We start from the raw sequence: 72,089 nt of genomic DNA, 5'->3' as shown, positions 1-72,089 counted from the left end.
TATATGCCACTGTCACTTCAGATGAACAATTCTCCAAGCTACATCGATGATCTTGGTTCTTCTGTGCACCTCATCATTTGTCTAATAGATTCAGGCGTTACTTTGCGGAAGTCCATCCCAAGTAAGAAAGGGACTAATATATAGCTACTTACGCTATGCAGCACTAATCGTGCAATAAAGTGTACTGCCCGCCAGCCCTGCGCATGCGGCAAACAATGTTACACCGATTAGTGTTGGACTCGGTGTTTGGCTATATATTAGTCATTTTCTTACTCCTCATTTGTGACTCAAACAAACAATTACTTCTTAACAATTATCTATTTAAAACGTACGTGTCTACCCTTTTATGCCCTAACAAATGTGTCACGTAGCTAGGCTATTGACTATAGAAGCCTGCTGTAGGCTATAGATATAAAAGCCTTAAATGTGTGAATGTATAGCTCATTTGCTGTCAATTAATGTACCATTACAAATTATAAAAATCAATGGTTTAAGAAATTTTAAACAAAGTAATGACATAAAAAAATGGTTTTCATAATTCTAATTACTGTATATTTTTCTCTGCAGACTTTGTAATGTCAGAAGTAATAGACTTCACATTCTAATACAATAAATAAAAGTTTAAAAGCCTTCATTTTATACAAAGTGATTGAAAATAAAAAGTTAATTTTCTTTAAACCTTTTACACCTATTTCCAATCATCATATTAAATTATTAAAATATATAACCATCTTCCAATTATCATTTCTAATTTATTTATTTTTTCTCGTATTAAAAAAGGCTAAAGTAGAATTGAATTAAAAATTTGACCAAGGTATTATAACAATTCGAATGCGTATTGTTATTTCAACGAAAGTCCGCAATAAAATTGCGTCAATATATATAACGAAGCGATTTTCAATTTTCATTACGATACGATGTGAATCATCCATTACCGATAGAGCTTTAACTGAATAACACACGTACACCAAACATATGACTTCCGGTGTAGTTGTTTCAATTTTACTCTATCATTTATTTCTTTTTTGTTACGACAAATATTTTAAATGTAAATCCTGTAATAAATACTAGATGACACATGTATATATTTATATGCTATTAATGACAAATCGGACAGGATTTTCAGTCTATAGTTATATTAAAACGGTACAATAGTTGATAGTATTAATAATTATAAATATATTAATATGTTTATTATGATTATTTATCTATTAATTCATTTATTTTACACTCTGTGTTTCATTATTCTTTATAAGGCAAGTGCGTCAAGTCAGTTTGATGTTTTTATTTATTATTTTGTATTATATTTATTATATTGTATTATACCTTATTTATTATAAGTATATATGCTAAATAAATACGTATGATTATATGTTATTATAGTATGATGTATGTGTTGCACACGTTCACTACTCATTATTTATATTTCTACTGTTTCCATACGACAAGACCGCCCTTTTTAAAAATTTGTTTATTAATATGAAACTATTTATTTTTCTTCTAGGGTATGCTATTAAGAATATTAAATTTAATAAAAAAACGTTTAAATATGTGGATGAAATGTAACATTTTTATTTGAAATACATTTCTCGAGGTTCCACGAAATGAGTAAATAAGTTGACAACTGTTAACGCTTTTATCATCATCATTATCACCATCTTTATCTTTTCAGGCTCATTATGTCCACAACTGGACATGGATCATTTCCCATAGTTTTCCAATAAGATTGGTTACAGCCGTCCTGTTAACAGTGTTTTTCGATGATTTCAACAAGGTCATGTCGACCTTGTGAGTGGACGTCAAAAGATGTGCTTGATGAATTTGAAATTAATGTTATATTGGATTTGTGAATTGAGTTTAATGACCTCTCTTACCTTGAACTTACTTTAAAAAAATCCACGTAGTACATAGACGGTGGGGAAAATTATTTTGTTCAAATTAAAAGTGATTGCCTAAATTAAATGAAACAGATATATTTCCATAACGTAATATGAAAATTCTTAATACACATAATTTTAATCTATTTAATTCAGATTCTTCTCCAGTGACTTCGCGCGAATTTAACTACACCAATACCTCGCTTTGCGTCGTTTCGTTTTGCGTTTTTTTCGAAGTTGCGTCGCTGCTTAATTAGTACTAATTTTCACTGTGCGTCGTTAGGTTTCGACGTTGTGTTGTTTTGGTTTCGAGTCTTTAATTTTTTTATTTTCTTATTTTTCTTAAAGGCAACACTTGTTTCTAATTGCGCCGTGCCATCAAAACTCGGGGATTCCCTTTTCTAACTAAAAATCAACGCAATTTGAATATATTTTTATTTTCACTTTGTTTTGCTAATTTTGGGAGTAGTGAATAATAAATTTATATAAATTTTTACTTGTTGTTTCTGGTTACAAAAAAGGTAAATATTATTCCTATTTATTTATTGGTAGAGTTATATTATTTTTGTTTTTTCAATGTTTATTTTATTCAATTTTCTTCTTAAAAATAGTATTTTTGTGACCCTGGAACCTATCTTCGAAATTTACATGGTTAGCTATAGAAAATCTTAATTCACTTTGCGGCGTTTCAATTTGCGTCGTGTTTTATTGGAACGTAACCACGACGCAAAGTGAGGTACTGGTGTATTCTTCTTATAATTCTAGTGGGGAAGCACCCCACTCCGCGTCTACCAACTCTTGGGCACCGCTCAATAACCTTTTGGCTCCAACAGCCTTCGCTTGCACGAGCGATTCCCCTCCCACTGCCTGTACAGACGAGCAATTGTTCAAGTTATATCAGTGACCATGGTGCGTCATCAGATCTTCAAGTTTCTAATTAGATCTCGGTGCTACACGCCGAGCATTCCTTTCTCTATCGCACTCTATCTCTCTTATTATACTAACACATTGAAAGTGCAGAACAGTAAAAAATTCAAGAAACCATGATATATTTTGTGTGTTTCTTCTTTGTTATTTTTATTTGTCTATTTATAAAGTTTCAACTAATAAATTGTGTTTATATCACAATTGTAGGTCGTATAAGCTTTCCATTTTAAAAAAAAATATTTCGTAAAACATTTTATATTAAATCAGTATGGTATTGAAATTTTCGTATGATACGTTGCAACTTGATAACATATTTGCATGAAGGGAAAAATGTTAGTATAACCTAGTTTGATTGATGGTAAATTTAAATTAAGTTTTGTAAGTTTTAAATATGTTCTGATTTAAGAAGTTTTCAGTTCGGAATTTTATCTACCACTTTTTGAAACAAATTTACTTTTTAAAAGAATAATAGTAAGTCAATTAAAGATATTGTTTACATTTCCGAACGTTAAATTTATTTAATTGAATGTCAACACGTGTGGCAACCCTAAAACTTTCTCACGTAGAAAATCGTGGTCCGGGCTAATCGCTAATGGAGCCGTGATCGCCACCCCTGTTGATTCTATAAATTTACATTGGTTGATGTTACATTGATGACTTGTAAAAGGGAAACGCAAATATTTACCTTAAACAATTAAACATTGACGTTTATTCGAAACTGTTTAACTTAATTATAACTGTTACTAGTATACAGTATTTATCTCTATAAAACGGCCCTTTTATACCGCGTTTCCATAATAGGTTATGCAAAAAATTCCTTCATCCATCATTCCAACATTTAAGACATGTTTTTGTCAGTTTATCTATTATATATACATACATATATATATTATGTGTGTATGTGTATTTATATATATAAAGGTGTGGTTTTCTTCAATGACTTTTTGTCATATTGTAGGTTAGTCTTTTGTTTATATTAACCGGAAAATGCCTAAAAATTATGAAGAGAGAACTTGAAACTGTTTTGTCTTTGACATCGAAATTTTCGGACTAAAAATGCTTAAATAAACTTTGTGCTTCTCACACAGGAGTTTCTCACCTGGAGCATTTTGTTAACGTCAAGTGAGAGCCCAAACATACCCCTCTCGTGCTAGTAAGGAATAGTTCAATGAGCAATGTAGTCGAAATGAAAAGAATAGATAAATGAAAGTTTCCTGGAGTATTTAAGTGTACTATACTATATGGCTTGGCAATCTTGGCTGAACCTCGGCTTGGTCGTTTTATTCGTTTTTTTTTTAAATGGCCACCGTAAATATAGGCCTCTCGTTCCCCTATCTTGTGGTAGGACAGGGTTATTTCTTTTTGTTTAATATTTTTTTTCACATCGCATTTTACATACATTTATTCACCTTAAGTTCTTTATTTTTTTCTTACTTTATACATTTCGTCTGTCTTACCCTTTCATTAAATATTTCTCTTCCGACTTGGTCGGTTGCTAATGCCTTACTAATTCATGGGCGAACTGAGGTTGGGTCCAGATCCATCCTTGGTTCTCCTGTGGTCCACGCTGTAGTCCCAAGTCGCAAACACAACATCAACACTACACAGCTCTACTCGGGTAGAGCGGTTTATTACGTGCGAATGTCATCGTACAACTGGAATGTGTGTGTTCAGCTTCTGTTTTATTATTGCTCACGGACCCTTCCGCTCCGTAAAATGTTCTGACCAAGCTGTAAAAGCCACCAGGATAACAGCATCAACTTCAATCTAAGCCAAGCACTTCATAAAGCGTTAGCGCTGGTAGAGTCGGCAGATATATTTGAGCAACGCTTCTATGTAGTCTGACAGTTCTAGTTTAAATAAAGGTTAAGTTAGGTATTCAAAAATTGATTTCGAAGTACAATTGCTACGATTTCTCACGCTCATTAAGGTTTCAGAGTAATTGGGGACACATGTCGTAACACCGGGGCGTCCCTAATTACAAAAGAAATATACCCCATGGAATTAATAATTATTAGTAAAAATAGAGAACACGTGTGAAACTTCTATCTAATTATGATTTATGGCGGTGGAAACGAAAGTAATTTTTTTTTCTGACGTGACTTTATTCGTTCCGGCTCGGGTCCTGGATGTGGTCTCGTCGAGTTTTTTTTTCGGCGAACGCGGTAATTAGATGCAACGGCGATTGCATTTTAAGCTTTAATAAAACCATATTTTTGTTTATAAATATATCATGTGTGTATTTGTATGGCATATGTATGTACACGTGTTTAAATATATGTGTACATACAAAGTGCAGTAAATTATATATACTGTAGTATCTTTTTTCTGTTATATAGGCTCTTAACTAGCCTTTCCGCTGATCCCTATTTCCAAAGAAAATCTGACAAAATGCTGTATTCTTCAGAGGCGTTTTTCACATAGATATGTAGTGACACAGACATAAGTTAATTTAAACTAATAGATATCAATATCGGATAGCCATGAAAAAGCCTATGCTCACAATACTTCTACAAGATCAAGTCAGAAAAGAAGACATCTGAAAACGAAAGAAAGTTAGCGGTATTGCCCAGCGAATGGGTAGGCCACATGGAGCACAGAACAGAAGGATACTGGTCTATTGATGTTCTGTTGTCGGGACAAGCATCAAGCGCAGCGTTGAATATTCACATTCAAGATAGAAAGGCGATGTTATTTGGTATTCAGAAAACACTGTATTCAACCAGTTTTATTGGATCTCTTGATTACGCCTGAGGGATATCCAACAGTGAACATTTTGTCTTTGAAATAGTAACGATGATCATGAATTAATGCGAATTGTACAAATAAGAAAAACGAAGATTATTGTTCTGGAATATACTTGATATTCCAGTACAGTAATCATTGTACCGTATCGTTTATTCCAGTAAAGTAACTCTTTAGTTCTTTGATATCCAAAACATCCTTGATATTCCAGTACAGTAATCTTTGAACTGTATTGTTTATTCCAGTAAAGTAACTCTTTAGTTCTTTGATATCCAAAACATCTTTGATATTCCAGTACAGTAATCATTGTATTTTATTGTTTATTCTAGTAAAGTAATTTTTTGGTTACTGTTATCCAGAATATATGATATTCCAGTACAGTAATCTTTAACTGTACTTAGACAATAGCTTATAAATATTGATATGAATATATCGCGTGTAAATTTATTGCGGTGAAAATGTTAAATGTAACATGAAGTTATATTATTCAATCTTTTGTTGCGACGGCGAAATGATTTTCATTTTTCGAATTAAAAAGCGAGCACTGTACTCGGCGCGTAGCATCAATGTAGCGGACTCCAATTTATTTCCGGTTCACAATTTTTCCCTGACAGTTTTCCAATAAAGCAGGTTAAGTGGAAAAGCCTCCGCCCCTTGTCCTGCATTTTAAAAGCCCCTCTTCTATTAAAAAATTAACGGGACCCGTCTTATTAATTATTGACGACTTACCAAAGTGATTTTTGTGATCCACAATTTGGGTAATCAAACGATCGCCTAATGGCATAGCGCTATGCAATTAATCTTATACATAAATTGACTTAAAATTATCACACTGTTAGAAGATGTACAATTTTCGTAAACTCGTGTATGGCTTTACTAATCCGGCTACTTCGTTTTCATATATTATTAATACACTATGAAGGCCTTCACGGAGAAAGTAAACGGAGAAATTGCAAGGGAAATTATAAAAAAAACTTACATAGATATATAACAGATAAAGCTCTCGCGGAAGCTACTGTGCTTCGCTATCTTAAAGACGTTTTATTCTACCTGCCCTTCTGCACCCAGCCTGCTTAATCTTTAAATTAAGAACTGGTGTATTTGACGTGATATGGACGTAAGTCGATTTTAAAAAAAGAGTATGAAAAAAAAAATATAGTACCTTGGGTTTTTAATTCTATGTCTATATTCATTTGATGTTGGATGCTCTTACTATATCTGGCTTTTATAACTTCATTGGACTATGGGCCCTTAGAATGTCTATTTAATTTGAAAAAAAAAGGCTGTGTTGAGCACTAATCGGTGTAACATAACTCCTGAAGATGCCCCGTGGAGGGGTGAAACACGTGTTGAGTGATTTGATGGTGGCAGTTGTGTAATTCGCATTGTTTGCCGCATACGCATTTATCAGCGGGCTGGCAGGCGGTGCACTTTGTTGCACGACTACCACTGCATGTGCGGAAGTGGCTAAATATTGGTCCTTTTCTTACTTAGGATGGACTTCTGCAAGGTAACGCCTGATTCCATTAAATGTCTATTTAATTGCATTTGCATTTGATGTATTTGAAGTTGTACTGCTAAACGATTCAGGCTTTGTGCAGCTTCAACGAAATTAAGTCCGCGGACTAAAAACTAACGTTGGGTGATGGCATCCCAGTTACAACGAAGATGTATGAATGAAGAGGGACTATACCCGTGTAAGTGTATAGTGTAGTGTAAGTTATGCAAAGCGAGGACTACACGGCGGTATGTCTGTTTAAGCAGAACGGTGCACCTATCACAGATTTCTCAGTGTGAGCTTCGATAAGATATCTATACAAAGTTCGTAATTATACTTAGTATCCTAAACACAACTACGAAATTTGTACAAGTATGAAAACAATAATTGAATATAATAAAATTATGTAATCAAATAAATGGGGATAAAACCACGAACAAAAATAATAAACTCTTGAATATTATAACAGCAGCGATTCTATCAACACGAAAAAAAAATTAATCTCGTATTCAAAATGTAATAGCCTTTATAAAATATTGAAATATTAGCCAGTATTACTCGACAAGGGAATTTCGATTCTGTGCACAATTTTACAGAGGTTATTTTAGATTGGAACCAGTTTGTATCCCTTGATTTCCTGTTAGTATAGCGACGAATGGCGATACGAAGTGTGCAAGGGATTTTGGCGTCGATTTAAAAACGCATCAGGGGAACATAAGAATATGTGGAGAAGCTAGAATCTTGTTTCAATTTTAAACATATGGTAACCTTTCCCATTCGGATACATGTAACGTAAATATCATGTAACAAAAATATCGATTTTAAATTAAATTAAAAATATCGAATTGACCAATCGTTTGTTGTCAATAAACATTTAATGCATGGACTTTTAATCGTCTTTATTTTAAAATTACTAGAACATTTATATCATAGTCATCATTTCAGTTAAAGCACGTCCATTGCAATAGACATAGGCTTTCTCTTAGCTATTTATCTTCTAGCAGTAGAAGTGGGAAAAGCCAGGCCACATAGTACGAAGAACATATGGCCGCTGGAGCCTCAACCTTCTAGACTGATCGCAGCGTATGACAGATATATAAAAGTATTAGCAAAACGCTTAGTGCGGGTAGGAGGAATTTCAAAAATACGAATGTCGAGAATCCGTGTGTATTGTTGTCAAATGGAAGTGAGGAGATAAGAGAATTATTTGGTGTTATTCCGCTGCACACTCTTCAAAATGCAGTATGTAGAATACCGATAAACTATCAACCATAGAAACTAGAAAAAAATTACTACTAATAAGGGGTTACGTTCCTGATCCAGGAAAAGCCTATAAGAAATTCTATTTTTAAACGGTTTTATTTAGTTCGACCCGTACGGAATTTATTTGGATCAAAATTAGAAATTGAAATTTAAGCACCTTCCCGTTGACAGATTGATCTGAAATTTGGTACACACATTTAATTTAGATGACAATACAATATAATAAAATCAATAACATTATAAATCTAAGATAGCCACCGATACAAAATGGCGGATTACGTATTTTTCCTTAACCCCTTTAATATGGGTATCAAATGAAAGGGCTACACTAGTGAAACACGATGATTATGTTAAAATTTAAAATTCAAGATGGACGCCGTTCCATTATGGTGGACTAGGTACATATTTTTCCACAACCACCACAATATGGGTATCAAAAAACCGTTTGACTTAAAAGTTTTTTTTAAATGTATTTATTTTATGTCACACAAAGCAGTATCTTGTTTATTTAGTTAATACTTCTGTTTTCTTGAACGTGCTCGCGGATAATCCGGTCGTTTTAATTCAATTCGCCGCGACAGGTGACAGAATTCGTGACAAGATAAAAAGGCAGCCGGTCAATGGGACCCACGTCAACAATTTGCAGCTAATTACGAGAACCTAACAAGACGGGGCACCGTGATACGGGTCAAGAATGACAAGAATTAAGTCGCCTAAAATATGTCCCGTACTTTTATATTTTAACCTTCATTTGTTAAAAAGGACCCTTATATCCGTTGTAGCGTAACACAATTTTTTTTGGTCACTGATTTAAAGCTATTTGCCTTATTTGTTAGATATCTGTTGGCACACTACGTAAACAATGTATCCATAATACGACTGCACTACTTCTAATGAGAGCAAAACACATAAATAAATACACACTGTGTTTGGCACTAATCGGTGTAACATAACTCTGAAGATGCCCCGTGGAGGGGGAAACACGTGTTGAGTAATTTGGCGGTGGCGGTTGTTTGATTCGCAATGTTTGCCGCATACGCATTTATCAGCGGGCTGGCGGGCGGTGCACTTTGTTGCACGACTACCACTGCATATGCGGAAGTGGCTAAATATTGGTCCTCTTCTTACTTAGGATGGACTTCCGCGAGGTAACGCCTGATTCCATTAAATACATAAATAAATGTTAATAATGTAGACAATAGAACATAAAAAGATTGAAAAAGCATAGGAATCTTATTAAATGTAACTAAGAAACAGTCATTCACAATATAGAAAACCTATTATTTTAATTTAAGATTAATAAAATAAAAAGTAATATGAAACTGTAAATATAATCTGTGTGTATATTATTCAGTTATTTCCAAAGAAAAACTTGTAATAATCATAAATAAAAGGTTGTCAGCTGACGGTAAAGGTTTAACCCTTTTCTTGATAATGTATCTGTAGAGATACATCAGAATTAAAAAAAAATAGTGGCATCAATTTTCAACGCAAAGTAATTAGTTGTATGTGAATTGTTTAGGTAATTTTTTAATTTTCGAACGCTTGTTCAGTTTATTCTGTTGGCATCCTTGGGCCTTAAAAGTCAAGTGGTATGAACATTAATGTAATATTAAAAAAAATCTGCCAAGTTAAGGGTTAAAAACGCACGGTAATGACACATAGATGGCAGAGTCTGTATTTGCTTATGAACTGGAGATGGAGTCAGAGGGAGAAGTGTGTCGGTATTACGGCCCTCTAGTCTCTACTCGTATGCAACTAATTGAGATTGCAGATGCTTCGACGGATATTTATGGGTTTATAGTGAATAATCATCCTCCTTGACCAAATTTTGGTTAACATTACCAAAGACCAGACTCGCTGAAGAGAGATGAGAGGAGAGTACTTGTAAGTACTCTTTCTCTGGGTCCCACTAACCCATTTAAGGGGCCGAAAAATAAGGCAATAAAAGTACAAAGTTACGAGGTAAATGATTTCGTATTTACATAAATTTTATTTTATATCTATAGACATAAATACACAATAAAAAGTAAATAATGTCTGTCTCTCACTTCACTGAATCTCTTAGAAGTAGCGACTTGATCTATTTTAGATTGTTGGTACAAGAAAATTGTTTTCCTTTGGTATATCTGCGACTTCTATATAAAAATGTAAATAATATGTTTAACTTAACTAAATTTATACTATAACTTTGCTCACAGGCATTAGCGTCGGTGCCATTGTTTTTATAATAACAGTTAATATTTCCGTATACTTTTTTTGCTCACATTACTGCATGTAACAGTCTTTACTAAGTTATCATAGTGTCTTAAACTTAAGTTTTAAGTTATAATGATGTCATTTCGTATCTGTTTTAAGTAGTAAACGTACAAAAAGCTTAGCTCTATGTAAAATTAGGGTAAGTATAGAAATAATTGGTTTCATATACAATAATATTGTGGTTTTGAAACATGATGGAATTGCTCACCTTTTTGACTTTTACAGCTGAATATTTCTACCTCGTCTGTATATAAATAGTAGCTCTCTTGTGGGTAACTATATATATTTAATGAAATCAGGCGTTATCTTGCAGAAGTCCATCCTAAGTAAGACAAGGACCAAGACCAAAACTATATTAGAGACTGTGTTTGGCACTAATCGGTGTAACATAACTCCTGAAGATGACCCGTGGAGGGGTGAAACACGTGTTGAGTGAATTAACGGTGGCGGTTTGGTAATTCGTATTGTTTGCCGCATACGCATTTATCAGCGGGCTGGCGGGCGGTGCACTTTGTTGCACGACTACCATTGCATGTGCCGAAGTGGTTAAATATTGGTCCTTTTCTTACTAACTATATATGATTTTATAACACATTTCCGATTAATGTATTTAAAATCATACGTTGAAATCCCTTCCACTCGCACTAAGCGTTTTGCTAAGACGTTTATAAAGCGAACAGCTAAATCGTGAAACAACCTACCAGCGTCATTGTTTCCATACAATTATAACTTAGGATTATTCAAGACAAGAGTGAATAGGTTTCTTCTAGTCAAGCATGTATCATCGCAAACCTCGTCATCGTTTAAAATCTGGCGAGTTAGAGGTCAAATGCATGGCCTATAAAGGATGAAAAGTTTCTTTTCAGTTTCATGTGTTGAATTTTGATTACATTTATTTTTAAATAGGTTTTAATATACACTAATTGATAGTAAATGAGCCATACATTTTTATTGAGCACCGGTAGCCCAGTGGTAGAAGATAGAATTGCAATCGTAGGTCGCGGGTTTGATTAAAGTCTTATATATAATTTACATTTCTTGCATTAATTATATAGGATTGCCTCTGCTCATAAATAAGATTCCAGAGTATTGGTAGCAGAGTTTGATTGCATCAAAACTACGTGGTAACAAAGACTAGACGATATAAGACTTTAAAGTACAGGAAAGTATTTTATTGTTTTAAAAATGAAAACCTCGCCTATGTATGGGAGAGCAAGTATCCCAACGGTAGAGCATTGAGATTTACGATAGTAGGTTAATATCATATGATTCACACTTTGTGCATTAATTCTATAGGATTACCACTGCTGACAAACATTGTTCCAGATGATGGGCAGCAGTATCATCTGCGTACCAGAATATCACATACTGCGATCGCAACCTGTCTGCCGAGCGTGGTGATTATGGTATATCTCCTCATAGATATCTTTAGGAAAGGCCTTTGCCTTGCAGTGGGAGTCTATGAGCTGAAACAACGATATATACTATATACATATATATGTCCTGGAAATTTATTTGTAAGCAACAAGTAAATTTCCAGGTGATGGGCAGTAGCGTTCTCTACGTACCATAATATTATACTACAATCGCCAATTCGCCTGACAAGTTTGGCGATTATGGTATATCTCCCAACAGATATCTTCAGTGGGCATCTACGGGCTGAAACGATGATTAATATATCATTTATTTAAGTAAGAAAAGGACCAATATTAGCCACTTCCGCACATGCAGTGTAGTCGTGCAATAAAGTGCACCGCCGGGCAGCCCGCTGATAAATGCGTATGCGGCAAACAATGCGAATTACACAACCGTCACCGCCAAATCACTCAACACGTGTTTCATCCCTCCACGGGGCATCTTCAGGAGTTATATTACACCGATTAGTGCCAAACACAGACTCTGTGTTATACGCATTTATCAGCGGGCTGTCGGGCGGTGCATTTCATTGCACGACTACCACTGCATGTGCGGAGGTGGCTAAATATTGGTCCTTTTCTTACTTAGGATGGACTTCCGCAAGGTAACGCCTGATTCCATTAAATATTTAAAATCATTTATTTAGACACCCTGTATAATAAACAATATATAACAGGATATAGGTGAATTCTATACATCGCCAAAATACAAATAACTCGAATAAATGAACGGAAATCTTTAATTAAAAACCAATAGGTCGTCAATAGATTTTTAAACGGACGGTAACTAGATACGTCCTCTATTAATTTTATTATTTCCTACTTAGCATAAAAAGGGTAGGCACACAAAACAAAAACTTTCCAGCCCCCTTGAAACACGACACTCGTCCACAATACCGAAGATGCAAAATTAAAAAGAAAAAAAATATATATAGACAACCGGCGCTTGGGAACAAGAATAGTCAATAGTCACTTCATATTATGTTTGTTGAGTAAACCGCATGAGGTTCCGTGGTATCGGGTTACGTATTCACAAGGAAACTGTTAGAACGGGTTCCTTACTCGACACGTACAACGATCTCCTCATTCATCGCTGCTTATTTACCTACATTGTAACTTAGTGATGTAACTAAAACTTCATTGTACGTTACATCATTTATAATCGTTATTTAAAAAAACGTGGGTAGTACATTAGTGGAAGCATAAGGGATTGCATATCCCTAAGGAGCTAGTAGAAGAGTTGACTGAACTATACTAACCCAAATTGCTTACAATGCCACCATTGTCTTGCGGCGTCGAATGCTTTTCTTAGCGGCTTTTAAAGTCATATCTGCCTTTGTAAACAGAGATAGAGCGGTGGCGAAGAAATGTGAGAAATTTTTGAACCAGTTAATTACGTCGACTCATTGTTTTAATGACAACTCGGTTGACAACTGGTTGGTGTAATTATTCACATTTTATATTCAATTCCATTTCGAAATATTTTTTTTTCATATACATAATGTTTGGAAATGAGTAGTAAAAGGTTAAAAGATTTTACACCTATTTATTATCAACATTAATAAAATAAGTTTTCATTGTAATGCTTTGGACCAGAGTTCCCCAAACTTTTTTGTGTCGTATACCCCTTGCCATGTTTTTCCGAGTTGGGTAGATCCTCTACTTACCTGATATTGATTTCCTGTAAATTTATTTGTTTGTCCCACATTCGTCTTTATAGTGACAAATTGAACAAGTCAGTGCAAGGTAGCGAAGCTCTGAGACTGCGACTATCAGGTTTTTACAAGTTCAAAATGTATTGCGACCACAAAGCGAATACCAACATCCTACAACTTACACAATTTTATAAACATATATAATATTTTTTAATTCATAGGTACTTTTATAAATAATGTAAATGTTTTGATATTTTAAGATAGTATGATGTAAGTAAATAGATACTATTAGTGTTTGTGTTGAGATCCACTATCGCGGACCCACATTTTCATTTCATGGACCCCAAATTTTTTTTCGCTGACGTAGACCCCTTGCAGGTTGTCATAGACCCCTACGGGTTGATATAGACCACTTTGGGAATCACTGCTTTAGACCAATAACTTCCGAAAAGGACACAGAGTAAAGGCGAATTTTCAATTATCCAGTTCACAAAATATAGTCTATAAAAATATCTAAATACATGTATAATTATAGACTATATTTTATGAACAGGTTGATTGGATTAGGCCGGTCATCGTGGTGATCTTTGATGAAAATGATGAAAGAATAAAATATCAAAAGAGCGAGTGAAGAATGTGATGAAGAAGCATTTGCTTCTTCATCACATTCTTCATATGGCGCTGCAACCCTTATTAGTCTTGGCCTCTTTACGATCCTCTTCCATCTAGCTCTATCCTTCGGCGTTGTTCGCCAAGATGTATTTCTTCCAATACTCCTGAGATCTTCCTTTACTCATTCCACCAGCCTGTTCTTGAGTCTTCCTCGGAGTCTTTTTAGAGGAATTTGCTACAAGCACTTTATTGTGAATTCGACTTTCACGACAGTCTATGTGCTGGCATATTTGTTTTTCATATAAATTAAATAATTCTTTACTCAACATACTATAGATTGCATCGCTTATTGGAGTCCGGATAAATCAGCCAAAAATTCGGATAAAAAAACATCTCGGATTTGAGAAGAACGGGAGAATAACACTTGGCTAGACTGTGTATTTTAAAGGACATAACATTACACAGTGTACCGCCTTCAGAATGGTCTTTAAGCAATGAATTTGCACAATTAACTATTAAATAATTTGCGTACATTATGATTCGATATATATCATGATATATATATATATATATATATATATATATATATATATATATATATATATATATATATATATATATATATATATATATATGTATATACAACTAAATTTTGGTCTATAATTCTCACTTTGTGCATGAATTATATAGGGTAGTCACTACTAACAAACAAGTTTCTTGAGGATGGGCAGCAGAATCCTCTGCATACCATAATACAACACTCCGATCGCCAATCGGCATTCAAAGCGTGGGGATTATGGCATATTATGGCATATCCCCCATAGATATCTTTGAGGGAAGCGCCATAGATACCTTACAGTGAAAGTCGATTAGTTGACAAGTGTGCGTGATTGTGTCTGTGTATTTACTATATTAACTTTGTAGTTATATTTTTAATTTCATCACTATTTTCGCGAAGGCAGTTTATGCGTCCGTAGATACGATACCAGAAGGTCAATTAAAATTGTGTTACGTTGTGTTAATTTGCACCAATTCACAACATTATACTGAGTCGTCGTGACCATAAACTGACATTTATGATGTTAACCCTTAAATGCATAATGATGAAAAACTGCAATATACTACCTAAACGCCATAAGTAGCAGTAAATGCATAGTGTTATATATCTAAAACACAAGGTTTTTTTAAAAAGTATAAAAATATTATATCTAATATATAAAATTCTCGTGTCACGGTGTTCGAACTTGAACTCCTCTGAAACGGCTCGACCGATTTTTACCAAATTTTATATGCGTATTCAGTAGGTATGAGAATCGGCTACTATCTATTTTCCATACTCCTAAGTGATAAGGGTGGTCCACCCCTAATTTATTTTTATTTTTTAAACAAATTTTTTAGTTTTTATTTTATTATGATACAGCATACCAAAATACATCCAACCCTAAATTTTCACCCCTCTACGATTAACCCTTATTTTTTATTAGTTAATTAAAAACTTTAATTTTTTTTGCAAAACAACGTTTGCGGGATCAGCTAGTGTATATATATTTTTTCTATTTTTCCCTGCATTGTAGTGTAATTATCATTATAAGACATACGTATATTTAAAATATAAATAAAAGTCATGCATTTAAGGGTTAAAACTCAAAGTGACTACGTCACAGGCTTCGACGCATAAACTCTTTCTTTTTTTCTTTTTAACGCTACATGATTAATGTTTTCGAACATACCAACGATTTAATCTACGCATAAAATGAAACAAAAAACGATAATAAACTTGAAACGGCAGTACCGAAGAGATGATTCAACCTGCCATAAAAATATTCTTAAATGCAATTTACTGATACAAACTGCTCCGGGGAACCCGAGCGCTGACAGATGTCATCTGAGGCGAAACGCCAGAACTCTGGCGCCGCGGCTTCTGGCAACTGGCCAAGAGCTGGCGAAAATACTTCGTTTTTTAATTTAACTAAAGCATATTAAAAAAATTTCCTGGAACGTTGTAAATACTTTTAAATAACGAGCGAATTGAACAGAAATATATCGCTTTCAGTACCTAAATACGAAGGTCTTTGACCAATGTATGTTACTATATCTATATAGTAACATACCTAGGTACATTTACAGTGTGAATAGCCGAGGAGTGGAATCACCTATCAGCGTTATTGTTTCTAGGTAATTACAACTTAGGAGTCTTCAAGACAAGAGTGAATTGGTTTCTTGTAGGCTGGCATGTACATTCGTAGACCCTGTTATCACTTAACATCATATAAAATGCCACATTCAAAAGTTTTCTAAATTGTTTTTGATAACCGTAGAAGAAAGTCGTAAGAAACCATTGCATTCAGGCAGCATAGGATAAAAATAAGTCATATACGCAATTTAAAAAAAATCAACGTTCCATTTTTAAATCACAAATCATTACGTCCGCAACAAGTTTAACTCGGAGTTATACTCCTGCGGAGTCGCAGCGACGTATAATTGGTGGCAGATGGGACGTTAACTCCCGTGACAACCCAATTATACGCGATTTAGTAACACGACGAGAGATATAGATAAGGACTCACGTGGGTAGGTTGGTGCTGACATTGATAGCCAGAGAACTAGCGGCGACGATGGACTAATTTTAGTTAAATTCAATTCAAATGCTGGTGGCTACTGGCATTATATATATATATATATATATATATATATATATATATATATATATAATAGATAATAGAATTCCGAGGTCTAGTCAAGATAATAAGCACTGCTCAGTACGTGAAGCCAGATTTAAAATAGCCAAGTGGTCATTATCTCTATCATATGAATGAACGATAAAATAATAGGTGGGATTTTTTCCTAATTATTCAGCCAGAATTTAATATTTATTTTATTTTCTAGAGCTTAAATTCAGTGTTAAGTGTTTTTTCCTGAAGGTTTTTTTATGTATATATATAACAATGCAATTTGGAACACTGTTTAAAAAAGATCACACCAATTTTTTTTAACCTTTTTTGTTAATTAATATACGATATAATACTATATAAATATGAATAATTAGTATATATTTAAATAAGTAATGTTTTAAAGGTTACTTTTTGTATATTTTTAAATTTAATCATACGTTTAATAAATTGCGACTAAATATTAAAATTTGTATAATACGATTTATAAACATTACTCAAAATTATTTTAAAGTTGTAACAATAATCAATCTAATTTTAATTAAAAAATTATAATCACAGACGGCCTTACAAACAAGTCTATTTATATAATTTCTTATTTACATGTAAATGTACATATACTGTTACATTAGATAACATAACATCTAACGGTTTTTATTAAACTGTTGTTAAATGTTCTTAAATAAACATTGAAGTAAAGAATAAGTGTCGTAGATAGCTCTTAATCGCCCACTTCAAGGCACAGGCCTCCCCCAAGGATAGGGGGGATGACCAGACCTGACACCAGAATCGCCACGCTTTGGCAGACGGATTGACATTCGCAGTGTGGTACTATGGTACGCAGAAGACCCTGCTGCCCAACTTCTGGAAACTTATTCGTGGGTAGTGTCAACCCTAAAGAATTAATATATGAAAGTGTGAATTATATAAGATTGCATCCTGGGAATTGAATCCGCAACCTATTAAGACAAGTCTTATTACTATACTATTGGGCTACCACTACACAGAACATTGTCACATATTCCCACTATTGGGATATCAAACTGTTATCAGAGAGTTTTAGCTGTTTAATTACAAAGTTAAATTAGTGCAGATCGTTGAAATTACTTTTTCGTCCAAGATAAAATATGATTTCTTATAACTAATTTAATAACAGTAATATTTAAACCCACTGATTTCGTTCACATTTTATAAATACTTCTTAAAGTTAAGATAAATTAGATAAAAGAAAAGATGCCGAACAAACATCTACATAATATTTATCTAAAACATTATTACCTTTGAAAACTATGCCACGAATGTTAAACTTGATAAAGTTAAAAAATATTTGTAACATAGAAGCCTTAACACAGCATTTTTAACGTCGATCCAGTTTGAGTTTTACTCGTAATGACGTGAATCACACTTGATATGAGAAATTAGGAATGGTAAGCGCGCATGTTTATTCTTATATGGCCACCAAGGAAGAACAGTGGATTTTAATCCACATGTATCTACTCCGAAAGACTGACGGGCGTTGTCATGCAACGTATACAGCTTCAGTGGCATAAATGATGTCGCATTACTTTCTAAAGGGTACAACTTGGTAGGTGCTAATTTATAAGCTGAAGCGGATAGCGACAAAATTAAGATATTTGTTTTTTATTCATCATCATCCATAACAGAAGGATGTATACTGCTAGAAATAAGCCTCCTCTTATGTTTCCAATAAGATTAGTTGGAAGGTCTACGTCCACGTCCACGTGAAACCTTCTCCAGGTCCTTAACATTCCAGAGATCATAATACTTGTTATGTGACACTGCTATTTCAACTCGCCAATCCACTTGAACGCTAGAATAGACGAGTACATCTCCTAGCTAATGAGCAAGGAGTGTTCTAGATCTTTTTGGAGTTCTGCAAAAGATGGTAGAAAAAATAATGTAAAGTAAATACTAAAAAAAAGATTACAAAAATAATTAAAATAATAAACAAGAATGATAAAATATAAATGTAAATTAAGTGCGATACAGGTACTAACAAAATAAACAAGAATTAAGAATAAACGAAATGTTAAACAAATAATAAAAGTAGAAATTTAACTCTGTAGGGAAAGCCAAGAAAGTGAGGCGATGTATGAAAGACATTGAGAAGGACGAAAGGCGAGGATGGGAATTAACTAAAATTATTTGAGAAATTACAATATGAATAAATAACCTGTCCAACCATGACAGGGGTTGAAGAAGAGGACCCAAAAAAGTGGCGATAAAAAACACTTTTCCTAAACTACGCATCTATAAGCTTGCTAATGAGACCGGCTGTTATCGTAAAAAAATATTTATTCGAAAAAAGAACTTCTATTTTTAAATTTTTTATCTAAAACGCTATCTTGCTAAAATAGCAGTAATGTTATATAACTTATAAATATCCGTAATCATCTGTGAATCAGATAAAGAATTCTAAAGTTGTTAATGATCTAGGTAAGATAATCATATTGGTTCGAGGTGATTAATTAGTATCAATTAAATTTAAAAAAGGAATAGTGTCCAATAGTGTAGAATAAAGAGGCGCTAGAGAAGAATAAAGAAGTAACTAAACGATAGTAAGTCCTTCTTCAATAACAGGGGATTCTAGAAAGAAGAGACGTTAGTATTTTGCTATGTTTAATTCTAAAACTCCAACAGTATGCATTTTTCTTTTTCTATCTGAAAAAACCCTAATTTGGCACAATTAGATAGTGAGAAAAAAGTTAGACACTATGCAATTTTTAAAAAGAGAACTCGATTGCTTTTGGTGGAAAAAATTATGCAAATATCAACACACTAGATGTATACTATGTAATACACGTGTATACGTGTAATTAAAGTTTATGTGATGTTATTCTACTTAGTTGTATGTTTGAATTAGATATAGCAGCCACTGATATACATTCAGCCTAAAGACGTCGACTGCAAGGTATATATGTGGGATATACCATAATCGCCACGTTGTGTATTATGGTACACGATGCTGTCTGTTCTCTGGAAACTTGATTCTGAGCAGTGAAAATCATATATTATTAATGCACAAAGTGTTATTAACGAAAGATTGTATCTCAGCTAGTCTTATATATCAGTCTTCTACAGCTGGCTTAGCATTTTGTCTGAATCTTTTTGAATTAACCGGTACAGAATTCCCATAAAGCCTTTAGTTAAGTTCATCATTACACGATGTGTAAGTTAGGTTAATCGTTCAAGTAAAGTAAGGTTTTGTTAACATAATTGATACATACAATCATATAGACATCTAAGCCGCAAAAAATAACGGCATATTGTCCCAATAAGAATATCGTTAAAATTCTAACGAAGGATAAGATGTTAAGTTATTTAAAATTCAAGATATTCTCAATTTATTTTTAACTCAACAATAATAGCGAAGGTATTTTAATTACAAAGTTAGAAACATTTGTCGCGTATCCCACTAACCTTGTATTTATATTTATACCATTCCAGCCGCCCCTTCTTCCGCTGTCGCTCGCGATTTGTACTCCACCGTTAATATGACTTGACAGATGCGTCTCAGATTATATCAGTGGAGGCAACCAAGCGGAGATAAGTATAAGATAATATTGTTCATTTATTTGTGTCCAGGCATTGGAAATATTTGGAGTGAGATATTTAAGATAACCGTTCAAGAAGACGCCTCGACTGCTCGGCTATTATTTGTTTGAACTAATTAAATTGGATTTATTTTGACTGATATAGAATTTATCGTTTTAAGTGCGTTCTGAATGAGTAGAAATAAATATTATCTACAAAATACATCAAAGACTTTCCTATAATACACCATATATCAAGTGTTCAAGGTACCTGTTAATTATAATAGTAAATTTCTTGTTGACTTTCAGGATAAACTATTCGTTTACTTGCATATTTAACAGAAAGTACAACAAAACGATATATCCGGATATAAAAATGTCTTTTTGTTCACTAAATAATTGCTTATTAGTTCGATAGGTTGCGTTTAATGCCCGAACATAGTTAACAATAAACGCTCGCGTAAGGCAGGTGCAAACCTTTTTATATAAAAGGTCACCACACCGTCTAGATCAAGTTCTAGCGCAGATGGATTATTACATTGTTACCTTTATAATATGGATTGAATTCATACAATACTTCTATACACTCATCGATCTGATCAGAAGTTTATACAACTAGAAATTTACCAGTTAAAGAATTGCTCATTTAAAATGACAGTGGGTGAGGCAAATCGCTCGTTTTCAGCAGCCCGAAGGTTCTCGAGCTGCAAAAGAGCCAGTAGTAACGGTGGATCCCCTAACAGGAAGACTGACGACTTAGTCAAGGTTATAGGAAATCATTGGATGCAGGCCGCTCAAGACTCAAGGCTATCAGGTACATGAGAAATAATGTGATAATAATAGACAAGACAAGAGGATGATTTTTTAAGTCATTTAGTTTGTTAATAAATGTTTACTAATCAACAGTATTGTTGCGATAAATAAATATACATCTATTAATAATAAAATGATACATAACGTTGCAAATGTATCATCTAGATATTTATTTATTTTCACTTCCATTAAATGACTGCTTATTGAACATTAGAGAGTTATTAATGCTAATGCAGACACCGCAAATGGCTCGCACATTGCACGGCGCGGGTATATTGCAGATACATCGACCGCACAGAACCCACTGTCGATTTATATCGTGCGGCGAAAGCGGGAGAAGTGCTTCATATGTTTATCATCATTTGTACACTTGCGTGCAATAGGAGTTTTATTACTACCATATTCCGCCTGTTTATTTGTCATAGTCCGCAAATTGCATTATCGTTATATTGTAGCTGCTAATACGATTATTAGATGTACAGGGTGTTTGGTTATAGACATAAAAGCTTCTAAATAGTTTAATACGTATCTTATTTGTTAGTTTTTTCTGATGAAAAGCCCAATAACTTCTGTCTGAACAATTAATTTTAATATGTAGTATTCTCAATTTTTGAAAACTCTTTTTTACTATATTATGATTACGGTATTTATATTTTCTGAAAATATTGATTTTTGGAAGGGAGTACCTAATACATTGTACATAAAATTAATACATTGACAGAAAATTTGATATACATTCACTCATTTAATGCAATCATACCAATCATTCTTAATGTATGAAACTAATAAAAATTAATGTAAAATCTCTTTCACCTTTAGAGATGAATATAAACGGGATTTGCACCATCAAAAAACCCTATATACTCACTTATTATAATGGTTTATTCATCCGAAAAATATCCAGGAAAGGAATAAAATAGCATAAATACTTATTCTATCTTCTGTCAAGGATGTATACTGTCGTCAAAGGTGAAATATAGTATTTAATAAGTCAAAGATGAAATATAATGTTTAATAACACATGTTGATGTTACAAGGCTCTCTGTCTCTATGTGTATATATATATATATATATATATATATATATATAGAGAGAGAGAGAGAGAGAGAGAGAGAGAGAGACGGAGAAAGAAAGAGGGAGAGAGGCAGATAGAGAGAGAGAGTAAGAGAGAAAGATGCTATAAAACATTAACAATTGAAAATTTCAAAAGCTTACTTTCCAAGAACGAAATTCGTATTTACACGTGCACTTAAAATATATTCACGTAATATCATATAAGCTTTAATGATTTTACAAGCTGCGATGCATCTAAGAACAGAAATGAAGAAAAAGGAGCACACGTGTGCCGTTTACGAAGCCTTTGAGAAGTAACAAGGAAGGTGTTCATACTACAAACACGTTAACGAAGTAAATAAAACTTTAAAGGATTTGCTTGATGAAATTCGAATATTAAAACATGAGGGTGTAAGGAAAATTATGAAGAATAGGGTAAAATTTTTAGTTTATTAAATCATAGAGACGATTGTGTACTGGGAGATGATAGTTTACTAGAAATGAAACATAATTCATTTAAAGATAGAGAAAGAAAATTTGTCATGTTTTGAAATAAAAATCCAAATTGAGGCGTTCAATATACTGGTCTGGACTCACACGGTAAATTACGATTGTCATTGTATATCTGTGCAAAAATTTCAATATTTAGCCACTTCCGCACATGCAGTAGTAGTCCAGTTGTACAGACAGACCACAGAGTTGGACCCTGTGTTTGGCACTAATCGGTGTAACATAACTCCTGGAGATGCCCCGCGGAGGGGTGAAACACGTGTTGAGTGATTAGGCGGTGACGGTTGTGTGATTCGCATTGTTTGCCGCGTATGCATTTATCAGCGTTGGCCGGCGGGCGGTGCACTTTGTTGCACGACTACCACTGCATGTGCGGAAGTGGCTAAATATTGGTCCTTTTCTTACTTAGGATGGACTTCGGCAAGGTAACGCCTGATTCCATTAAATACAAAAATCTGTGTTACAACAATAGAAACATTATAAAGAAGTAACAAATAAATTTTGAGCACATACCATATTTTTAGACACAATAAAAAATTGCAAATTTTCACATATGGCCACTTTTCCAAGTTGATCAGCGTTCCGATACGGTGTTAGTTTACTGCTTATAATGTTAAAATAGTCTTGAATAAAGATATTTTAAATTAAGATGTTTTGAATATTGTTCGTCATTTATGTGTTTCTAGAAATGTCTTTAAACACACACGATATTCAGTTCTCCTCTTCTATCGATGGTGGATATTTTCAAATTAAATATATCTTGCATTCATCATCAGCCCATAGACGCGTTCTAGAAGGCATAGGCTTTCCCCAACGATGTATGATGTCCCCAAGAGATATATTTATATATAAACGCTTGGCAGACGAGTTGACGTTTGCAGTTTGGTAATATGGTAAGCAGAGGTCGCTGCTGTTCACTAAAATCTTGTTCATAAAAAGACATCAAGACAATACTATATAATTAAACCACAAAGTGTTATTTACGTAAGATAGTATCTTAGTTAGTCTTATATATCTTCTACTGATATACAGAATACATTATATATATATATATATATATATATATATATATATATAATTTGTTTGAAAAATATTTCCTTGTCCCAAATATGGGATAAGTGAGGTCTCCAATAACGATAACAACAAAAAAACCATGTATATCGTTCATTTACAAAGTATTATAAATAATTATTAATTAGTATTACTTAGTGGCGATAGATATATATATATATTAGATTTTATTCGAGCTACATGATTGTATCTAGATTCGAACCTGTAACGTACGGTAGCTTAGTTCTCTACATAAATCTATATGCTATATTTGGTATGGATAATTAAGAATTGTGAATTCAAATTGAAGTGAGGATAATAATCTAAAGCAATGTACACAGATAGCCGTGAAATGCGATGCTTATGTCTAAATTATTCCCGCGTTGCTGAATACGAACGGGTGCCGGCACATCAGCATTTGAATGTGGACAAACAGCGCCGCGCCGAGTGTACGGCAAACAGGCGATGCGTTTTACTTAATTGAATGTTTAATGAGTGTATATATTATACGCGAGCTTTATGCGGTGAGCAAATATTGTGAGCTTAATTGAATCCTGTATCGAGGGTCCGCTATGACGTCGATTTGTTCATAGCTTCCGTCGCAAGATGTTTTCATTTTCGATTATACACGTTAGATTGGATATGATTGTTATCTAAGCTGAATCGCTTTCTAAGTAAAGAGAAACCGTGTGCGCTGTAATGTTCGATATTCAAATTTGAAGAGTCTTCGACGTTTGAAGTTGAGTATTGTTTGTACTGTCATCGAATATTGTGCATCGTAACTGTTGTCTCAATATTGTTAGAGATAAGTGTTATATGACTTTATTTGTGGATTCAATGAAAATGTAAGATTAATTTTGCACGTTTAGATATTTAAATTTTGTATCTTTGTCCTTTGTAAAGCCTAAAATTTTTTTAAATTACTTATAAGCGATTATAGATCTACATATGTAATATTTTTAAACGGTTTTATTTAGTTCAATCCGTACGGAATTTATTTGGATCGAAATTAGAAATTGAAATTTAAGCACCTTCCCGTTGTCAGATAGATCTGAAATTTAGTACACACATTTAATTTAGATGACAATACAATATAATAAAATCAATAACATTATAAATCTAAGATGGCCGCCGATACAAAATGGTGGATTACGTATTTTTCCTTAACCCCCTCAATATGGGTCAAATCAAATGAAAGGGCTACACTAGTAAAACACAATGATTATGTCAAAATTTAAAATTCAAGATGGACGCCGTTCCAATATGGCAGACTAGGTACATAATATTCCACAACCACCACAATATGGGTATCAAAAAACCGTTTAACTTAAAAGTTTTTTAGATGTATTTATTGTAAAACAACTGTTCCACTGCGTTTAATTCCTTCCAAATGTTTATCTGAAAATTTATAGCAAAGTATGCGGGAACCTCAACAGCTTGCAAGATTGTACCAGGTCTGTAGGAAAATGGTTTTTCTACTATTGTATCAGTATCAGTGTACCACGGCAGGTCACTTAGCGCTTAGAACTGATGTCAACTGGAGCCTTAAGATTCTGAATGATCAGATGAAAATCAGCCAATAACATTACAAATGTGTTCCAAATTCAAATTCTCGAATTTTAATTCGAGCGCGAAAGAATGATTAAAAATAAAAATTGTAGTAGTACTTGTCGAGTTATACGTATCGTTTTTACGTGAACGCACAAATGTTTATACAAGGTTATCCGGTAGTTGCAAACTACCAGCCGTATATATATACACACACACACACATATATGTATATATATATATAGAGAATTTCATTTATATAGACAATTTCATTTTGTAATGTAAGGTAATTTTTTTTTTAAAGTTGATAGGACTTTCGATAACATTTGCCAAGAGTCTCTTTGTCAAAAGATGCAATTAACATTAGGCACAGCCCAAATTATTTAAAAGGATGTTTGGTGTCCCAAACGCATCAAGTCTCGATTTGTGGCAAAAATACTAAATTTTTTGGAAAAAAAAACCTCGACTGATATCGTTTCGCAGCCAACGTATTCGACTGATTTGGGTTCGTGCGACTTCTAGCTGTTCAGCAAACTCAAAACGCCCATGCGAGGATTCTTTTTGACATTGAGTAGATTTAAACGGAATCAAAGAGGGCTATACCGGTAAACACTGTTATAGTCCGACGGTTTCGAGGACTCAAAAGCTTTGACAAAAGTACATATAAAAAGTATACATATGTGTGTGTATATACATATATATATATATATATATATATATATATATATATATATATATATATATATATATACATACATATATATGTATATATGTATGTATATATATGTGTGTATATATATATATATTTATATTTGTAAGCATCGCATCATTTTATAAACGTCATTATGTAGATGCGTCGGTGGAACTGTTGAACAAGTAATTAAAGCGTAAACCGTTAGTTGATTTAACTAGAGATTAATGTGCGTGCAAATAGTTAATATTTAAACCTTCTGTTAATGATTAATTGACGAATTTACTGTTGTGTAATGTTTCACAATATTGTCACATTTGAATAACCAAACAAATATGCTTTGTCAAATGTTTCCTAGTTAATGTATTAATTTTCTAAATCAGTTGAAGATTCTTAAATTATTACTAATAATTTCTGATGTTCAGCTATATAGCGTTTATCGGGAGCGGTATTCAGGTAGATATCGAGGACCCTGTACCAATTACCTAAAAACGAATGGCTATTCAATTTGGCCCCCGAGCGAGTGATCCACAGACGAACGTACGATTTGTACATATAAATCTGTACGAGGAGTCCCGTGGATGTGTTCTTTTAGTATTCTGGTTAAGGTCAACACGTTAGATGCTATTAATAAAAACAAAAAACCAAGCTCCAATAGACTTCAGATTGCTCTATTACACACACACACATTTTATAATAGTTCAATAACGATTTTGAATGTAACGATAATTGTTTCAAAATTTCCTCATGCATAATTCTAAGGAAGAAAAACAAAACTAGTTTCATAGTAAAAATTTATATATACAATACTCAATAGAAAAATAAAGTGAACTTGTTTACAAAATGTAAATTCTTTATTTATTCTTCCAAACCAATTTCATCCTTTTAAAGTAATCCCCGTCCAATAAAACGCACTTTTGCCAACGCTTTTTCCAATGCTCGAAGCAGTCGGAATAGTCATAACAAAACGGCATCCACGCATTAGTCTTATATATAGTATATCGGTCCTTTTCTTACTTAGGATGGACTTCCGCAAAATAACGCCTGAATCCATTAGATATCCATTTCAACTTATGTGCAGCAATTTACGGTTGCCAGTTCGTGGCCATCCCTCTAGAATCTTAAGACAGCTATGTCGGTTACTTCAGTTCATCTACGCATGTCCTCATTCCTGAATCGATCTCGCAGGGAAATGCCCTGCGAGTAGAGAGAATAGCATCAGGGCTCTTTGGGCATCTAGCTTTTTTTTTGGTTTCGAAGAAACATTTGAGGGATGTTCAAGATACCTTGCCTCTGGGAGGAGGATAGGGTTATGTGAAATTCCTACACATTAAAACCTCTTCTGTGATCGCCTTCTGCGCAATGTAGTGGACCGTGGGATACCCCGGTCAGTTATCATGACGCGATCTTCCCCTGTGTTTTGCTACTATAGCTCCTCCCAGAGTATGCGTAGTCCATGCTACTCCCAAAGCTCTTATGGTCAGAGTCGCTGTAACTAGTGAGAGTTTAAGGCCCCCACAATAACTAACATAACATAACCAAGTATACATTTAATTTTATTGTTATATTTTAGGTGTCTATTGCAATTGCCGTAACGAGAGTTTCGAATGTCTGCGTTTCACATTTCATATTGAAAAGTACCAGCTAGACATGGATCGGAGGCAAAACTTCGATCCAACCGCTTCGTCGTTGCAAGTTAGTTTTGATAATAAAAGTATTGCCTCTATGCGATATAAAAATATTTCGTATATCTCCTAATATAATACTAAGCATGAAACAAAAATAAATTCTAGTAAAATAATTATTGAAAATTGTACAACATAAGTGAACTATTTATTCCTTATTGTATTTATATTTGATCACGCAGGCTTGATGATCATTTTTTTATTTAAACCATCTGGATTGATAAGCAAGATCATTGTCACTTTTAGAAGCCTTCAGAAGGTTGTGGGCGGTTTTATATGAGAGTTTTAATTAGAAACGAGGAGACGCATACACAAAAGAAGGTATAACACTCAGCGGATTGACTAGTTGAATTGGCTGTGGTTAGACGATATGATAGCGTCCGCGACTTTAAGGTTGTAGAGTGAAGTGATATGTTCAGCCAGGAGGTATGTGACCTTTTTAAGGTTCTCGGAAAACTCTAGATGCAGGCCGCTTAAGACAGGTCGTATTGGATATCTATGGTGAGGATCTAGATCCAGCAGTAATCATCCTGCAACAGACGATGATGAAAACCATGTGTCTTGGTTTCGGTTGAAGTCGATGCTGATAGCCAAGGGGTTTTTACAGCTTCATGAACTGATTTCAAGGAGCGGGAGGGTCCGTGAAGTTTAAAATAAATGAGAAGTTGGACAGAAATATTCCAGTTATACGATGAAGTTCCGCTCGTAGTGAACCACTCTACTCAAGTAGAGCTGTGTAGTGTTGACGTTGTGTATGCGTATACACAACATTAACACTACACAGCTGGCCTGTGGTTAACAGCAGTATAAACCACAGGCGAGCCAAAGATGGATCCGGATCCAACCTCGATTCGCCCACGCTGTTTGCGGTTAGGTAGCGGGTGGCCGCCCAGAAAGTGTTGCATTATATAACATGCTCTCATATAGAGAACCAAGTATTAATGAACATGGTTTCATATAAAGACATTTTGGAATTACAGAAGATGCTTTCGATTTAGTCGATAAGTAATAATTAATATCTCATAAGGAAATTATGACTATATTTAAGGAAATATAGAATCATTAAAGATATGAATAATAATATAGTTAACAGAACACTAGGATATTCTATGATAAATAGTGATATGAGAGCTATTTAAGATGAGAAAGATAATAAGAAACATAGCCTAACTAACGACTAAAACAAAACGTAGTTGTTCATCATGGGATACGGGTTTAACACGTTCACTGCGGGCCCAATTTTGAAGAACTTTCAGCTGGTGCGGCTGAGGTCGAATCAGCCTCAAGCTGAACTTCCTAGTAGTGCGGTTGAGGCCATTTCTGCCTCATGTTTCAATCATTTTTTTTTACAATATTGAGTCAATGCTTCGCAGACATAAAGAAAGCTATATTTGTCTTTGTCATATCTCATACGGTTGAGTGTAAACAGCCGCCGCACTAGAGAGAAAACACGAGTTTTACGCGCCGCACCAGTGCAAAGTCTACCATGAGGCTGAATCGGCCTCAAGCTGCAGTGAACGTGTTAAATTTACACGTAATTCATAAATTTGTTAAGCTTTTATCTTGCATATAGACCTCCTTATACGTACCGCAGGACCCAAAGTCCTGCATTTCGGTCACGAACTCTTCCCGGCACAATGGCCGCCAATTAGCGAGTCATGTTGACACTCGAATAGCACCTACGCGCTCGAGGTCCTGGTTTGTTTTGCGATATTTGCAAGGGATGTAATTGAATCAAGTTACGTAATTATAAAGGAGTTTCGGGTTAGCGGACACGTTGTTTGTTCAGATGGAAATTGACTTAATTGAGTCTGGAAATATAACAGTTTTGAATGTTTACTTTGCGTTTACGTTTATGGAATAGTTAAAGAAATAACTATCTCATAGAATATATGTCTATTGCCAGTAGTTATGTTATTGTAGCCCAGAGTTCCCCAAACTTTTTTGTGTCGTAGACCCCTTGCCATGTTTTTCCGTGTTGGGTAGACCCCCTACTTACCTGATATTGATTTTCTGTAATTTTCTAACTGTAGTGAAGTTTAGTGTTAAAAACTTAAAGTAAAAACATATGTTAATTTATACATTTATTAATTGAATTTAAATTAAAACTACTCAAAATAAAATTTTGTATCTGTTATGTAAAATATACGTAGCATTAAATAAACCATAAATTAAATAACATAAGCAATAAGTTAATGTTTTAGTGAGAAGAATGAACCTGAAGTTTTAATAATAAATTATCAACATTTGGCGTCAATTTAGTAAGGGTTAATCTTAAATCTCCTCGGCTAATGATGTCCAGTCTGTGGACCCCCATTGTCATTTCATGGACCCCCAAATTTTTTTTTGCTTGCGTAGACCCTTTGCAGGTTGTCATAGACCCCTAGGGGTCGATTTAGACCTCTTTGGGAATCACTGTTGTAGCCTATAAATGGAAACGGTGGTAGTTTTCAGAACTTCAAATAAATAAAATACATTTATCGCCTTATATTAATAACAACAAATTCTTCTATTATGCAACATAGTCCACAGTCAATTTCATATCTGCCACTGGTCATATTTAAAACCTATATAAAAAAAATCTTTCCAAGAATACTACACTGATGTTAATGCGTGGAATTAAATGTTGTTGATGCTCAAGTACATAATTATTGTCAAGCACTCTTTACAAAACTATATTTGTAAAGAGCAACTGTTGAGTTTTTGCTGGCTCTTAGCAGAACTGCCTTCTGTGCCGGTGGGAGGTTCCTGTAGGGATAACAATGCCGACATTTTATGTTGATTGATGAATTGAAAGTGCCTGTAATAGCCTATTCGAATAAAGAACATTTTGATTTTATCATGACGACAAAAAGTCACTTTGATTCATTGGCAAATTTGGAATCGATTTAGAAATGAGGAGATCCATAGACGAAAGAAAGCAACCGACATAGTCCGTTGGATGGGTAATTAGAAATGGTAGTGGGCAGACTACATAGCGCGAAGAATAGGTGGTCGTTAGGACCTTATGGTGCTGGAGTGGAGACCACGGAGCGCCGCGTATGTTGTCTGTAGTCAGAAGTGGCTGGGTTCATACCTCTTCCTACTGGTTTTATTGGAAGTATTTGAGAAAGACATATCTCCAGCTGTAGACGTCTATCTATCGAGTAATTTATCAAATATAATTTATGTCTGTATACAAATTTGTAATACCAAAAATTCCGAGAGAAAAGAAGAACTTTAATATGACGAAACACTGTTTAGACCAGTGATTCCCAAAGTGGTCTATATCGACCCCTAGGGGTCTATGACAAACTGCAAGGGGTCTACGTCAGCAAAAAAAAATTTAAGGGTCCATGAAATGAAAATGGGGGTCCACGATAGTGGATCTCAACACATACTCTGAAAGTACCTATTCACTTATATTTCACTATAATATCAAAACATTTACATTATTTATAAAAGTACTTATGAAGTAATAAATTATTATTTTTGTTTCGTATATTTTACATAACAGATACAAAATTTTATTTTGAGTAGTTTTAATTTAAATTTAATTAATAAATTTATAAATTAACATGTGTTTTTATTTTAAGTTTTTAACACTAAACTTCACTACAGTTAGAAATTTACAGGAAATCAATGTCAGGTAAGTAGGGGGTCTACCCAACACGGGAAAACATGGCAAGGGGTCTACGACACAAAAAAGTTTAGGGAACTCTGGTTTAGACTATTCGATTCTATATATAAATATGGTAACAAAAAACGATTTATCCTTTGTTATAAAAATATCAAATCTCCTCCTTTGTGCGATAACAATTTTCTCCTGTACCATTAAATAGGAACATCGAGACGGCGTCAGTTTGCTTTGTGTCGATATAAAACCCATGCAATTAAACACCGTCTGGAGTGCTTCCCGAAGGTTGGTTACCTATGTCCTATTATTTTCAAGTTTGAAATAAAATTTTTCGAACAAGATTTACGTTGGAAATATTAAATCACTAAATTTCACCAGTTATAATGTTACTGTGAAGAAACGAAAATTCATAAAAGTTTTAAGGTAGAGATTTTTAATGCTTACGTCATCATATATAAAGGTTGTAGATATATATAAATAAAGATAGATATAAGTCTAGTCTACTACTACTAGATATAGTATAAAGGTTGCACTTATTTAACTTTGGAAAATTTTAACAGGACTTATCTCCTCTCTCGCCGAAAAACATCCACTGCAAGGTATATGCCTCCAGAAATTGCTATAATGGCCGGTGCTGTACTTTCACTAGTTAGTCGTTCCACTTGGGGGAAGGGAGGCACCCACGCTGCGTTTAGCGGCCAGTGGTTGCCATTTAAAAAACTTTCGGCTTCAACTGCCATCAGTTGAACAAGCGATATAGAACTCTTTTTAATCTACAACTTTTGTCTCTATTTTATTCTTGACTCTACTCTGCTTCGCTAGGTGTACTAACTGTGGTGAAGAATCAGGAAGTAACTCCACAACAACACTTATAAAAAGTAATTTTATTACAATAATGATCTATGTATTTCTAAATAAACACTTTCTGTCAGATACAGCTTAAATTAAAACAGCTGAAAACTCTTGTTATTTAAATATTCGTTTATATAATAAGATACATTCTTTGTTAATTTAATTTTCAATTCAATAAATATAAGTTTAATAGTTTTTTGCGGAATTTTACTTTTATTTCTGTTTCTGATAACTTTTATTTTTCCGTTTCGTTTATCTTTTGAGATTTTTTCAGTATGAACGTATTATCTTAAAAAAATGGTGAGGCCACAGTATGAATATATTTACTACTTTTTATAATACAAAACATCAAGAAGATCTGCACCCAGCCATGAGCTATGCAAAAATCCGATTATATATATAGATATAAAACAGATAATTTTATATCAACAGAACTGTCAACTACAAGAATTTCAAAATGGTCACTTATATTAATTCTATTAGGTTTTTGTTTATTTAGTGATGTTCGTTTTTTCCGCTTCTATTTTTTTTTATTTTTTACTAAATAACAATTTGTATATATTTTTTCAATCTATACAAATTTTAATGCAAATATTAATAATTGTTACAGTATGTGAGGCCCGCAAAGATATTTTTAAATTTATATTATTCCGTTGATTAAAAAAGTTGCTCACCCCTGCTCTACACAAGACATCCGCTTATACCACTGACAGAATGATTGTAATTTAGTGCTAAGAAAAAAATATATTCTTGAGGTGCCCATAGTCTGTGAATATAACTTTTTAGCTGGTTTTTACTGTAACCATGGAAGGAGATGGTAGGCACTGTTCTATGCGCCAATACTACCACGGTAAAGATACCGGCATCAGATTTTATGTTGTATACAAATTATTGTAAGCCTTTGTCCACTTATAAACATTGTATGCATATTCTGTAGTTACATGATAGATTTCAAAATATATTATAATATTTATTTTATTGTCTCTGGTGTTCCTGATGGTGAAAAGTAACGAAAAATTTATCAACAAACAAGAAAGTCGAATGATTGTATTAAATGTATCGTCTTATAAATTTGAATAAACAAGACATCATAAAAGAAGATATAATTCGCGGATTTAAGTATTTGAAAGTTTCTAAACGCAAAACGAAACAATTTCGCGGATCGACGAACCCAAAAACATCGGTAAAGTTAAATTCAAAAACAATAAACAGCGAGGAGAGGTAGCGCCTGCAAAAATCTCAGATAATTTTCTTGCCGATGGCGAAATTAAGACATAAATTTCCTATAAATATTAACCCTTATAAATATTCCTCGGGCACTCCAATACCGTCTTAATCTTCAAAAGGATTGTTTACTGTAAATATTTTGATTTGAACTTAACTGGAAGGTTCGTGCCGACTTACTTCTGGATCATTTACAATTCTAATTAATCCTCCGAGTGTAAGATGAGCATTCTCCTTAACTGAATTGGACGGTCAGAGTTATTGTTGTCCAAGTTTCCATTTTGATGTTTAGCCGGGACCTTACTGCGGAATACTAATTTAGATTCATTAAACCTCCGGTCAAACGTTCATGTTCGATGTCGAATAAATTTCCATGGAAATTCTCGAAAAATAATAATTCACCTCGCGCACCGAGTCCATTGTGAATTAGTGTTTGCTCTACGCGAACAGAATAATTTAATGTTGGATTATCGAGAAATCTATTTTAAGTGTATTTAAGATTACCCTTACTATATACGTAAAGACAATCTTTAACAGACATCAAAATTTTAATTCTTGGTAGGTGTCCAAAAAGGTTACGTTAGTTTAATAACGATAACTAGCTTCGGCGACTCTGGGGCGGACGATGGTTCGACGTGGTCTCGAACCATCGTGATAGCACCACGAGGGTTTCGAGGGAAACGTATCCACGCATACCCCGGGACGGGCTATCGAAAAATAGCACGGCGCAAGAGAAGACCGACTGGCGATCCCTGACCGGGAGATACCGCGGTCCCCCATTTAACGCAGAGGGCGACCACCGGGGGGGGGGGGTTAGTGGGTAGGAATCCCACATACCCCTGTCCTCCCCCTTAGCTTAGCTTGCAGGGCATCTTGAATACCGGAAGATTTCCCCCACCGAAAAAAAAAAGTTTAATAACAATAAATGAATTAGAAATTTCACAGAAGAACGAAGATCACCAGGCCAGAAGTGGTATAGAACGGAGTTCGTCGCTCGTGCAACAGATGGCCGTTCTGTCTCTCAGTCTACGGGATCACGATATTTAGCAATGAAAATAACGATGAGAGGTGGAACCAATATTATCCATGAGTATAATACATGTTGTACTTTTTCTTTTAAACCAAGGCAAGAGCTCCCAAATGTCGCCATGATGACAAATCTTACGTTCTCCGTATCCAGTGGCTTCCTGTAACCTAGACTGTGTCATCGTTTCACCTAGAGAAACCTATGTTAGGTGTTTCAATGCGAGATGAAATCAGGAATGAGAGGATCCGCAGAAGAATAAAGTACGACGATGTAATTCGAATAATTATTCGTCTGAAGTGGCAGTAAGTGGCGCACGTTGCTCCTGCAACCAATGGTCGTTGGAGTGAAAAGGTTTTCAAGTGGTGACCACGTGCCGGTAGACGCGGCGCTGGTAAGCCCCCCCAATAGGTGGACCGAATACATAGGGATTCTGGAATTCGCAGGATGCGGGTATCGCGGACGTCTATCAGCTGAAAAGAAGAAGAACAACTCGATTTTAAAGAACAAGGAATAAATTAATCCCCATATTTTTTTCATTTACTTCTTTTTACTTTTACTTTTGAATACCAAGTGAAAAATTACAAGAAACAAGTATCAAGTTAACACGTTTATTATGCCATAACTTTACTAAAAAACAGTGATTTACAGACAAAATTATATATATATATATATATATATATATATATATATATATATATATATATATATATATATATATATATATATCTGTGGTTATTTGTTTAAGATTTCAATATAGAAATTTTGCAATAATGTTTTCGCTTTTATCATTTAGTACTTCGACGTAAAGTAAAAATGTACCCATTTATGAGAATGTGTTTGATTTTGGTTTCTGTTATTTTTTGGTTTATACTTATATAATACGTGTTTGTGAGAGTGTATGTGTGTATGTTCGTGTTTAAAAAAACGATGATAGTTTTATAAAGTTAGTTACACACGTCAATGTCATTTATGTCTTTTAGAAAAGGAAATAATAAGATTTGATTCAAAGTTTTCGTATTTGCTTTTACCATCTTAGAATATATAACTAATAGATCCTTACTAGATGTCTTGAATAAGTTACAAATGATTTTCGATACTCGATGCGGAGACTAAACTATTTGTGCATTATTGAATTCGATTCTTATGATTTCAACAAAGAGGATAATGTATAAACATTTATGGAAATAACGAACTTGTTCTGTGGAAATAAATTTTGAATAAATGAATATGATGCCAGACCGTCAGATGCTATTCTGTTACATAGTACGATTTTAAATGAAAATATTTATGTAAGTTATTATGGCGAATGTATATTCCTAATTATAATACATTTATATCCTGACTTTACATTGATATCAGTGACCAACCTCATCTATATCAAGGCTTATTTATTTATTTACTTTATTATTAATATTCACGATTATTTTATTATAAAATTCTAAAACACAGCTAATTGCACATAAGAGTTTCAATGGGTCATTTTTTTATCATTTATACGTAATGTATTCCATTATAGGTTAAGCAATGACGAGGTTGATGGTACATGCTTGCCTAGAAGAAATCTATTTACTCTTGTCTTGAAGACTCCTAAGTTATAAATGGTTGGGAACAATGACGGTGGTAGGTTGTTTTAGTCCTTGGATGTTAACACTGTAAAAGCATCTTTCCACATCTTTTGATAAGGCCCAAGCTTTGCAGTGAGCCTCTGTGGACCGAAATGACGACTAGTTTTGTCAGAGTAAGATAAACTTAATGCTTAGTCACTTTTTGTTTAACAATCGTTATTAAGCATCATCTACTTTAGATAATTATAACACTTATATACGAACGATATTGTATCAGGAATTTAGACGTAGGTAGTACGTACGTAGTACGTAACGTAAATTAACCAAAGTACACCACCCAATTGGTAATTTGAAATATTCTGTAGTTGACCACGGAATGACAACCGCAGCGTAAGACGACAACGTACAAGGTCGATAGATGACCTTGTGATGACCTCGGAAGACGTTGCAGGACAATTCCACCTGGTATTATTGAAAATATTCAAGAGTGGCATATTCAGAAGTAGACATACTATTATAGGCTAGAATTACGACAATGAACTCTAAGCAGAATTATAGCAAAAATTTCTTATTAGTTGGAAATGTTGAAGAACCCACGTGAAAGCAAACTCAAGAGGTGTTCATACTAAGTTCTAGTTCTGTTTTTAAGAAGCCAGAAGAGTGAACAAACTCATGTTGTATTACAAATAAATAAAATTTAATTTCTAAATAAATGAAAGCAATTTTTCTTATCGTTTCAGATGTAAGACGTCTATAAATTTCATTAAATATTAAAGTTATACTGCGATAAGTAATTTACTTTTAACAGTAAAATCTGACGGAGCAGCTAGTAACAAATCACTATCTTACGATACATTGGCTTCAATTTAAAATCTAGTTGTTTTGAGTCAACATATACTTTCTTTAAAGTCATTCTCTCTTCCATTTTAAACTAATTTAAAAATTCGAATGCATTATAGTCGTGTTTAAAGATTAAAGTCGCATCACTTTCGCGTCGTGTCGCACGGTGGACTTGAGACAATGGTAATGCATATTTCATAATCTTTTTGTTCGGATACGTCGTCGTAAGGTCGAACCAAATTCCTGAATGAGATTATAATATCGGTTGAGTTCGATTTTTTTTGGGACACCCCTTATTCGTTCGATTTATGTATTATATGTTCATAACAATTGTTATATAGAATAGATCACACTACATGATATACAGAATGTTTGGTTATAGATGTAAAAACTTTAAATGGGTAAATGTGTGGCTCATTTGCAACCTTGACTATGTCGTAACTCCAACTTGTGTAGTGTCTAAATCTACCAGCTCTTGGCTGCCACTTAAGAACCTTTATACACCAACCGTCGATTGATGGGATCGATATGCCCTGCTGCTACTTCAGACGAACTATTTTTTGATTGACATCGACGACCTCAGTTCGATCAATGTCTCTGTAGATGACCTTGAGCCTTTTTATAAATTTCATTGTTAACGATCATGTCTCTGATACATAAGAAACAGATAAGTTAGTTTTAAGTCCAACAGTATTACATTTAAACATCAGATAAGCAGTTTATAGATCTGAAACAATTCCAAATGATAAAATCCCCACAAAAGCGACCGCAAAACACGTTCCCGACGATAATGATACCGGCCAACACTAAAGCTATACAATATTCAGTAGGAAATGGCGAATCCAATCGATACTACCTCCTTGTACAGTGTTTGAAGACTTGATTGTGGAGCTCTGTCCTTTTAGGTGAGTTTTATACATCTGAATGGCGTTTGAAAGGTTTTAGTAAATGCTACCTGTATTGTTGTGTATCCTCTTTAGTGTTGTATAAATGGTTTACTTTTTTAAATATTAACATCATTGACGGTCATTGGGATTTATTTCTCGAGTGGTCACCACGAAATGGTAAATACAGCTTGGGAGGATCCTCCACTAGGTGGATCGAGGATTAGATATACCGAGGATATAGTCAAGGTCGTGGGAAGTCTGGTCATCATCTTTGGAGGTTTCATCTTATTTTAGTATCAATTCTAAGGTTTTCAAAAGATTAATCAACTAAGAAGACTTTTTCTTACCTGCTTAGCTCTTTACTTTAAGTATATAAGTTGCAATTGTCACATTGTACTTCTATTCTTGCTTCCCTTTAATAATCATCTCATCAAACGTTCATGTAAATTCGTCTTTTTCATCGAAAGACGAGTTTTTTCAGCATTCCCTCGTGCGGTTCCAGGTCCATCGCGTTATAGGAAAAATACTCGAGGAGGAGTGCAAAGGATTGATACTCCGTATCAGGTTCAACAAGATCTACTTGTAATGTATTGCCCAATAAGAAAAAAAAAATACCAATAGTTGGAAGCAACTGGAAGCTACACTTGATTGTATACTTATTATGGGCACATGAGAATTAATGTAATATCTTTGAGTTTTTCTTATATCACGGTGTTGTCTTTTCAACGTAGGTCCCGGTTTCGATTCTTTTTTCTGTGATCTGAAAAGAAGAAGAAATACATAATAAACGTCAAAGAAAAAAAAAATTAATTTGTTGATTTCTTTTTCGAGATTCGACGTATCGAGTTAAAAGCGAGAGCGGTAAACCAAAAATACTCTAATAAAAATAAAAATAGAAATAAGTTATGTAAAACAAAAATTGTAATTAGTGATTTTACATATTGTGATGAAGATAGGCCATGTGGTAATGTAAGATAATTTGAAGAAAAAAGAAAGCTAGAGAAATAAAAATTATAAAGGATGAATGAAAAGAGTGTCAATAAAATATATGTTGGTAAAATTATTACAAAATTAAAGTCTCTGTTATGTTAGGGTTTAACAAGAGCTACACAAAGATAGGAGCCTTTCAAAAACAGATATAACTACAAAAATACACAAGATACTAATTGGCTCTGGCACCGTAAACTAACTGTATTTTAAAATCACACATTATGAAATAACATACTTAAAAGAAACGCCAATTAAGCCGTCGACAATTCGCCGGCACATGCTAAGTCGGTTGACAAATTTCTCATTGATTAAGAAAGTCGTAAATATCAACGTGAAGTTAGAACTCTCGTATTTTCACAGACGCTTATACATTGGCGAGCTGTTAGCGCTGCTATTCACCGCTTTGTTACCCAAATAAACGCTTCCCCGTCATTCCATGTTTCATTAACACTTAGACCAGTGATTCCCAAAGTGGTCTACATCGCCCCTAGGGGTCTATGACAATCTGCAAGGGGTCTACGTCAGCGAAAAAAATTTGGGGGTCCATGAAATGAAAATGGGGGTCCACGATAGTGGATCGCAACACCTACACATTACCTATTTACTTACATCATACTATCTTATAATATCAAAACATTTACATTATTTATAAAAGCACCTATCAAGTAAAAGATGTTACCAATCTCCTAACGAAAAAAAGAAACGGACTGGACATCATTAGCAGAGAAGATTTAAGATTACAAGGGGTCTACATCAGCGAAAAAAAATTTGGGGGTCCAAGAAATGAAAATGGGGGTCCACAGACTGGACATCATTAGCCGAGGAGATTTAAGATTAACCCTTACAAAATTGGCGCCAATTGTTGATAATTTATTATTAAAGCATCAGGTTCATCCTTCTCACTAAAAATATTGACTTATTGCTTATGTTATTTTATTTATAGTTTATTTAATGTTACGTATATTTCACATAACAGATACAAAATTTAATTTTGAGTAGTTTTAATTTAAATTCAATTATTAATGTATAAATTAACACGTATTTTTACTTTAAGTTTTTAACACTAAACTTCACTACAGTTAGAAATTTACAGGAAATCAATGTCAGGTATGTAGGGGGTCTACCCAACATGGAAAAACATGCAAGGGGTCTACGACACAAAAAAGTTTGGGGAACTCTGACTTAGACACTTACTCGTAAACAGAAATGTTTGAGTTTGTAGTATTCCATATAAAAATATACCTATGTCTCCTTTCCTGATGTATAATTTTGTCTTGATAGGTGTTTTATTATCAATATTCAGTTTGATATGATACAGATGTAAAGTATTTTTAGAAACTTCTAAAAATACTTTACATCTGTATCATTTGTTAAACAATTAACGTATAATATGCATTGATATATAAACAAAAGCGTTTATATGAAAAATTGCTAACTATTTTTTTTTTCATTTTCTTAATCATTTTCACCTTTTAACTGTTAAATAATTGCTAAACCTCAATAAACTATTTACTAACCAACAAATAGTTAAAAAAATTGACATTACGTGATTTAAAAGATTTCTTTGTCATCGACGTTTTAGACCGTGAAATGCCTTTGTATCCCCCAAAGATGTCTATGGGGATATATCATAATAGCCACGTTTGGCAGGCAGGTTGGCGGTCGCAGTGTGGTATATTATGGTACAGAGAACACGCTGTTGCCCATCCTCTGGAAGCTTGTTTGTGAGCAGTAGCAATCCTATATAATTAATACACAAATTGTGAATTATAAGATTATATCCCGGGAATAGAACCCGCGATTTACGGTCTCAAGTCTCAGTCCTTTACCACTACACTGCTACTGCCCGCCTTTAAATAACAAAAATATTATTAAAAGGTTTAAAATGACAAAAAATGGGTTATATTAAAAAACGTAAGTTTTTATATTTCTTAAACCATTGATTTTTGTTATTACATTCACCTGCTACAGATGCGTATTATTCCAGCATTTTCTCTAATTATACAATATTGTATTCCGAATCGAACCCGTGAACTGTGATCGTAAATCTCAGTCCTCTACTGCTGGACTACCATTCAGTTGTTCCTCCTCTTCCTCGGCACGGCCTCCTAGGTCGGTTACTCTCAATAAATAATCCGAAAAATTACCGACTTAATAATATAAATGATAGACGTTATATCCGAGATAAGCTATAAACTAGATACACAAAAGCAAATTGAATCAGGTTGCGCATAAAATACAATAGAAGCCATTCTAATACCGGCCGTTGTAGAAACTGGTTCGTATAAAACAACATAAAATAGGGGTTACCTCGTTACAGGAGAACATTGTCCATTCACAGGCAGTTATTGCATTTATTATCAAATAACAAGATGCTATTTAGTCACAATCCATTATCTTTCTAACTATCTTGTCTTATTATTAACTTCTACCTAAAATATATATAACATATATATGTTTATTGGTAATATGTGTAGATTTAAATGGTTGATTGTAAACCTCATTTACTGTCATTTATTATATAGTACACCCTTTTCAGAAATCAACGGAATCAGAAATAATAAAAACGTAATGATAAATCGTAAAAAAAAAACTTTGTTCAAATTTAGATTTATTACGTATTGAAATTAATTATTGTTTAATATTTATTCCTGAAGACATTGTACTGATAGATTATTAACCCGTAACATTGATCAAACAAATCAATATTTAAAAAAAAATAGAAATAAAACTTTTAATGCTTTTTGGTGTATTTTTAGCTAAACATTCAATAAAAGTTTTTATAGAAAATATAAATTTAAAAAATATAGAATCAAATTGAACTTTACGATATTTTATTTATCTATTTCGGTAAAGACTACAGATGAAATATTTATAACAGAATTAAAAAATATATTACTGTGGTATTTCCCTTTTCGATGCGACGCCGATGATGACGTCATGTTGCTCCTACAAGTGCATTACGTAAATCTGAATATTTGACAGACTAAGTTATTGTTACTTTGAATATGTATTTCTATAAAGCCAATAGAAGTCACGGTCTCCATTATACATGGAAGATATCTTTGAAAGATTACATATAGTCAAGCTCCTTGTCTATGAGGTGATAACCTAAATATATATTTTTTGTGTCCTATGTTTTTGGAGACCACAGACAGACAGACATCTATCGTAGGAGGGACGTGATCTTTTTCCCTTTTCTATTTTCATTCTCTCTTTTTTTTTCTACCACAATTTCAAACATTCAATCCGCTATTCTTCTTGACAATGTCTCACATTCCTCTGACTTAGTGATCTTCTACACATCATCTTTCTTTCTCCTTCGCTCTTTAAATATCACAGAGGGTTTCCTTTATATCACAGTGCAATTTAATTTAAGGCTTTTGTTATTTATATATTTTTTGTTACATTTAATACTCATAAAATTTATGATCTTACCCGGACATTACTATTCTGTTTAATTTCTTTCAATTGAAATCTTCACAACTCATCTGCAGAATTTCAGGAACAGGGAGCGACGTTTTTCATCACCCACCAAGGAAGCGATGTTCGTTACCCAAATTCTCTCTCCTATCTTGATCACCAATAGCGTTCTTTATCTTTCAAATGCGGGATACACAGTGACCAGGTTCAGCATGGTCTGACGCATGGATCACAGAACCACGACAGACTCTTTTTAGCTTAAACCTGTATAGGTACTCTGACAATCTCCCGTGCCTCATGAACATCTGGACCAGAACCGGATCCAGCTGCCAAATTGCCTGATAGGCTTGTGTGACATTCGGGAAAAATGGGGAAATATCTTCGTTGTTGAAGTCCTTCTACATCTTCTACATCATTCTTTCCACATACCTCCTATTTCGTTCATGCGACTCTGGCCGTCGTTTCACAGATAAATCGGGACATCTCTCGTATTCCGGTAATCTAAATACATTTATATTCAATATCTAATATAACATTTAATTTTAATAAACAGTTTCTGTGATAGATGATATATTTTTATCTTCAGGGGGCATTTTCGGTTTAACACTAGATTGCATCAGGCTGTCATTTTGACTGCTTTTCAATTTCAGTTAAGAAAAAACGTATTTATTAGAATTTTGTTACTTTTTGTACAACATATAAATGCGTTTTTAATTTACTGTACCCCCCTTTTCTTTAATTATTCCCTAAAATCCATTTAGACTGCCCCAAAAATTTTAAATAGTTCAATCTCTTTTATTTTTGACCTTTTTTCTGGCACCCGTTATTAAGAACATTTCATTCACCTATCTAGTGAAGAACAGGTACTTTATTTTTTAATTAACACTAAATTGCCTGAGGCTGTCATATTGACTGCTTTTCAATTTCAGTTTAAAAAACATATTTATTGTAATTTTGTCTATGACTGTAGGTCGGACTATTTCATTACTCGTATTACCTAAAAGCGGTCATTTAGACTACCTGGAAAATTTTAAATAATCAAGTGACTTTTACTTTTGACTTTTATAATTCAGTTATTTTGACTGCTTTGGGACAATATAAGTATACACCGTCATCTTCTGTGAAACATACTCAAACATACATAACAGAGCGAATCGAGTCCCATGAGTACCTCAAGAGTGTGAAATATATATAAATATTAACTTGTATGTAAGAGTCGATTAGATAAATTAAGAAATTCATTTACAGATATAGAACTACTTGACATAAAATCGCATTTTCCTGCAGACATTATAGAATGTTTCAATTTCTACAAGTAACAATATTTTAGAATAGATATTGCTAAAGATAATTGTACAAGCCGCGAGCATTTCAGTTTGTATTGGTTAACATTATATAGGAGCTAAAATCTGATAGCAAAGAAATGATCCAAATCAGAACAACTTAATCTGCGCACAAATGTTAACTTGAAAGCGATGCAAGTGATAAGCGGTCGGCGTTTTTCGTATTCACATTCTCAATGTAATATAATATAAAATGATATTTTTTAAAAGCGAACAAGAATAAGGTCTTATTTATCCCTGAGAAGCCTTTGGGTGGCCGCTAAGTTCTCCATAGCTTTTTTTATCCCCGATATTTGGAACCTCTCCATCAACACCTATCTATTTGTGGGACAGGGTTGTTCCTTATTTTTATTCATTTTTTCACACTCTTTAATTTTTTCACTCTTCTGTGATACTTCTAATGATCTATCTTTTCTTTCTTTCATTCCACAATTTAATCTATCTTTCTCTTCTATTTTAATTAACATTCATTCATCGTCTCAATTCCTTCGTCTCATTTCTGATTATTAACAAAATTTACATATTATTTTATATCATTTCACATTATTAATTTGCTTATTTTACAATTTTCCACAGATTGCTATTAAGTTTTTATTTTATTTTATTAACATTCGTTACAATTTAATTACCGTTTTTTGTTATTTCTATTAACCTGTTTTCATTTTATTTATTTATTTTTGTTACACTTTGCTCTCAATAGCTCAGTCGAACGCTCCATGAAGTAAATAAGTTTAAAGACCTAAGGAGGTTAAAGAAGGTTATAAAAATAAATAAATAAGGTCGAGTAAAAACTAAATATAGTCAAGACGTAAGTCAAATAAATATAATATAATAGAATACCAAAAATAAATTTGAGGTTAAAATAAAAAATTAAAAAAAAATAATGTGATTAAGAAAAGGACCAATATTTAGCCACTTCCGCACATGCTGGATGTGCGGAAGTGGCTAAATATTGGTCCTTTTCTTACTTAGGATGGACTTCTGCGAAGTAACGCCTGATTCCATTAAATAAATAATGTGATTTACAAAGAAAATTTTACATTAGAAAAATTTTAAGTAAGATATATGGAAATTTTGGACAAGAGAGTGAGATGAGGTATGGAACTCATTCTTATTTCTCACCTCACTTTCCTCTTTTTATTCCTCCGAAAAAAAATAAAAAAGTACGTAAGAAATTGTGGTATAAGACAGACGAAAAGAGCGAAAAAAAATATGTTCCATGGAAGAGGAGCATTAAATATAAGAAAAAACCTGAAAATTATAAATTGAAAAATGGAGTCCCTGTCCCAGCCTAGATAGGTAAATGAGAAGTTTCTAATAAAGGGTGCCAGGAAAAAAAGCACAATGGCATCGAAGGTCTTAAAATGTTACTCGCCGATAACATGCGTTTAGCATTCCAAGTCAATACTGCCAGAGAGGATCGAACTTTAACTTGTTCAGTTATAACCTAACTAACATGAATATCACTTCGGAAATTGTTAATGATAGAAGTAGTGGGAGAAGAAACAACAAAGTTTATATCTGGAATGATGAAGGCTTAGCTAATTATAAAACCAGCAGATGGCTTATTACAAAATAATGCGCAAGCTGGGCATGAAGGTATATCTATTTCCCTGACTTTACTTTGCCAAATAAGCTGTCTACATAACGATGTAAACACGATGTCTCTTCCAAGAAACTCAAGAACGTGAAGGACCTTGGATGGTTATAGCATCAGCTCTGGGTTACGCTCCGGGGAAATGTCTTCTCACCAGAGTACTAACTATGACTCACAGGGTCCCCAAATCGACAATTAGATAAGTTAAACAACAGGTTTATGAAACTTGAGTAGCTACCTCTGAGATGTACAAAACGATTTTATTTTTAGTAATGAAAGTTGATTTTCGATTGGTTCTAAATATATTACAGTAACCGGCGATAAAATGAGACATTGTAATTTAAATAAAAATAATAATAATTTTAAATCGAATTAACTGTTACTTCCATTTTACTATCTGTGCTTTTAACAATAGGTATATTGGTGTTTATTATGTACAGTTGTAATTTTCCTAAATAATTAAATGCGTAAACATAATGTGGACATGTTTCTTTTTTATTTTATTTTAACACAACCTAAAGCCACCACTTATAGGAAAATTGGTGTATTTAAGCAAATGATACTTGTTGTAACAGCTCTTTATAGATACCGGACTGTTTGTTCGTGCGACAGAGATAACGCTCTACGAAGCCGAAATTAGCCAATTGTCTCTTTCCAATTTATTTTGCTTTGTATATCTATATGCATTTTTCGGCAAAAAGTGGATCTGTACGACGTGGGGGCACATTTAAATTATGACATATTTTTAACTTAGTTATGACATTTGTCAGTAAGAAATATAATCTTTCTATATCTTATAAGCAAAACTTATTTCTCGCACTGATGTATTTTATAGAAAATGTAGATGGAAAGATTTCTTTTATCATTTGACTTGCGCCAAACGCGACTGGTCCTTGCCAACGCCCACAGTACACGACTCCTCGTAAGATATTTAAACGAATATGTCTTCTTTAATGCAACACAACCCACGTGCCTTTGTCCTTCCACTATACCTACTCTAAGTACACATGTCCTTGATATTAAGTTGTAACGATATAAAAATTATTCAAAACAATTTTTTAACGAATTACTTTTTATATTACTTTATTATACAATCGTCTGCCATTGGTTGACATTCAATTCGCGCAAGTCTGCCTCAACGCGATCGATCCAGCGATACCTGGGTCTACCTACTGGTCTTCGACCCCTCGGTTTTTCCAGGTGCACTACCTTCACGCTCCGATCCGATCCCATTCGCTCCAAGTGACCAAGCCAGCGAATTCGTTGAGCTTTTTATTCGCCAATGATATTTGGCTGTGCTACTAAAGTCTCAATTTCGGCATTCTTTCGGAGCCTCCAAGATCCGTCTTGATTTCTCGCTGGTCCCAAGATCTTCCGCATGATTTTTCATTCCGTCACTAGCAGTTTTTGTTTTTCTTTCAAAGTTAGCGTCCAAGCTTCACAGCCATACATCAATATTGGTCGTATTATGGTTTTGTAGATACGGACTTTTGTACTTTTGCTTAGGAGCCTAGACACCAGAAGAGTTCTGGATACATATATCGATCTCCTCTTCTCTGGTGTTGTCATCCGTTATGGTGCAGCCTAGATACCGGAACTTCGCCACTCCCATGTAACTACATTCGATAAAGATTACCTTTAATGCGGTTCTAGAAACAACGATGCTGATGATCTGACTTGGAGACGCTCCAGCATGGACTTTTACGGCCCGGACCCCTCCTCCAACTGCCAATCGGTTAGGCCAGACCTCTAGTATTGTAGCGTACTGAGAGTCAACGAATTCAGCAATGGACACGCTGTAAGGAGTGCCGGCAAGTAAAAAAGGCAATGCTTGCCACAATCACCTTTTCAGTATCTCGCACCGGCGGCCGCGATCCCGACTGCGTCTGATGGCAGAGATCTTTGGTAACAGGTAAATGTCTTTTTTACAAATATCACTTTACTTTAAGCTGTTTATTATACACTACTTCGGTTTACGGTGCTAGCATCCTAAAGATATATCCTTGTCGCATCACCGAGGTTTGCTAGGATTTTTCAAGAAGTTTGGTCGGCTTGAGTTAGCTAACGCCTACGCAAAATGAGCACAGTGCCACTTGTTTGTGGAAACCAGCCCACAGATTCGTAATTAAAAATAGCGCTTTAATATTTTTATGTTATAAATAAGATTACTTGTAATATAATTAAATAGGTAATTGACCAAATACGGGAGCACATCAAAGTAAAACTATATACATGAAATTGTCGAAATGAACACAAGATGAAACCTATGGGATCAAATGATTTGTTTGTTTGAGATATGATATATAAATGACCATAGAACTTGTTAAAAGTGGTGTTACATATTATTCCTCCATAATAATTTTATATGTCACCAAGAAACAATGCAACAAGGGTCGTGCACTACAAAATGCAACATTCTCTGCCCCATCTTGTCGCTAAGCCGTCGTTAATGTGATTTGTTTGGCGCTAAAAGCGGCATTTTACAATCTCGGACGTTTATTGCTTTGACTTGCTGGTCCGCAACATTGTCGGGCGTGTAACGTTTTAGTGGCCCCGTACTCTGCACGCTAGGGTGACAATACGGGAATAAACAATGCGGATACATTTTAACTAACGTACACTACCCGGTGAATGAAATACAACGGCTGAAAAAACGTCACATTGGTAGTGTTTGACAGAGATAGTGCTCTACGAAGCCGAAATTAGCCGATTGTCTCTTTCTAAAGGTCGATGTGCAATATTTATCGTCCGGTACTGTATTAAGGATTGCAATGTTATTGCAATACTCTTGTTCTTCACACATTTAATTTAAATTATTAAAATAAAAATAAAAAAACTGAAAATAATGCTTCTTATTTTTCATTACTTTTAGATCACACCATACGTAAAGAACGATACATTTTTTAATATAAATAATCAAAGTAATATTTTGGAATATTTTTAGAGTAGTTAAATGATTTTGGAAAGTGTGCAATTAATTGCCCCATCTCCTTTCTTCTATCGGACAACAAGACACGGATTCACGACATCCGTACACGATAAAAATCCTTTCAACCCGTACTAAGCGTCTTGAAACTATTTTTCTTTTGATATGGAACAAAGTGCTTTCTGTTTTAAGTTGTAAACGTACAAAAAGCTGAGCTCTATCTAAAATTAGGGTAAGTATAGAAATAATTGGCTTCATATACAATAATATTGTGGTTTTGAAACATGATGGAACTGCTTAACTATTTGACTTTCACAGCTGAATATTTCTATCTCGTCTATATATAAATAGCAACTCTCTTGTGAGTAACTATATATTATTTTATAACACATTTTCGATTAATGTATTCAAAATGTTACGTTGAAATCCCTTCCATTCGCACTAAGCGTTTTGCTAAGACGTTTATACTGTGAACAGCTAAATCGTGGAACAACCTACCAGCGTCGTTGTTTCCAGCCAACTATAACTTAGGAGTCTTCCAGTCAAGAGTAAATAGGTTTCTTCTAGGTAAGCATGTAGCATCATAGACCTCGTCATCGCTTAGCATCAGACAAGACCGAGGTCAAATTCTTTTCTCTATAATAAAAAAATCGCTTGTTTGTATAACCATCTAAAAGGTTATCATGACAAAAAAAATTGAATATTGGGTAGAAAGTTAGAAAGATTTTAAAACTTTCGAAACTGCGCATTTTGCACTGCTAATTCAAATTGTAATTTAAATGCCGCATCGCATATTATTTATAAAAAAAAACTTAATTCAAAATATCTTTATTAAAGTAGCCGTTTACATACTCTAAATCTTTTATCTTTTTAACATTATAAGTAGTAAGCTACCACCGCCTCTGAACGCCGATCTGTTTAGAGCCGGCAAGAAACTCAACAGTTTCTCTTTTAAATAAAATTTATTAATTTTTGACATTTTCTGTAAGGCATAAGTTTCCCTTAGACATCTAAGGGGGAATATACCGTAATTGCCACACTTGGCAGTCTGGTTGGCAATATCAGTATGATATTTTTATACGCAGAGGACACTGATACCAATCCTCTGGAAACTTCCTTGCGAGAGTGTTAATCCTACATAATTAACGCACAAAGTGTGAATTATATAGGATTTTATCAAGGAAACCATTGATTAATATATACATATATATATATACACATATACATATATAGGTTGATAGCAAATAAGCTATTCGACCCTTCAAATCGTTTACACCTGTAACTAATAACCCTGTATATAATAAAACATTGATTAACGTTTCACTATGGCCACTAAATCTACAGCAATTAGTATTCTGATAACATAAATTTTGTATTTAAATAGAGCAGCTGAACGATATTTAGTGCGTCTAGTCAACATTATTGTATCTCTCATATTCCGTCGAACACTGTACTTACGAGCAATAAATTGTTTTATTTATAACGTTTAAATTGAAATTTATTGCGAGTTACTTGTTAATCAAGAAGGTTATACTCGAGTCGCTGTGTCAAATGTAAAATTCATTTATTCAACATTTAATAAAACATTTATTGATAGTCAAATTATTATTTTATTATTCTTTTACCCTGCTTAGCAAGATGTTATAGAGGAGAAGAAGCAGGAAGAAACACAATACACGACACTAACAGAGACAATAACAATAACACGACTTTTAATAAAATTTAACAATACAGATTTAAATATATATACACTTTTTCAGATATAACTTAAATAGAATCAAAATAATCAAGCGACATTATTGCCAAGGATTTTTCGCCATTCAAATATTCCTTGATCGAATAATGATATAAAAGCGTTTTGAATTTTGAAGCCCAATAATATTTTGCCGAATTTTATTAAAAAAAAATCTGTATTCGTTTATTACAAATGAATAAGACTTTTTTTATTCAAAATCTTGGCAGAGGCACTTTATCACGGTGCCTTGTAAACACCTATGGACGTCACTTAGTTTTTTGAATTTGATATAACTATTGTAAACATAAGATTATTGACTTTTAATGGAATCTGGCGTTATTTCGCGGAAGTCCATCCTAAGTAAGAAAAGGACCAATATATAGCTACTTCCGCACATGTAGTCGTAGTCGTGCAATAAAGTGCACCGCCCGCCAGCCCGCTGATAAATGTGCATGCGGCAAACAATGCAAATTACACAACTACCACCGCTAAATCACCCAACACGTGTTTTACCCCTCCACGGGGCTTCTTTAGGAGTAATGTGAAACCGATTAGAAACACAGAGTCTCACTCTGATTGACTCTGACTGGACTCTGAGTGATTTAGTTAATGACACTTTATTGCACGACTACGACTGCATGTGCGGAAGTAGCTATATATTGGTCCTTTTCTTACACAAGATTATTGACCTCTTTAAACCAGTTTCTGCATGAAATTCACGGCTCTAAGCGATAAATAGCTTGGATGGCTCTCTTTTGCAAAACAAAATATGGTATTTTGCCAGGATTAAGTATGTCAATCAGAGGCCTTCAAAACAACTACATATAGTATGTACTTTCATATCATAGGCCCATATTTATTTCCAAAACAAATACTGTATTACATTCGATGAGCTAATTTCATTAAATCGTTTCTGCATATATTTAATTTATCTCATTCTAAAATAATGTTAGAAGTTTTCTGTCAAATTTAATAGAATACTCATGGTAAGATCTATTCCTTGCAGAGGGCGTTTATCAGCTACATAGAGAGAGAATAATATAGTAATAAAAAGCAGAAGAAAAAATAAAATAAAATTATAAAGTCTGTTATACTCCTCTTTGAATCATAAATAACAGATCACTCTTAAAGGTTTACGAAAAAGGTTTTACTAATTTAGTTCGTCTAGCATCAATGATTATTTTTAGCAAAAAATTTCCACATACAATTGTATTTCCCATAGAATAACAGTAACGGTTGAAAGGCTTTTGCTTCCAGCATCTTCCTTCGACTTTAACAAGTTCTTTTGTTAACCTAGTGGTCGACCACTCTACGCTACGCTTACCGTTCCGTTGACTCTTCTTTCAGTTTTAGACTCTAACGACCATCTATTTTACACGCTGTGGACTGTCCAGTGTGTAGATTTTATTACATATAACTGACATACATAAATATTTAATACAGAATTCTAGATATCAGCAGAATGGATAAACGTTTTATCAATTTGGAAGTTATTCCAGTTTCTTATAAGCCCAGCGGTGGTCTGGTTTATCAGCGGATTAAGTTTGATATGTGGGATTAGAATCTGGGACGTGATAACAAAGCTAACGTTGATATGTCGTCAAAAGTTTATGTTTTTTTATTATATCCTTTAAAATTGCCTTGTGTGGGGTAGCGACGTTACTAGTTGGAGTAACATAAGTTGCAGTTTTTATTCTATATTCTCTTTCGTCTTTCATATTATCCTTTAATCGTCATTCTTCGCTTACAGATCTTCTTGCTCGCATCTCCTTCCTTCCTTCATTTAAATAACTAGATCGAAGTTTTTTACATTAATTATCACAGATTATTTTAAAACATTTATGGTTGCTTTGAAGCTGGAATTTCAGAAGTTTAGATTGACAGATACTTGATTGCTTAACATAAGTCTGCACACATTCCAATAGGATCGACATTCAGTGTTTTGCAATTTATTTATATATATATATATATATATATATATATATATATATATATATATATATATACATATGAGCGTGATGGCGCAAGATAGAGGAAAGTGGAAGTCTCTCGTTTCGGAGGCCAAGACCCACTTCGGGTCACTGAGCCAGCGGAGTAAGTAAGTAAGTATATGATGGTGTGTGTGTTTGTGGGTGTGTGAGTGGGATGAGGCTAAATCAACATTTGAAAACATAAATGTTTTTCTATTGTTTCATTATCTAATTTTAAGATTGTTCTTTATAACAGATGCCTTTAAAAGTTTCTCTAAGAAGACAAGCAATGAGATGAACAGGCATTGCGTTTATAAATGATTTTTAAATTACTAAACGAGTTATTTATCTCCTATTGTTTCAATATTTCCATCCGACATATATATCTACGATGACATGATCAATATCAAATTTTTCAATTTTAATTCTGTGAACAATTGATGAAAAGGTACATACATACCATAAGATATATTATTTAAACAGTTGATTACTTATGATAGAAAAACAATAGCCAGTATTTATCTGAAATTGTTTTATTTTGACTATACGTTGATAATATTTCTTAGTGTTTCTCTTAGATCTTGTATATCAAGTCTTTAACACGGAACTACTTATTTACATCATTATGTAGAGAACAAACATTACATTCCTCTACTAGGAGTTCCGTAGACAGTTTAATTACAGAACTAACGAGAGATGAAGTTATTTATTTATGAAATGAATCTAAATATACAACATGTAGTTTGTTTCAAAATCTCACATAGTAACTAACATGTTTTGAAATGTGACAACAGTTTTTTTTTTTAATTTATCAATGCCTAGATACTTTTGTCATTAACCCTTTCCGCTCCAAGGCTGTTATGTAGCATCGATAAAATTTAATTGAATTATAGTATCTTGCGATTCTAGAATATGTTTCATTCATTCGTGATTCAAACATTTTAAAGAAGCATTACACCATGTCGAGTATCACTCGACAGTGGAGCATGTGGAACAAAATCAGTGTCGAGTGACACTCGACATTGGAGTGGAAAGGGTTAATGACATGTTTAATATTCGATTAGATCGATATACAACCTGAACAGTGGTAGCGATGGATAACTGAGACATGCGATTGTAGGTCTTGAGTTCCATTCCTGATATACAACCTTAAAATATTTTACAGGATTTCCACTGCTTACAGACAAGTTTCCAGATGATGGGCAGCTGCGTCTTCTGCGTACCATAACACCACACTACCATCGCTAAATCGCCAGCCAAGCGTGGCGATAATAGTATATCAAAATATGTCTTTAAAGAAGGTTGGAAATTGGATTTTATTTTTTCTTTAAAGAAGGAACCTTGCAGTGGAATAAAAATAACCCATATAGCCCAATAAATAAGTAAGTTTTTATTGCAGTTGGAAAGCTATGCTACGCGCCGAAAAGATTGTCGCTGAGGCTAAAGTCCAGCTGGACACAAGATCTTGTTGAAGTCAGAAGATGCTCGATGCGGACTACACTCAACTGATCCTATTGGAAATCTGTACGGGAGATATATGTCCACCAGTATACGTCTTGCCGCTGGAATGATGATAATAATGATGATGTGTTAAGATAAAGAACCTAAATGTTGTTTCTGTATACGCACAGCTACTCTTTCGAATAAAAGCATATCGGATAAAAAAATGTATTAAAAAAACGGACTTAAATGAAGTTGGTCGTACTCACCCTTCGGCGTTCGAGACTCTATCGGATAATGAAAAAAGTTTCGATCTAGTGCCATCGACACGTTCCTTTTTTCCCTATCAATTCAATTGTTCCAGTTAAAAGCCTGGGACTTATCATAAGCTACTTTATATTACTTCTAACAAACTAGTGTTACAGATATGTTTTCAGAAGGCTCGATTTTTTAAATTATGACCACCGCTAAGAGGACCTCTCGTAGAACCTATGTCTTAGGTACGCAAAGACAGTATTTTCAATCAATTTTTCACAGACTATTTTATTTACGTCCACATATTTTATCCTTCATAGTATCTTTCACACATCTTTTCTTTTACATGCCACATTTCTTATCATTCCATTCCTTACTTTATTTTTCTTTGTAAGAAAAGGACAAATATATAGCTACTTCCGCTATATAGCAGTAGTCGTGCAACAAAGTGCACCGCCCGACAGCCCGCTGATGAATGCACATGCGGCAAACAATGCGAATTCAGCCCTTTAAAGCTTTTACAACTTGAGCCAATCATCCTGTATACAATACTATACAAATATGTAAATACTTGCTGATCTAAATACTAGGTGAAAAGTTATGGTTGTATGTATTTTTGTATGCTGTATCATAAAAAATTAAAACAAAATATTTTGTCAAAAAACTTTTAGGTGTGGACCACCTTTAACATTTAGGGGGATGAGAAATAGACGTTTTCCGATTCTACACCCTGGCCGATATGCATGTTAAGATTCACGAAACTCAGTCAAGCCGTTTCGGAGAATTTCAATCACGCACACCGTGACACGAGAATTTTATATATTAGATATAATAATCGAAACATAGTTTGGTTCGCCAAATAAACATTTGCAGGTAGGGAAGACTTCGTAACTCATAGGATTATATCTAATAACACTGGACTACATGTGACCGCAGATTCTCTGCTTATCTATTAACCACTTGTTGCTTACAATTTTCTAGCTAATATAGGCTTTAAAGTTTCCTGGCAGAAGCTTCAGTTGAGTGTAAACATGGTATTTATTTGATGCTAAGCTGCAGTTAACTTTATATTTAGACGTCATAGATTGAGAAATACATTCTAATTTCATTTATATTTACGTAAGATTATGTACTATTTTAATTATAATAAATAGAATTTGTTTTGCAGAACCTTGGAGGTTATTGCACGTGGAATTTTCACAATTGTTTAATTAAAATTGTAAAATCGTTACTTGAAAGTTGAATGGTTTTGCGATGACCTATGTCAACTTATTTATTTAATCTTTTTTGTACACCGTAGACAGTAACTTTAAAAAAAAAGAAACTATTTATATAGAGGTACAAGAGGCGCTCTTATCGCTCGTGGCGATTTCTATCAGACAACCTTTGGATGGAGATGAGAGACACGAAGGAGAGGGCAGTTTAGGGTGTACGTACATACAAATACATACATATATACACATTTATATATCTATATATATATTTACATGAAAAATATATTACAAAAATACGAATAAATAACAAATGCTACACAATATCCTATTTGAGAAACCAAGGAAGTGCTCTTTTACCATTTACCGCCTTAGTAAGGATTACACCAAAATTCGACTCGATATCTCTGGATAGATTCAGACTTATTTAGTATCTTAGATGGTTGGTTGCTTATTTTCGAGTTGTCGTACAGGCAATTACAGGCAGTGAGTGCAGACTACAAAGGATGCTTAGTATAGACCTCATACTTGAGAAATTCGATTGAATTGGGTAGCCCGTGCTTATGTTTAATTATGATAATGTCGTATAAACAAAGCATAAATTCAAAGAAGTGTAATTATTTACCCATTTATTTTGACCAGATATCTCGCGTCGACTACAAGTCTTCGTTAACAACTGTGATGTATTCTCGGTATATATTGACCTGGTAAAGTCTCCAACATATATCTCTGAAGACGCTGCGGTGAGATGCCGACCGACCAGCAGACCAAACACCGTAAGTGGAACTGGATAGTCCACACGCTCCGAAGGGACCATGATCACATACCGAGGCAAGCCCTAGAATGATATCCTCAAGGAAAAAGAAGTGGTCGCCCAAAGCAAACCTGGCGGCGATCACTGCAAAAGTGAAGGCAGTTGGAATGACGTGGAAGCGAAGTAAAGCCCAAGGCTCAAGACCGCTCGGAATGTCGGCGTACTGTGGATGCCTTCTGCCCCATCTTGGGGACAGGAATAAATGATGATATTTTTATGATTCCAAAATATATTCCAATAGAGAAGAAATAAAATATTATATAAAATATTCATTTTTAAATGACAATTACGAAATGTCTGCACTTTCGGAAGAATCTTTTTTAAATCGCTCATTATGAATACGGTTTTCTAATTGACTGTTTGTTATAACAAATCGGTAGTTATTTTCTTAACGCTACTATATTTAAAGTTAAATAAATAAAAACTTAATTTGTTCGTGATTAATATTTATGTTTATATCAACGAAATTTAAGATTTTGATGAATGGTTCGCTTTTATATTTCAGAATAGTACCCCACGTTGCAATAGATTAGCGTGTAGATAAGAAAGCGTCTTGTGTCCTGACGGCCCAAGCTTGATTAATCTCATCGGGTAATCCCATAGTCTGAGACTTAGCGGTTATTATAAAAAATGATTCAAGGTAGGTGGCATCGTGTGTTTTTCAGTAAATTTTTAACTAAGTTTTTACTTGCCTAGAATTTTTAATTCGGGGCTAAAATCACTTACAATACGTGTGCTATAAGTCATTAGTTTCAAACTTAATTCAAACATAGTAATGCTAAGTATCTTTAGAATGGCGTCCGTAAAAAGAGTTTTTAAAACGTTTTTGAATCAAATCCAAGACAAATGTTTTTGTACTTACTGTTACATACTGTGGGTTCTGACCCAAAATGAAACACCACTAGTTCACAAGGAGTCCTTTATTCATAAATCAAATGGTCACCCTACTTCAACAAAAAGTATACTTTCGCTTAGTCCAAACTACGCTTCCAAATCGCACAAGAAATCACTGTCCAAATAACTTACCAAATAGTCATTTTGTATCTCTGATCGTATATCTTAATCTTAAAATTCAAAGAAACAACACTGAACTGTCGATTTGTAACAATACTAAGCATATAAAGAAACTTTTTATACTGTTAAAGTAATGCTTAATGTATGAAAAATAATAAACGGAAAAGAAGCATTCTAATAATTCAAATCGTTAAAAATAGCTTGATTTAAATTCAAAAATCGCAGAGATAGCATTAATTTTCCATTAAAGATTATAAATTTTGTATTAAAAACACTAGTTCAGACGTATCAAAAATTTATAATAAGAACACGTAATATATTAGTAGAGTAAAACCGTTGACATATTACAATTCATGAAAACAAGCAAAATGAACTGTCAACTGACATATCGTTTTAATTGCTGTCGCGTGAATAGCGCCTGTTGTAACGTTATATAGCTCTAATCGTTATAATTAGCATTACTAAATCACACCGCTTATCTTGTTAGTGAATTAGAAGCAATTTGTTACGAGTACAATTTCAAATGCAAATCATGAGTCGACGTCTCGGTCAAGATTTATAATTATTGTTTTAACACTTGACAATTTATGTTGAAGCATTTAAGAATTGCTAATAAAAGGTAGCGCTGCTGTTAAATGCTATTTACGATGCTATATCAGTTTCGTTTTAAAGTGATTTGATTTATTTGTTCAGTAATAATGACAACCTTTGTATAGCATAGCGAGGGATCTAAAACTGAACGAAGCATGACAACGATCGCTTAGAAATTGTACAACTGTGAAGAAGTGAATGTATTATGATAGGATTGCGAATTATAACTATCGCGAGTGTAATTACAACGCGGGTAGTTAAGAGGATAGACGCAAAAAAGTGCTCTGCGAATATTTATTGTTTTAAAATTTGTGTAAAAGTCTTTGGATTCTACTACATGTATACAAACAAAGCATAAGTGTCTATCTGCCGGGATTTGTGTTTTTCTCTTTGCTGTTGTTCATTAAATTCCTTGTTATCGTCTCTCGTAATATCACTTGATATTAAACTCATCTACCCAGCAATGGATTCTTCAATTACTAAAGGGGATTGCAAATTATTTATTTTTAGTTAATATATAGTTATAAAATCAGCAGACGGATTATTGAAGAGCAATGCGCGAGATAAGCTAGAAATAAAAAAGCTGTCTGCAAAACTATGTAAGCAGCAGGGATCTCGGATGGCCATAGTATTAGTTCTGGGGTAGACTAGCGCTCACAGAGTCCCCAAATCGACAAACAGTACAATAATAAATACATCCTTGTATAACTTTTAAAAAGAAGTCTCAGATATGAAACTTGACTATCTTTATGTTTATTAAACACGTAACATAAGAAAAACATACATTGGTAGTAACTAAAAAAACGTAAAATGGACGGTTTTATCGCTCCAGGCAATATCTTACAGACAACCATAGTATTCATGTATATATCATGTACTGAGTTCTTAGCGGCGTAACAATCTTTTCACTCTACATTTCTCGTGACATTACATCGACTAGACCAGTGATTCCCAAAGTGGTCTATATCGACCCCTAGAGGTCTATGACAACCTGCAAGGGGTCTACGTCAGCGAAAAAAATTTTGGGGTCCATGAAATGAAAATGGGGGTCCACGATAGTGGATCTCATCACATACACTGATAGTACCTATTTACTTACATCATACTTCCTTATATTATCAAAACATTTATATTAATTATAAAAGTACCTATGAAGTAAAAAAAATATTATGTATGTTTATAAAATTGTATAAATTGTAGGATGCTCGGTCGCAATATATTTTGAACTTGTAAGAACCTGAGACTCACAAAACATGTGTTTTTACTATAAGTTTTTAACACTAAACTTCACTACAGTCAGAAATTTACAGGAAATCAATATCAGGTAAGTAGGGGGTCTACCCAACACGGAAAAACATGGCAAGGGGTCTACGACACAAAAAAGTTTGGGAAACTCTGGACTAGACGGTTAGATGTCAAGTAAGCATAAGTGACAAATAAGTTACGCTCATGTAGTTATAAGTAATAATTAAATACTTAAAAATAATGTTATCTTTAATTCTCTTGAAAAATAAATTTATATATATATAATTGTAATAATAAATATGTTAATGCACATAAGTAGATATAAAAACAATAAAATGATGAAATTTACGTGGCTACGCTTCCACTTGATTTCGTTATAAAAACTGTATTTGGAACCATTTCTACTTTTCAATTACAGCGATTGGTTTATCTTTACTCCACTACATTTTAATTTCACATAATATTTTACGTTATGTTAGGGCAAAAATAAAAAAAAATGCAGTGAACAATCTAATAAAAATTACAGATTCCAAATTCAAAAGTATCATTTTGTTTATTTTTTATTATAACAATATTTATTGCATATATTATTACTACTTACTACTTACTATATATAAATATTATATATCACTCGATGATCATCCATTTTTTATTGTTCCCAGTGAAGGTCGAAAGACACTGGAAGCAGGTGACGTCCAGCTGGTTCTCTTGGAAATCCGTGAAAGAGGTAGAAGTCGACTGAAATGATTACCATGATAAAAGAAATGCTTATAAATAGGCAAGAGAAGTAGCTCTTGCCTATTTAATAATTGCGAAATATGTATTTACTTTTGTACTTTCTGAAGGACCTGCTTAAACATGTCAATGAGAACAATGCTTTCTAGTTCACTTTCAACAAAATGAAATATCATTAATGTCTGGTTTAATAAGAAAATGTGTTACATTTATACCATCTCAAAAATACAATTCAAAACACTTTTCTATATATTCATATATATGGAAATTAGATGTTACAAACAGATAAAGTCTTGGTCGAAAGATGTAACACGTGAATGTCGAATGTATTGTCACAGAACCAACAAAGAGTTGTTGTACAAATTATATGCAGCGCCCATTTCGTGTCGTCCCGTACGTGAACTCTTGTTAACTACAGCTGATGTTGTAAGGGTAAAGAATGGCATAACATCTCTTATGAGATACACGTTTTATATACACAGAGTTGTTAATGTCGTTGCTAAGAGATCAAAAATAACTTTTATTTAAAATCAAGATAAAAATCGGTAGACTTAGGTCAATTTTAAAATAATTTACTTGAAATTAAAAAAAAATCGTTTGCTATTCAAATTATAAATGATCGATAGATCCTTTTGGTTCTGGAGTGAAGACGGATCGGTAGCACAGTGTAGGGTGTCCACACATCGCGGAGAAGCGACATTATTAAAGATGTTAGATGTTGGATGCAGGATGAATCCAACTAGACTTACTGAAAATTTACGGGAAATGCCTATATAAAGCTGTAGATGTATGCCTGAAATTATGATAATAATATCCTATACCATTGGAACAATATACACAAATGAAACTGGAGACAGATACGAGAATCCTTATTAAACATATACTTAGTTGTGTGAAATATTTTTGTCTGGTATTTATAAAACATAAAGCAAATAATTAAATATTAAATTACGATAAAATACAAAAAAAGAGATATTAGGGGGATTACATTTTTAACGAGTTTTTTATTACTTATCAACAATATATTCACCTTCGTTATCAATTTCTCTTTACCATCTAGAAAATAACTCAATGCCGTAGCGGTAAAAATCAATCGATTTTTCTGTAAAATATGTTGACAGAAACGACTTTATTTTCCAGTCTTATATATAATATTAAAGCGGTTTAAATATAAAAATAATTTCGTTGTCAATTTTAATCAAAGTGAAAGTTAATACATCCGTTATGAGTAGAAGATTAAGCATATATAATAATGTTGCATAAGATATCTTAGACCTTCTGTTTTTTAGACTTAAATGTATATTATTAACTAAATCTTATTATAGCTTTTAAGAGTTTTTAGTTGATCGAAATGTGTTGAACTTGGTTTGTCGACTCATTTACATGGTTGATTTTATAATGTACATATGAAAAATTCTTAAATTTAATTTATAAGAGCAACAGTTGAGTTTCTAACCGGCTCTTCACTCTTCAACTGACTCCTTATAATGTTAAAATAATCGACGATGAGCGCATGTAAATATCTATTCGAATAAATATATTTTGAATTTGATTATATCTTTGTTTTTGGCACTAATAAGCTTCGTAATTTTACAGTTACATATTTCACAGCTCTCAATCTCTATCTTTAGCGAACTTCTGAACACCCTTATTACATCATATAAGGTGAGTTTATAACCTAATAAAGCTATTGTTAATATTATTATTTGAAAATAAAAAATAAAAGCCGTGTTCACATTGACCAGTTGAATTATTTACTTCCGTATGTATTAGTTTAAACGCTACGAGTGTATTGATTCTTCGGGAACCGCTATGAGGTGGAGCCTTTTAATAAATAAATATGAAGGCTGCTGCGAGAGTGTCAATGACGGACTGAAGGAACGGAGCGATCCATGCCCCTTCCCGTCTCGCCGTGCGTACACCTAAGGCGCGGTACACAGGTTTCGGTAGCACTATAACACGACTTTATAAAGTTTTAAAATTAATATTTTATCAAGGAGCGTGGATAACACGTGACAAATATAAGTCATTATTTTGTTAACAGAATAAACTTTTGTGTACTGACCTCAATAGATCTCAAAGTTTAAGGTCAAGTTTCTCAAAGTTTAATGACAAACCAGACAACCGAAGTATACTCAGAAACGACGGTAAGTATAATATTCGTAATGGATTTGTCATGTTCTTATATCTTTAGTGATATTTCTACTCCATTATGTTTTGTTTGCGATGACAAACGCAAATACTTATAACAGAACAATGGAGTAGCTATAGGAATATTGGGCAATATATTTTTTTTTGTTTTTTTTTTTCTTAGTGAAATACACGAATATATTTACTATTTTAAATATATACTTTACTTACGGAATTTTAAGTGATAATATATTTTGAAAATAATTTCCTCTAACTCAGTTTTTCCAACTTTTTTGGGCCATGTCCCACCACATCCTTTCTAAAATTCTTATGCCTTCTTATGTAACATAAATAATTTTTATTTTAAAGTGGAAGGGTTAAACTCGTATCAAGTTTACCTTAGAATTGACCCCTGTGGGGCGTGGTTTCCGCAGAATCACTGCTCTAACTTCTGTTTTACGGCTATTTATGGTAATAGCAGGCAATAGTTATAATTCAAGTCGAGGTTTGACCCTCTCAGGCGCTACTGTGAAATGCTAATAGGTTATTACGAGTGACAGCGTAAACCGAGGTTTCCTCATAGAGGCCCTTGGGCCTAGTAACTCTGAGGAGTGTCCATAAAAGCGTTCTAAGAACTCGGCTGCTTATCAATTCGTTGAAATAGTAGTATGTAGCTGCCTAAACCGAGGCTTCGCTACTAAACAAATCGTTTCTGTCTGTGGCGACACTTTGTGTTGACTTTGTCTTCTATAAGAGAGGCGATGGGGCTTATTACTTATCTTCTTATTCTTTTCAGCCGATGGACGCTCTCTGCAAACCATAGGCCTCCCCCAAAAATCTCCACTATGACCGATCCTGCACTGTCTGCATCCAGCTACTTCTGCAACCTTTATATTCTCAGTCTACCTAATCTACTTCCTTGTCTAGAAGCTATCTATTCACTTTTGACTTTACATCTGACACAAATATTTGTAAATCGATCCACATATTTCGATCATTGATTTATACAGTGAATCCGAGAGTCACGTAAGGTCGTCTAAATATGTATGAATGCATTTAAGTATTACAATCGACGTCGCAGGTGAGATATGGGTTAGTCGGCGCATTTGAATACTGCGTTGACCTTCCCTTTGTCCGGGTGTTGGTTATTTGAATACGACACGGGGCAAGTATATTCCAGTCTAACGGAAACCTTTCGTTCATATTCCTGTGACTTTCAATACCAATATTTTTAGTCCATTTATAATACCAATTAAAGGGTTATATTCTTCTATTAAATAATGCTTTTACACTCTTTTATAAGATTGTTTATAGGTGTTGTGGGATTCTTTCTAGAATAGGTTGTTTTTGGAGGTAATAACAACACGGAGTCTGGAGTAGAAGTGTGTATATTCATCAAACTTTGATAAACTAATGCCGATTGATAAAATAATTATGATAACAATGTTCAACTAATAAAAATCATCAGCCAATCACAAGCTGAGAAGTATTGTAGATCGCTCTCTTTCGCCAGATTTATATAAACAATAATATTTCTGTGGAATTCCCCTTTTCGACGCGCCGCTGACGATGACATCATGTATTTAATGGAATCAGGCGTTTTTTTGCGGAAGTCCATCCTATGTAAGAAAAGAAATATTTCGAGAATCAAACTTGCGACCTACAATCAAATGTTCCAGTCCTCTACCGCTGAGCTGCCATACCTATGATAGCTTTTCTTTTTTATTGTCCGTTTTTGGAGATTCCGTACTCCTTATCAAATTGAGAACACTGACACTTTTCAATTTTTTTTTTATTTAATTTGTGTTTCTATACACTCACTCTCTTCTTACGTTGTTTACCTTCTCTATTACTCTTTTCTCTATTACTCTCTTACTATTAATTAACATTTCATTCACATCTCACCTCTCTTTTTCGCCACACCCTTATGTATATCACCGTACATTTTCAATTGTGATTTTTATTTCAGTTCTTACACTTTTTTTACAGTACCTGGCGATAAATATTGCACGTCGACTCTTGGATAGAGACAATCGGCTAATTTCGGCTTCGTAGAGCACTATCTCTGTCCCACACTACCTATGTGACGTTTTGTCAGTCGTTGTATTTCGTGCGAGATAACGCGAAATTATACGATTGTCTCTTTCCAAAGGTCGATGTGTATATTTATCGCCGAGTACTGTATATTATTTTCTTTTTTCTTTGGCTAACGAGTGCGGGCTCTTGCTTACTTATGTAAATATCAATAAGACAATTGTAGATGCAGATGGAAATAATCATTTTTGTGTATATGTTTAGTTCAGTGGGCCGCGACGGACACCATGTGACTGCCATCATGTTGGGTCCAAGAGGCCAAGTCGAACACCATGTGTCCGCATGCCCTCGGTCACTTTAGAAGCCTCTAGGGAGCCAACGGTCAGTGTTTCGACTGTTTTTACCAAGGCATGTGACCCGAGTGGCCCCGCAGAAAAATAATAGGTAAATCGCTGTTTCCGTAAGTCGCCCATTATTTTTAAGGGTTTTACTGACAATATTTGCAAAAAAACACCTTGGCGATTTTTTGACGATTTTCGATTTAATGGTGTGGCCCCAGGGGACAGTATGCTGTCAGACACATGGTGGACACCATGGCGTTCAACGTGTTAATTAAAAGTTAAGTGATATTAATTTTGCGTTTTTGTGTAGACTTTCAATCCATTTTAAAAGGAGTGTATAAAGTTCACGGTTACATTACGTTGGAACGTAACAGAGCTTCCACTTTTCAAGACATCGACTATTGTAACTGTTGTCATCGATCATTCGAAAGTAACTCGAGCGCTCGCTTTTAAAACGGATTCGGTTTGTATCGGACGTGGCTTGTTAATTAAAAACGCCAGTCAAGCGCGTCACGTAACAGTCCGTTTAGTTTAGTTAATGCCGTAGACAGAAATTGAGAGGCGCGGACGTTGGAACGTTCTACAGTAGAGAATGCGTTCTTAAATTTATTTATATAGTTGTAATGGAACACGTTTGTCTTCCATCTCACCTGATGGAAAGTGTAGATGAAGACGAAGGTGTTACACGCCCACCCAAAAGAAACCTGATCACTCTACGTTGTGACGTTCTACAGTAGAGAATGCGTTCTTAAATTTATTTATATAGTTGTAATGGAATACGTTTGTCTTCCATCTCACCTGATGGAAAGTGTAGATGAAGACGAAGGTGTTACATGCACATCCAAAAGAAACCTGTTCACCCTACTGGTCACTCTACTTTGTTTCTACATTGGAGAATGCGTTCTTAAATTTATTTATATAGTTGTAATGGAATACGTTCGTCTTCCATCTCACCTGATGGAAAGTGTAGATGAAGACGAAGGTGTTACACGCCCATCCAAAAGGAACTTGTTCACTCTACGTTGTGACGTTCTATATTAGAGAATGCGTTCTTAAATTTATTAATATAGTTGTAATGGAATACGTTCGTCTTCCATCTCACCTGATGGAAAGTGTAGATGAAGACGAAGGTGTTACACGCCCATCCAAAAGAAACCTGTTCATTCTACTCTTAAAGGCTTCAGAGTTCAACTTATCAGGAATGACGCTAGATACCAAAAACGAATAAAAATTTATGGTTGCAAGGCGTTCAAAATTATAGCCTTACATACATACATATATAAATTAACTAAGCGGATTATATAAATTTGTTCTGTTAATCGTACATGCGGTATATTTTTCATTAATTTTTATTTATATCGCACGTGTTTTTTCTACATTTTTTTCACTATTGGGAGAGCGTTGGCGCTATTTGATACGGATCATTCTTTTCCTGCTGCAAGTCACGACAGCGTTTTGTTATTTACAATTTTTCTTACGTAAATACAGCTAAAATTTATACATATAAACAATACAATTTGAAAGTTTTACTAAGTTATACATAATTGGTACATTATTTTATTTCAAGTCGCTGCCCAAGCGATAAACCGTTAAATGCCTTGAGGTTTAGGGCAATGTGCCGGGTCAATTCGTCAAAATATTCTGCTGTAGATTTTTTTCTGAGGTCCGGTAAGTTGAACAGAAGTATATTAAGGTATTTGCATAAGGTATGCGTTATATAGAATCTTTGAAAAATCTTAGTAAACATATTTTGTAGTTTTTTACCTTGTCGCGACAATAATTCTCCGTTTCATAATTATTAGTACGAGAAAAAACATACTTTTTTTCACATAACAACAACTCGTAATTTCGAGAGAATAATAGGTATTAAAATAAAAAAAAAAAATATTTATAAAAGTTTTTACAGAATATCGCTTCTCGTCTACTCTAAGGCCGTGTACACACAGACGGTAACAAATAAATCGTCAAATTAAAGTCGCTTTAATACCCGATAGCGAACTAAGCGGCTGGCGATAATGAGACAACAGTTTTATTGCCCTTTTAAGAATTATCGTCATTGTATCACCGGGTTTATTGGAGTTGATTTGGAAATTATTTTAAACTGCCTCACATATTACTTCGGAAGTCATCACTTTTAACGATAATGAACTAAATTTAAATAGATAATTGGAATTATAAAATGAAATATAATTTTAAATTATTTTATCGCACATAATTAATTCTAATGATTTTAAAAAAAAAAATATTACCATCATTTCAACCATAGGACGCCGACTTCACCTTAATTTTCCAATATAACTGATTCATAGATGTAAGTATCTAGCTTCGACAACTATAACTTTATCATAAACGGATACAGATTTTTTTTTTAATAAAATTCGGCATAATATTATCGGGCTTCAAAATTCAAAACGCTTTTATATTATTAATCGATCAAGGAATATTTGAATGACGAAAAATCATTGGCAATGATGTCGCTTGATTATTTTGATTCTATTTAAGTTATATGTGTATGTATAAATCTGTATTGTTAAACTTTATTAAAAGACGTGTTGTTGTGGAGTTTCTTCCTGCTTTTTCTCCACAACTATAACACTTTGCGAAGCAAAGTAAAGACAAATATAAAATATATTAATTAAATAAATAATAACTTGAAAATCAATAAGAGTTCTGATAATGCCCCGTGGAGGGGTGAAACACGTGTTGAGTGATTTAACGGTGGTAGTTGTGTTTCGCATTGTTTGTCGCATGCGCATTTATCAGCGGGCCGGCGGGCGGTGCACTTTATTGCACGACTACTACTGCTTTGCGGAAGTAGCTATCCTTTTCTTAATAAGAGTTCTATTAAAAGTTTCCAATTTATTTAACTTATTTATTTAATACTCTTTATTGTACACGCTAGAATACAAAATAGTTTATATAGTTTCACAATAATATACAAAAAAGTACAAAGGGCGGTCTTATCACAAAAGACGAACTCTTACAGACAACCACAGTATGAAATAGATTGAAAAAATTAATGTTATATTATCTTTCACTTTACAAGTGGATGTTTTACGCTAGGCCTGCCATCCGTAGCCTTAATTCCAAAGCATTAAAGCCCAGCGACACTCTATTCTGCGTATTGTGACTTTATCCAATGACACTTCTTGCCAATTGTTTGCATTATTTCGTCAAATTTAATACATAGATCCATTATTATTAATCGACAACGATACTTGCCTATATGACGGCTTCACAGTCTGTTCCAGATTCGAATCCAAAAGATGTAACCATGTGATCTTATGTGATAACCTTAATATACCTCCGTTCAACTTATCGGGCCTTAGGAAAAAATTTACGGCGGAATCTTTTGATGAGTTGGCCCGGCACATTGTCCTAAACCTCAAGGCATTTAACGGTCTGTAGCGCTTGGGCTGCGACTTGAAATAAAATAATCTACCAATTAATGTATAATTGAGTATAAGTTTCCAATTGTTTTGTGTATATGTATTAATTTTATTTGTATTTACCTATAAGAAAAATTTTAAATATTGATAAAACGTTGTCATGACTCGCAGCTGGGAGAAGAAAGATCCGTATTAAATAGCGGCATCTCTCCTAACTGTCTGCGTTTAGTAAAAGCGAAAAAAAATATTGCATAAAAACTCTAGCGAAACTTATTATTATAATTAATAAAAAAAAATATGAATTGACTGATAAATTTGATTAGAAAATCGATATACAAAAAGTTAAATACATAATCATACGAACTAACAAAAAACCAATCTAACTATAAACATAGTAATCACGGAAAGGTATTATTAAGATAATGGCTACCGAAAAGCCTTCGCAAAAACAAATAGCCGACCGCTTAAAGAAGGCTTCGCGGAACAAGAAAAAAAAGTTTCTAATGCCGAGAATAAAGATTGATGAGAAATCAATCGCTCCGTGTCGCACAGATACGAGCGTAGTCCATACAATCAATTTTAATCTGGGAAAGAGCCACGTGTACTCGTTCGTCCCTCTTCAACTTCCAACCGAAATGGTAAGACAAAAGGGGATGCAGATACTAATAATGCCTGTATAGATTTTGATATAGGTGCCACTAATGCGATGAGGTCGGACTACTTTCAAAATTAAATGCGACTAAAGAAGATTGAACGGGATCCAACAGCGCAATGATGTTAGCAAAAACTGTGGTATTCACTATTAAAGATGTTTTTATTATCTTCAACATGAACACTATGTATAATGTTATTATCTAATATATAAAATTCTCGTGTCACGGTGTTCGAACTTGAACTCCTCCGAAACGGCTTGACCGATTTTTACCAAATTTTACATGCTTATTCAGTATGTCTGAGAATTGGCTACTATCTATTTTCCATACCCCTAAGTGATAAGGGTGGTCCACCCCTAAATTTTATTTTTAATTTTTTAGACAATTTTTGTTGGTTTTTATTTTATTATGATACAGCATACAAAAATACATACAGACCTAAATTTTCACCTCTCTACGATCAACCCTTATCTTACATTTGTTGATTAAAAACTTTTTTTTTTTTTTGCAAAACAACGTTTGCGGGATCAGCTAGTAATAGATAAATCAAGTAAGCGACCTTATTAAATCTAAGCGTGTGAAATGCCCCGGATACTCCGGCACAATTGAATGAAATTCTCATAGGTGTGAATGACGAGTTCTCCGAAATCGTAGCGCCAGCTCAAGCCGCGATTACTAAGAAACAGATGGTGCACAAAAAACAGATGGTTTTCGCTAGTGTTTAAAAAATAGCAGAGTTTATCATGAACAAGTAGGAAAATCCCTGCCCAGTCTGATAAGAGAACAGACTCCGCTTACCTTTTAACCACAGTCACCCTGGAAAGGTGGAAGACCAGGGTCAGAGGCAACCAAGAAGTACGAATTATATGTGTACAAAATAATCGTCGTCGTTCAAGCCCATAGACACCCACTGCAAGGTATAGGCCTCACAGAAAGATACTACAGGAAATATATATATATATATATATATAGCATAATCATCACGCTGGACAGTAGGGTTGGCTGTCGCAGTGTGATATTATGATACGCAAAGGACGCTACTGCCAATTCCCTGGTAACTTATTTGATAACTTAGGCAATTCTATATAATCAACGCCCTAAGTGTGAATTAAACAAGATTGTATTTCGGGAACAGAACCTGCGACCTAAAATCTCAAGTTTCACTCTTCAACCGCTGGGCTACCACCGCGTTTTGCGAGGTTTTTATATATGTATTGTTAAGGAGTTTCTTCTCACAAAATAATAGATTTAAAAAAATTATCATAAGTTGAGAATAAATGTTTTTAATCTTCATATACCACTACCGCTGCTATTATTATATATAGTATATGTATATATTTATTAATAATTAAATATTATATTATGTATAATATACATGTATATTTTTAGGCATTATTCAAGATTAATCATGTGTATAAAGACATTATCAATAAGTTGAAAGATATGTAAAAAAATTGGTGTACAATTTCTCCCAAATCCAAACGTAATATATATATATGTATAGATATTTGTGTATGTATGTGTATATATATATATATATATATAAGGCGGTGCACTTTATTGCACGACTACCACTGCATGTGCGGAAGATGCTAAATATTGGTCATTTTCTTACTTAGGATGGACTTTCACAAAGTAACGCCTGATTTCATTATATATATATAAATATATAAATATGTATATGTGTGTGTGTAAAAGCATCAAAATGTATATTAGCCAACAGTTATTACCTATTTCATAAAATATATTTCAGGTTTAACAAGGTATCCAATAAATATAAAATGCTTTATAGAAATAGTCAGATCGAGAGAGCGAACTGTGATTTTACCGGAGAGGCATATAAATTACATTGCCTATAAATCTCAATGGATTAAAATCGATTTGTACTTCGAAACCAGTTTACATGCAGTATTTGCTCGATGTATTGATGTGCCAAGCTTCATGATGGATTGCTTACGAAAGCTTCATACTAATGCGATATCATATTAATCATTAATCATTGTTAAATTGACTCTAATAGTTACATTATAAGGTATAAATTTGAATAACGATCCATTATCAATATTTAAATATCTGTAAAATATATATATACATACATATATATATATAAACGTTTATTTATGTATGTATGTATATATATATATTATTACTTGAATTTGGGAGAAATTGTACACCAATTTTTTAATATATATTTCAACTTGTTGATAATGTCTTTATACACATAATAAATCTTGAATAATACAGAAAAAATAAATATGTATATGATATATAACATACTATTTAAAAATCAATAAAAATATACATATACTATATATAATAATGACAGTGGTAGTATATATATATATATATAAATATATATATATATCTATATTGGGTTCTTTTCTTAATAAGAGTTCTGTTAAAAGTTCCAATTTAGGTAACTTTTTTATTTATTTAATACTCTTTATTATACACGCTAGGATAAATTTAAAAAGTTTCACAATAATATACACAAAAGGGCGGTCTTATCACACAAGGCGAACTCTTACAGACAACCATAGTATGGAAAAGGTTGAACACATTATTTTTATCTTACCTTTCATTTTGCAAGTGGATATTCTACACTGGAATATAAATATAAAATAAAAAATATACATTGAATATAATAACAGACCGCTTGTAAAATTTCAAATAAGCTATTGCCAGTCTCTAATCAAAGAGTTTTAAAATTGCTATAAATAATTTAGAACACGGCGTTGTACAAATTAAAAGCCTTGGGCTATGTTCTAGCTTAGGAACGGCAAACGCCGACGCCCTCTGAGAACAGACAGATGGATCCCTACCCAATCCAAGGAGTAGGTAATAGCTCTAAATTGGATGTGGCATTTTCGCATATTTTTAGCAAAACTTTAGTTTACTGTCTTACATGTGTTTATATGTAAAACCTTTATAGGAAACAATACATATCAATTGTCATCTAAAGCTTTCGAGCTTTTCACATATTCCTAAACAACCTTAATAAAATGATCACTCTAACATATTACATTTATTATCTTTTCTACTAAAAACGACATGTTGCTTAAGGCAGTAAAAAGTCTGTAGCGAATACTAAACCATAATTAATATTAATATATAGTTATACGAATTTTCAATATGCTTTTTATTAATATATTATCATTACGTTTTTGTCATTTCAGTCTTTTTCAGGAAGTAGTGTCGTCCATTACGTTAACAAGAGAATTTTTAAGGTGCTAGGAATACGCCGGATCCAGGAGGCTTCGCCCGTATTTGTTGGAAATTTATAGTGGAAATTATTGCTTAAAATAATCATTGAGACTAGACGAACAAAGTATTATAAATATTTTTCGTAAACCTTTACGAGTGACCGAGCGAGAAGTATAACAGACTTTTTTTACAATTTTTTATCTTTTTCTTCTTCTAATAATCCAAATTTTGAAAACTCTTTTTATTACGAAATTTTCTCTCTCTATTTAACCGATAGCGCCCACTGAAAGGCATAATTCTCCACTAAAGATATCAATGGGAAGATTTACCATAATTATCACGGCAGAATGGTATACGATCGCTTCTTCTATTAATCCAAATTTTGAAAACTCTTTTTATTACGAAATTTTCTCTCTCTATTTAACCGATAGCGCCCACTGAAAGGCATAATTTTCTACTAAAGATATCAATAGGAAGATATACCATAATTATCACGGCAGAATGGTTTACGATCGCTTCTTCTATTAATCCAAATTTTGAAAACTCTTTTTATTACGAAATTTTCTCTCTCTATTTAACCGATAGCGCCCACTGAAAGGCATAATTTTCTACTAAAGATATCAATGGGAAGATATACCATAATTATCACGGCAGAATGGTTTACGATCGCTTCTTCTATGAATCCAAATTTTGAAAACTCTTTTTATTACGAAATTTTCTCTCTCTATTTAACCGATAGCGCCCACTGCAAGGCATAGTTCTCCACTAAAGATATCAATGGGAGGATGTACATAATTCCCACGGCAAGACTGCTTTACGATCGCTGTTTTATATGCCTACGCAGAAGGCGCTACCGTCTATCCTCTAGAAACTTGTTGAACAGTAGCAATCCTATATTATTAATATACAAAGTTTGAATTATATAAGATCGTAACCCGGGATTTTAAACAGCGGCCTATGATCTTAAGTCTCAGTTCTTACAGCTGGGCTACCACAGATAAAGTTTTAAAAATTACGTTTTTTATTATTATTGGATTACTTGATTCTTTACCAGTTTAGTGCTTTTTCAGCTATTGTATCATCCTGTATTTATTTGGTCGTTGGTAATAATGTTATAATTACTAGATAATAACAAGACAATAATTAAATAAGTGTTATTGATTATTTGGAATAACTAATCTATTTACTAGCAGAGCTAACCTGTGGCTCGCGAT

The sequence above is a fragment of the Battus philenor genome, unplaced genomic scaffold, assembly GCF_028537555.1.
Source record: "Battus philenor isolate CCGP_79_NKW_IND1 unplaced genomic scaffold, ilBatPhil1.0.hap1 SCAF_7, whole genome shotgun sequence".
NCBI lineage: Eukaryota > Metazoa > Arthropoda > Insecta > Lepidoptera > Papilionidae > Battus > Battus philenor.
Note: the sequence above shows the minus strand (reverse complement) of the source record.